General features: G+C 53.0%; 2 protein-coding genes across 2 annotated transcripts; one reads left to right on the forward strand and one right to left on the reverse strand.

The window, feature by feature from the left end:
• The first annotated feature begins 15,998 nt into the window (after positions 1 to 15,998).
• On the forward strand, positions 15,999 to 50,353 carry CCND1 (cyclin D1). Its single transcript, XM_078594174.1, has 5 exons — positions 15,999 to 16,211; positions 22,416 to 22,631; positions 26,207 to 26,366; positions 34,945 to 35,093; positions 42,746 to 50,353. Exons 1-5 carry the CDS (start codon positions 16,002 to 16,004, stop codon positions 42,908 to 42,910), a joined length of 900 nt encoding a protein of 299 aa, XP_078450300.1. The 5' UTR covers positions 15,999 to 16,001; the 3' UTR covers positions 42,911 to 50,353.
• Positions 50,270 to 57,922, reverse strand: LTO1 (LTO1 maturation factor of ABCE1). Its single transcript, XM_078594175.1, has 5 exons — positions 57,700 to 57,922; positions 54,871 to 54,976; positions 53,954 to 54,030; positions 53,318 to 53,435; positions 50,270 to 52,570 (listed from the first exon to the last, which is right to left on the reverse strand). The coding sequence occupies exons 1-5, from the start codon at positions 57,759 to 57,761 to the stop codon at positions 52,505 to 52,507; spliced, it is 429 nt and encodes a 142-aa protein (XP_078450301.1). The 5' UTR covers positions 57,762 to 57,922; the 3' UTR covers positions 50,270 to 52,504.
• Positions 57,923 to 59,081: the final 1,159 nt, after the last annotated feature.

The following is a 59,081-nucleotide window of genomic DNA, read 5'->3' on the forward strand; positions in this document are numbered from 1 at the left end:
TTCGTGCGGAGCGACAGACCAGGTAGCTTCCACACAGCGTTACGCAACCGATGAAAAGATATTGCCGCTCGACTGATTCGGAGTGAGACCTCTGCTGATAAACTGGAGCCGGTCATGAGCACACTGCCCAGGTATGGGAAACTCTCTACTCTCTCCACAACTGCCCCATCACCGATTGGGAGTTGTGGGGGCGGAGTGCCCGATGGTACAAAATACCCAGGCAGGTGCTTAGTTTTGGTGGGGCTGATGGTAAGGCCCCACCTCTTAGTGGCACACTCCAGTCTCAGCAGCAGCGTCTCCAACTCCTCTTCTGAATGAGCAGCTATTACCAAATCATCGGCATACATAACGTGGTTGACCAATAGGGAGCCATCCCTTGATCGCACACTCACACACTCACGCACACGCACTTACGCGCGCAGACACGTGGGTGCGCCCTCACGCACACACACTCACACACTCACCCACACACACACACTCGCACACACTCACACACACACACTCACGCACACTCACACACACTCACGCACACTCGCACACACACTCACACACACACACACTCGCACACACTCACACACTCACACACACTCACGCACACTCACGCACTTACGCGCGCAGACACGTGGGTGCGCCCTCACGCACACACTCACACACAAAAAGACGAAAATCCCCGCGTAGCCTTAACAGACTGTTGGGGCAAGTGCTTCTAGCGAGCAGCACCTATGAAGGCCGACACTGTGACACACGAGGGGGTGGGTGGCCAGCACCACGCCCGGCCGCCTTTGTCTCCCCCAGTGACGATGTTTACACACCACACCAGGTACTCATTTGATTCTGAGTCGACCTAGGGGAGGCCCAGGACCGGTTGAGATAATCGTCACCGGTGTTTGCCGTGAGCGGGAATCGAACTCGGGTCGCCAGGTTCGTAGCGCAGCTCTCTTAATCGCTACCGTACCGCTCTCCACACGCACACACCTTGGTGGGAGCAAACACACACGCATACTCACGTACGCACACACACACTCGGGTGCAAACTCGAACACAGACACATGCACAAGCTGTGGGTGAGCACGCACACTCGCACGCACTCACGCACACGCTCACGCTCACACACACACTCACACACACTCACACGCCCGCGCACTTACGCGCGCAAGCACGTGGGTGCGCGCACGCGGACACAAAACAGACAAAGATCCCCGTATCGCATCAACAGACTGTTGGGGCAAGTGCTGTTAGCGAGTAGCACCTATGAAGGCCGGTACGGCACACGAGGGGGTGGGTGACCAGCACCACGCCCGACCGCCTTTGTCTCCCTAGTGGCGATGTTTTTACGCACCGCATCAGGTAGTCATTTGAGGCTGAGTCGACCTACGGGAGGCCCAGGACCGGTTCAGATTAATCGTCACTGACGTTGGCCGTGAGCGGACTTCGAACCCGGGTCGCCGGGTTCGTAGCGCAGCGCGCTAACCACTACACTACCTCTCCCCACACTCACGCACACACACACACACGTGTGTGGGGGTACACACACTCCACTCCAAGAATCACACACACTCAGGTGGGTTCACACTCCCGCACAAAGACAAAAGCCCTCCGTATAGCCATAACATACTTTTGGGGCAAGTTCTGTTCCCACGGCTCACATCCGTTACCAGTGATATCTCAAACCACACACACTCACTCTCTCACACACACGAACACGTGGTTGCACACTCGCACTCACGTACACTTACACACACCGCGCTACCAAACTCGCTACGTCCTGTAGCGTGTACTTTTATTGTGTATGCAAATTAACACACCCGCAGCAGACTGTCAGCACTTTCACAACGCGCAGTTGAGCAAGGAATCGACGGCCTGTGTGGAAGGCGACTGCGTTATACAACAATCCCTTGCGTGGTTAGTCCTGGGTTAAATACGACGGGAGACGATGCAATCCAAGGCAGGGAAACTCACGGACTTCAGCCCATCAGACCTCCGAGGTCTATAAAATAGATACCGCCTCGTGCGAAATCTATCGTGGGTATCGGTAGGGGAAGCCTGGCTCCCTCGAGGCAAACCTGGGACGTTCTCAATCCTCCAACCCTTGGTATTCGATTAATTATCGCGATTACATTCAAGAATAGATTAGGTCTTTTTTTGCAGGCAAACGTAGCGGCCTCTAGCGGCTGCAGGAGTAAGCCGTGTTCCCAACGTAGACGGATAGAAAATAGACATCGACTCTTGTTCGAATCCGGTGGACGTAGTCTCGGACGATTTAAAAATAAAATAAAGTGTGACATGAAATGTTGTTTTGTTATTAATGAACATGCAATGTGAACAATTAATTGGGTCGTTCCCCCACCTTGCCCCACCCCCCTTCCTCCACCCCGCTCCCTCCCTCACTCCCCTCTCCTTGTCATCAAAGACAGACTGTTTAGGCAAGTGCTGTTAGGGAGCACCTATGAAGGCCGGCACGGCACACGAAGGTGTCGGTGGCCAGAGCCACGCTCGACCGCCTTTGTCTCCCCAGTGGCGATGTTTACACACCGCACCAGCTACTCATTTGAGGCGACCTAGGGGAGGCCCAGGACCGGTTCAGATAATCGTCGCCGGTGTCGGCCGTGAGCGGGAATCGAACTCGGGTCGCCGGGTTCGGAGCCCGGCGTAGCGCTCACCGCTGCACCGCCGCTCCCCACTCCTCGTCCACATCCCACACCCCCCCCCCTTTCTCAGCGCACCGTTACACGCACAGGTCGGACTACGGAAGCAAAAAGTGACACGTCGAACAAAAACACAGAAGTGCGTTTGTGGTGTGAGATTTGGGTGGTGGCGTGGGCAGCGGTGGTGTTGGGGAGGTGGGGGGGTGGGGTGTTCGAGACAGTAGCGAAGAAGGGACCGTGTGGTTGGGTTTGTGGTGGGGGTAATGAGGAGATGAGTGGAAGATTTGGGGGGGGGGGGAGGCGCGGTGGGGAATTGGTGGAAGAGGGGGGTAGGGGAGGCTTCCCCTTTGCGCGCTCTCGGCTTGCGGGAAGCGCTCTCGCCGTTTCTGGGAAGGAACGCTCTTGCGCCGTGCGGTCGGACGCGGGGTCACGATCTGTAACCCACGGGGGCACGCCGAGTCCGAGCCGCGGGGTTCAAAAGGTTGAAGGCCGCGTGGTGCCCGCGTCCCGTGGCCATCGGCACCGGAATATCTATTTAGAGCGGAGGAATCCGATGAGCTGTAAAGCTCTTTGTTGCGGATGTCCGGTAAGGGAGGGGCATGGGGTGAGAGCGTTGCGACAGCAAATCATAGAGAAAAAAAAACACGACACGTGTGCAGAGTATAGGAAAGGTAAACAAATCACTTAAAAAAATAAAAACAAATAAAACGCGGCGATGTTTTTCAATCTCTACCCGGTAAAGCCCTCTGAGCTATCAACTTGTTTTTTCAGACGCGATCTGGTCATGATGGTGCTGCGGGACTCCGTGGTGAAGCGACGTGCATGAGGTCACCACGCCCCACCTCCTCACCACCCCCTCCCCCACTTCCCAATTTAGTACCGTAATACCCCGGTTTACGTCGTTGGATGCGTACCTAAAATGTACGACGAATATCGAAACGACGTAAATCCAATGCGATTGACAGGGTAGGTGGAGGCGATGGTTGAGAGGTGACAAATACGAGAACCGACGGGTGATGTAAGCGTGGAGTTTGAGGCGACGCAAATCGGACAATAATATTCATAAATCTTCTTGGTTCTTTCGGTAAAGTCACGTAGAAGAGAAATAATAAAATAATAAAAATAAAACATAATAAAATCATTATCACGACGTTTCGGCCACAACGCAAGCAGCCGTCCTCAGGTGAAGAACAGGTCTGTCGGAAAGACAGCGGCTAAATCGAAATATTCATAAAGTGACGATCTACACACACGGCGCTCTGAGATCCATTGATCAAGGACGCCTTGTACATCTAAATTACAATAATTATTGCATTGCATAATTCACTTTTATCGGCGATTTGAAGATGGTTAGTAGAACTAAAGGACAATCATCTCCGGTGTTACCAGCATGGCACGTGTGTGGTCTGGGCTCATGGAAACACACTCCCAACAACATCATCATCATCATCTCTGCTCCAATACCACCTCCGGCACCACCTCCGTGTGACCTCAGCTGCACGGTCACCACTCCGCTTGCCCGCCTTTACGACTCGCCGTCACTCACTCTCGCCCGCGCAGAGAAGAGAGGAGGGGAGAGTGCGAGAGAGTGAAGGAGCGAGAAAGATGGAGAGACTTTTTGACTTTTAAACAACTTTTATTGCCGCCATCAGCAACAGCACTGGAGGCGATTCCGATATGAAATACACAGTCACCAGCAAACAAACGAATACACGCTATAAATCCACGCGCTGTGTGTGAGAGAGAGAGAGTGCGGGAGACAGAGAAAGGGAGATCTATAGAATGGAGGGAGTGGGATAGATTGAGAGGGATCAATTCTCTCCAGCTGTTCCCACTAACGACACTCAGATCACAGCTGCTGAGATGTGTATCTTTCTGCGCGCGTGCGTGCGTGAGTGCATTGCGTCTGTGAACGTCTCTATGTCTCTGTCATTGCTAACAGAGAGTTACTCATGGCCGGGAATCAAACTCAAGCAGCCGGGATGTACGTGTGTGTGTGTGGGGAGCGGGGAGCGGTAGTGTAGCGGTTAGCGCGCTGCGCTATGAACCCGGCGACGCGGGTTTGATTCCCGCTCACGGCCAACATCGGTGACGATTATCTGAACCGGTCCTGGGCCTTCCCTAGGTCGACTCAGCCTCAAATGAGTACCTGGTGCGGTGTGTAAACATCGTTCCGGCCTTCATAGGTGCTCGCTAACAGCACTTGCCCCTACAGTCTGTTAAGGCTATATGGGGGATCTTTGTTTTGTATATATTTAGCGCAGTGATTAGCGCGCTGCGCTATGAACCCGGCGACACGGGTTCGATTCCCGCTCACGCCAACACCAGTAACGATTATCTGAACCAGCCCTGGGCCTCCCCTAGGTGAGACAAAGGCGGCCGGGCGTGGTGCTGGCCAACCCACCCCCCCGTGTGCTGCAGTGGCGGCCTTCATAGGTGCTCGCTAACAGCACTTGCCCTAACAGTGTGTTTACAGGCTATACGGGGGATCTTTGTCTTTGTGGATGTGTGTGTGTGTTTGGCGGTGTGAGTGTGCTCCCCATGTATGTTCGTGGAGCGGTGGCGCAATTGTTAGCGCACCATGTTACGACCCCGGTCACCTGGGTTCGAACTCCGGCCTCGGCTAACATCAGTGGTGAGTGACATCTGAATCCGGTCGTGAGTCTCCCCCTATGTCAACTCGGCCCCAAATGGGCGCGTAAACGTCAGCACTGGTGAGACAAAGGCGGCCCTTCGTGTGTCATGCCGGCCTCGCTAACAGCACTTGCCCCAACAGCCTACGCGGGCTACACACGTGGGATCTTTGTCTTTGTCTCATGTATGTACTTTGGGCCATGTATGAGGGAAGTGTGGAGGGGTGGGGGGCGAAGCAGGGAGAGGGGTCGTGGAGGAAGGGGTGAGTGGTAGGGGGGGGTATGGTAAACTTGGGGCCCCAGAGTGGGGGACACGGAGACAGACAATAGTGGCCATTATGAATCTGCGTTGGCAGCGCTGCTACGGCCAAAGATGCCCTGTCGCAGCTGCGTGTGTCTGCTGCTCAACATTCCTCATAGCACACTCAACGCTGGAAAGAAATAAATAACGCGCAAGCCCCCTTTGTAAAACCCACTGCTGGATGAAGGCCTCTATCGGTCACCGGAGCTGTTTGACCCGCACGTGATCACGCTGATCAGTGCCGGTTCGTCAAGTGAGTGGCCCAGTGTGCTAGCAGTAGCCAATGCACCCCCCCCGCCCCCCCCCCCCGAACCACCCAGGTATTCTTTCGAGACAAGCAAGGGGAGGTCCAAGATAGTTTTTGTTCTGGCGGTCATCTGTGAAAAAAAGCTTTAGAGCTCATCGGAATCCTCCAGTATAAATACATATTCTGATTCTGAGATGTTCGCCCCATGGCCTGGTTCTTGGCGCAGCGTGCTAAGCACTGCGCCACCAACCCACAATGCTCACTCAATAAATGCGCACGCGCCAGGGACGCATGGCTCCATCACTCTTTAACGGCAGTATATGGGTAGAAGGTTTTATGCATTGCATAATAACGAGGTGGCCAGGTGGCTTGGTTCGGCGGTGTGGGGGGTTGGCATTCATAATGGACGCGTTCAAGCACTCAGCCTGCATCTTGTAGAAGCTGAGCCTGCGGGTTTGAAATCCTGGCTACAGCCGCGCCATCATTGCGCCGGGCCACGTGCAAGTGTAGCGAGTTGAATCGGTCTCAGTCGGGTCACCCATCACCTCGCCGTATTGGCCAATCCGCTGCTGAACGAAGGCCTCCCAACGCCGTGCGGGCTATGGAGACTTTCTTTGGGCCACGGTGGTAAAGTCTGCGCGTTGGTGAAAGGCGGGAAGCATAGAGATGCGGTAGCATGGAAGTGTAGTACAACAATATATTGTTTTCGTTGTCCTTCCACCGCACTCTTGATTAGCGTTGGTTGGCTACGTCCGGTGCAAAATAAGTTCAACATACACATACAACTCAGAAATACGCATCATCGTCTATAAATTGTTATCATTTAATATAACCTAGCACAGCCTTAAAGGCTATATGTTCTACATTGCAAGATGCATGGTGACGGAATGGTGGCGCGGTGGTTAGCACATTGCGCTATGATTCCCGCGACCTGAGTTCGATGTCCGGCTACGGCTACAACGTGAGCAGCGAGTGATGTTTGAACCAGGCCTGGGACCCTACCGCCGGACCTTCACCAACGTGCATTGACCAGCGTGGTGAAGTGTGGACAAACAACCACCAACATCACCAGCACGGTGTGGGAAGGTCTCCAGCAAGCAGTAGATACACACAAGGGTTGTGTATGTACTTGCTGTAACAGATGCAACTGCCAGGGTGTATATATAAAGTTGGTTTTCACGATCCAAGAGACCAGCATCGTCTCATTCTCAAGAGGGCCTCACACCCCCCCCCCTTCCTCCACCCCGGGGTCAAAAATCGTCCAAAATCTCGTGACGTCATTTATGGACGGCCCCACAGCAATGAAGCAAATAAAAACCGGAGCAAACGCAACTGCGTCACGTGAGAAATCTCGGCACACTACAACCTTGGAGCAGCGCTCATATTTTCTCGCGGCCCTGGCAATTCGACATTCCTACGGCGGGGGTCAGTCTGTCCATTGAACCATCACCATCACTGATGCATTGCCACGATGCAGTGCCGTACTCAGAACGCGAACTAACTCGATGCACAGCACCCGGAGTGGGCGATCCGCAAGACTGACTGAGGCCAGACCGTGTCCCCATCCAATATGCCGATTCTAATGGCGTTCTAGAAGGGTCAAGGAGGTGAATTTTTGTTGCGACCGATGTAGAAGAGTCTTGAGTTGGGGCGTGATTTTTGGTCATTTGAGCGACCTTCGCCCGCTCTCGCCCACTCGCCTGGCTCTTGCGCACCAGCTGATTGCGTCGTTCCGTCTCCACGGTGGACATCCTCTTGCGGTGGGGGGGGGGGGGTGGGGGCGGTGGGGGACGTGGCCACCACTCCGTTATTAAGCCCCGACAAACCCAAGCGCAATGGTCGGTGCCATCAGGCACAGGTGTCTGTCCACATGACGGTGCCGCGTGGCCCCGTGGCCTGACCCCCCCCCCTCCCCCCCACGTGCCCGCACACTTACGACACAAACCCCTTAAACCGCACTGAGGGAGAGCCGGGGGGGGAAGTTGGCTCAGAGGCTCCCGGGTCCCTCGCGAGCCCCTGGTGCTGCGAGACAGCAGGCTGAGTGCCAGTGGAGAGAGGTGGGGAAAGAAATCTTCCTATTTGGACATAGAGATGCGGGGGGGGGGGCAGAGCAGCCTAGCCAGCCAGAATCTCGCTGTACACATAATTCTCTTTACATTAATCAACCAGACACTGCCTCGACCCACAGCTCTAACCACACCAGCCATCCAGACCCTCAACCTCTACATATTGCCCTGACCACACTCTATATGTTCACACAGTCCTTTGTGTGAAGTCATATTAAAAGAGTGAATTAATATGCTTGCAATGCTGTCGCAGGCTGTTTATTCATACCGTAGCATATGTTTTGTAAGACGTCGCGGGACGGGTTAGATGAGTTGGCGGATAGGATCAGACGTGCGGGCTGTAAGTTTGCACGGAACGCAACAAACGTTGTCAACGTGATTCGTTTAGAGAAAGACACAACCTTAAGCGCAATAAGCAGCGCTTATCGTGTGCGTACATGCGCACGCGTGAGAGCTGTGTGTCCAGGGCTTGCTCAACGCGGTGACATCACACAAAGGGATATGACGGAGCGACTGTGCGTGAACGTTTGTTTTTACATTTTTTTCCACCAATTTTATCCAGATTGTGCTATTGGCGGCAGGCCGCGAACATGATGCGAAGCTTCCGTTCATTTAAAATCTCTCACGGAGCAGTGCAACCATTCACCCGTTAGAGAACGGCCCGCGGAAGGGGATAACACAGAGCTACTCCCGAGATAATTTCCAGTGACCCCCCCGGTCCGCACAGTAGGGGGCAGCACTTCCCGGCCTGCTCTGCGACCGAGAGCAATGTTCGTCGCATGAAATTCCAAGGAAATATTTTTTGTTTGTTAATTCTCAGAGTTACTTAGTCATTGGTGACATAGCTGACATCATAAACTCAATAACCTTGAGAACCCATACTGTTTGGTTCTTTCGGTAAAGTCACGTAGGTAGAAATACAATAAAATAAAAATAAAACAGAGAACCCAGTTCATGCACGGGCGGCTGCGTGGATTCGATCCCCCAGGACCGGTTCAGATAATCGCCACTGGTGTTGTCCGTGAGCGGGAATCGAACTCTGCTCGCCGGATTTCGTAGCACAGCGCGCTAACCATTGCACCACCGCTCCCCACTTCCCTTCACCCCCACACCTCCATATCCCCATGGCCCCCAGAAGCCCCGGGATAGGCGCGGGGTCCCTACCCGGCTTCGCGTGCCCACCCCCGTGTACCCCGGGGACACGGGGGGGGGGGCGACTCCAGCACGGGCAGTGTCCAGACACGTCGATTACGGACACGCGTGTGCGACTTCACGTATCTGTACGCCTGTCGCAGCCAGCGTCCACGTGCAGGTGAAACAATGGTAAAGGTGCAGCCCTGCAATTGCTCGCTTGAGTACACTGCTGGCGGAATGGCCTCCACGAGAAGGGAGATGCCCTCTATGAGAGTATTGATCTTACCCACACTTCGCCCCGCCACACGCAACTTGCCAATCGACTAACTGCTGCCTACAGAACTGTACTGATGAATGGACACGTGCGTGGGGATATTTAAAAAAAACCTGGAGAGTGTTCGACTGCCGCGTCTGGAGATCGAACCTGCGGCATCTTCACAACGCACCGCACGGCCATTCGAGGGAGCGGTGGCGCAGTGGTCAGCGCACTGCGCTACGAATCCCGGCTGCTACTTGTCTCGCGCAGCGGGCGACTGACATCTCGTCCGTTCCTGAGCTCCCACGAGGTCGACTCGACGTTCGAGTGTAACAATCGGCGCTGGAGAAAAAAAGGCGGCGCCGCGTGGTCGCTCGCCACACCACTCCCGAGTGCGGCTTCGCGAACAGCGCTTGCCCCAAGAACAGTTTGTTTAAAAAATAAAGTCTACACGGGGGGGGGGGGGGATCTGTGTGTGTTTAGTGGGGAGCGGTGGCGCAAGTGGTTAGCGCTGTGAGCCGCGATTTCCGTGGGGACCCGAGTTCGATTCCCCGATTCGCTCCGCGTGTCTTTATTGTTATTTTATTTCGGGCACGCTGGTGTGTTCGTACGCGTTCGCACTCGTGTGTTCGCGCGCGCGCGTGTGTGTTTGTGTGTGCGCGTCTCCACGTTCATCTCGTGACATTGCGAGCGTGGCAACACGTGCGCTGACCGCGAGGGACTTTCTTTGAAACGGCATAAAAGAGAAAGGGCTCCTCGCAAGTTCTGTCTTGCCGCCCTGGTTGTCTCACACACTCACACACAGGTGTGTGTGTGTGTGCCAGCGTGCGAGTATCTGGTGGGGTATCTAATCATAGCACCTACCCCCTCGTGTGCTGTGCCGATCGTTGTGTGTGTGCGTGTGAGGAGCGGTGGCGCAGTGGTTAGCGCAGTGCACTACGAACCCGGCCACACGAGTTCGATTCCCAACACCAATGACGATTTTCTGAACCGATCCTGGGCGTTCCCTAGGTCAGCTCAGCCTCAAATGACCAATTTACCTGGTGCTATATGTAAATACCGCCACGAGGGAGACAAAGGTGACCGGGTGGGCGTGGTGCTGGCCACCCACTCCCCCTCGTGTGCCGTTCCGGCCTCAATAGGCAAACACTTGCCCCAACAGCTTGTTAAAAGGCTGTATGGGGAATATGTGTAGGTCTGCGTGAGTTATTGCACACAAGTGGGGTGTGTGTGTGTGTTTGTGCGGGTATGCGAGCTGTTGAGCGCGTGTATTTATATCCACATGTGCCTATACACGTTTGCGCATACGTGTGGGTGGGTGGGATGTGGTGGATGGGGGCGGTAGCGGTGAGCGGTGAGCACACTTCGCTCCGAAACCCGACGCTTTGGATCGATCCCCGTGAGCGAATACCTGAACCGGTCCGGGGCCTCCCCTTTGATTTGTACCTGCAAGGCCGAATTCGATCCCTGACCATGACTCACACACACACAACGCGAGCGCGACATGTGGAGATGTGAGCCTCCCCTAGGTTGATTCAGCCCTAAAACGGTACAGTGTGTAAAGCACGCGATTCCGCTCGTTTTACAATCTACAGAGTTTGTAGGAGGCACCTTCTTTATTAACCACGCTTCCACGGTCTGGTCCACACACTCCACAGTAGCTCAGCCTAGCCTGCATACAACCACCAGCCATCCAACACTGACGGCGCTGACTGAGACAGGGGAGGCCCCCGGGACCAGTAGCGCAATATCTAGCGGAGACGTTTAGCGACGACGGCGACGAGACGACAGCGACGACGAGACGAGTCGACTCCCAGAACCGGCAGCCTCGAGCTCCCCGCTCTCGCCTCCTTTCATGCTCCGAGCGCGGCCTGGCTCTGCCCTGACCGCGCCTCCCTTCTCGAACCCGCCAGCAGGTTCCAGGGGCCTCCAGATGGGGTCCTTCGTGACCCTTGCCCTAGTTCCTCCGCTCTGCCAACACACCGTGCTCGCGCTCACCGGCGTGTGTGCCGTCTGTCCACCGCAGTTGCCGCTGCTGTCCACCAGCCGGCGCTATTACACTACACGTGCACAACCGCATTGAGGGCGTCCACCAGGGAGATGGAGTGATCATATCAGCGCATGTATGTGGCTAGATACGCGAGTTCTGAACGACCCATTAACAATCATTCGAGCTGCTGCTTGTGAAAATAACAACAAAATAACCACAAAATAACAACATGCGGAGGCTCACAAACGACCGCCGTCTTCACCGCTGTCGGAATTCTTTCACGAGCTTTCCGGTCTGCTCGACTGTGGATCACTCGGCTCTCTCGATACGTCATCTGTGGTGACCTAAACTGTCCCGAACCGACGGGTTCTGGTAGCGAAATCAACCAGTTGATCTCGCCGAGATTATCGGCGGTCGCAGTCGCAACATGCCGCTCGGGATATATTGCTGGATCGCATCTTCACACCCGCCGATGCCGTAACTGTGGCTGACGTTGTTATCGAAGACGATTGGGTTTTCGGATCACAGTCTTGTGACATGCAAAGTGGCATTACTTATTATTCGCCCAACGATTTAATTCAGAGGCTGAAAAGGACTGGATCACGATTTCTTTCCATCAGAAGATCCCGGTCTCTCGTCGGCGTGTCTAAATCCTGCATTGACGGTCGATGCATTTGCAGCTCAATTCGAAAATGGCATCACTGCTGTTCTTGATGAACCCGCGCCCATCCGAACAATCACAAAGAGAACAGGGAAAGCGAGCAGCAACTGGCTGTCGTCGGAGGCGATCGCTGCGACGGAGACGCGGAGGAGGCTGGGGCATCTTTGGACGAAAACTGATTTCTAGACCGTCCGACTCGCTTACAGAGCGGCCTGCAGATCCGCCAACCGGCTCATTGTTGAGTGTCGCAGATCGTTTTACGCTCTGCGCGTCGATGAGTCGGCTCGCGACCCCCGTGCTCTGTGGCGCGTCGTGAAGGGTCCTCTCTGCACCCCAACCACCCGCCAACTCGTCAAACACGGTCTGTGCACAGTACTTGCGACGCTCCTTCTTCGATGAAAGCGACGATGAAGACGGCAGTTTCTAACTTGACGGCAACCACGTTCTGCCGGTCTGCCATCTGAGTTTGATCAACATGAATCCAATGCAACACTCGAATCTGTTGAGGCTATACGGGGGATCTTTGTCTTTGTCAACCCTGTGCCAACCACACACACACACCAAGCTGCCGCAGTCCAAAGATGAACATGCAAGGAATGCGCCTGGCCGAGTGTGTATTCGCGGAGCGGTGGCGCACACGGTTAGCGAATTTGGGGGAGCGGTAGTGTCGCGGTTTGCACGCTGCGCTATGAACCCGACGACACGGGTTCGATTTCCCGCTCACGGCCAACACCAGTGAAGATTATCTGAACCGGTCCCGGGCCTCCCCTAGGTCGACTCAGCCTCAAATGAGTACCTGGTGCGGTGTTTAAACATTTCCACTAGGGAGACAAAGGCGGTCGGGCGTGGTGCTGGCCACCCACCCCCTCGTGTACCGTTCCGGCCTTCATAGGTGCTCGCTAACAGCACTTGCCCCCACAGTCTCTTAAGGCCATATGGTGGATCTTTATCTTTATTAGCGGAGCGGTGGCGCACACGTTTAGCGCATTTGCGCGACGAACCCGGCGACCCGAGTTCGATTCCGGCTCACAACGCACGAACCCGGCCGCACGAGTTTGATTCCCGACCACAGCTAGCATCAGTGGCGTATATTTGAGCCAGCCCTGTGACTCCGCGAGGTCGACTCAGCGTTAAAATAAATACCTGGCGCAGTTTGTTGAAACGTAAGCGTATAAGCAAAGGCCGCCCCGGGCGTGGTTCTGGTCAGAGCAACTCCCTCGTGTACCGTGCCGGCCTTCATAGGTGCTACTCTCGCGAGCAACACTTGCCCAAAAAAGTCTGCAAAGCCTGTACAGGGGATCTTTGTCTTTGTGACACGAGTCAAACGGCGGTGTGCGCCAAGCCACTCTTGCAAACGACACTCGATCATCGCCTCCTGGAGTTCTCATCTGGTTAAACAAAATACATTGCAACTTAAACACCAATGAAACTTGTAGTGGCGAAAGAAAGCACGGCATCGCTAGAGGTTCCGCTCCTGTTCAAGACGCACAGGTGCCGACTTGTACTGTCGTGGCGCATCGAATAGTATGCGCGCGAATCAATGTACAAGCTTCTGTCACCAACGCGCGCTGTCCAGCGCGGTGAAGTATGGTCGAATAACCCCCCCCGCCCCCCGGGGGAGCCCTCATCCAGCAATGAATTGACAACTCCACTTGGACTGTTCCGCCCCCCACCCCACTTCCCCTCGCCCCCAAATCCGCGAACCCAGCCTTCGTCCTCCCTTCCCCTCTCCGTGTGCCCCAGAGCCCATTGCGCCCTCCCCCCGTAACCCATTGCGCCCTCCCCACCACCACCACCGATTCCCTCCCCACGCTGTCCCTCCAACCCATTGCCCCCCCCTCCCCACGCTGTCCCTCCAACCCATTGCCCCCCCCTCCCCACGCTGTCCCTCCCCTCCAACCCATTGCCCCCCCCCTCCCCACCCTGTCCCTCCCCTCCAACCCATTGCCCCCCCCCTCCCCACGCTGTCCCTCCCCTCCAACCCATTGCCCCCCCCCTCCCCACGCTGTCCCTCCCCTCCAACCCATTGCGCCCTCCCGCCCCTGAGCACTGCTGTTTGATGTGCCTGTCCGCCAGCTGTTCCACATAACAGCCTTGCGTCACATGACGGGCGGCGCAGGGGCTGGCGAGCCGCTCGGGGTAGTGCGTGTGGAGGGTTTGTGTCGGACGAGCCGGACCCGGGCCTCCCCTAGGTCGACTCAGCCTCGAATGAGTGTCCAGTTGCGGTGTGTTAAACGTCGCCACTGGAGAGACAAAGGCGGCCCCGGGCGTGGTGGTGGCCACCCATCCCTCGTCGTGTGCCGTTCCGGATTTTAAAAGGTGCTCGCTGACAGAACTTGCCGCAACAGCCTGAAGGGTACACGGGGGATATGTGATCCTCATGGCGGTACCCCGGGGTACCAAATAACACGAAATGGCCGAGGCAATTAAATATTTTACTTGTGGGACACTTTTTTTCCAGGGGTGTACTGAACTCCGCGAGAAAATCGATCCGAAATCGGTGCTACTCCGCGATGTCGAAACGCCAAACAGCATAAAAGAAAGCCGTTATCGAAAAAGTCAACTTTGAATGGTGCATCGTGTTCAGCTCGTCGAGATGAGTCGATTGCCGCATCGCCGACCATCAACAGACTAAAAATGACTGCATCACGGACATTATGCGATAGTCTTGTGTGTGGGACGATGGTGGATGTGGTTGGTGTGTTGATGGGTGCGTGTGTCGGTGTGTTTTTGGGTGTGTTGGTGCGTGGGTGTGCTGATAGCTGTGGTGGGTGGCTGTGTTGACACGGTGGATGTGTTGATGAGTCGGGGGGTACAACGTTGTGTTCAACTGTGGCGGGTGAGTGCGTCGGCGGGTTTGCTTTGTCGGTGTGTCACATGGGGTGTTGATACGTGGGTGGGTGTGTGGGTGTTGCTGAACTCTGGTGGGTGGCTACGTTGGCGGCTGGGGGATGTTGCTGGGTGGATGTATCGGTGGGTGGATGGGTCGGTAGGTGGGTGGTTGCCTGAGTGGGTGGGGAGTTTCGTCGAGTGAGTGGGTGGGTATGTTTCGGTTGGTTAGTAGGTCGACGCCGGCGGGGGTCGACGTAACGTCGGGTGGGTATTCGGGTGAGTGGATGTGCCGGTGAGTGGATGCATCGGCGTTGTGGGTGTGTTGGTGGGTGTGCTGGTGGGTGTGTTAGCGGCTCGGTGGGTGTGTTAGTGGGTCGGCTCTCGTATAGGGTGAATGGGCCCGTGCGTGTTGGAGCAGACCTCCCGTTCGCCCGACGGACGAACGAGCAATCCATCCCATTCCTCTGCGCGTGCGGCCGCCGCCACCACCAACACCACCACCACCCCGCTCAGCCACATTCCCATTGTTCCACGCAGCGCCACGGAGCAGCAACAGCAGCAGCGACTCTCTGCAAGCGGCAGCGGCAAACAGCAGCAGGAACGCACACACGCAGAGACCCACGCGTCGTGGCCTCGTTCGCACGGACGGGCGGAGACGGGACAATCGCAGTTCAGCAGCAGCAGCCGCCGCCGCAACAACCACCACCACCACCACAACCGAAACAATAACCGCAGCAGCAAAGCCAGCAACGAGACACGGGGGGGGGGGGGACGCGGAGGAAGAAATCGCGAGAACTTTCGCTGCTTTGTTTTTGTGGGGAACAGGGGGGGGGGGCGTAATTTTCTGTGGCTTTTATTTATATTTCTGGTGAGGGGTGAGCTGCTTGCTGAGTTGGTGAGCTGCCGCTTTGGGCTAAGCTGCCTAAATTGATTAGCTGCTAGGCTGTGCTCGCTGTGGCTGGACGAGTTGGCTGGTCTGGCCGGGTAGTTAATTGTTGAGCTGCCTGGATGATTTGCGACCTGCCGACTCTCAAGCGGCCGGCCGGCCGATTGCGATTCGTTTGAGCCCTCTCCTGCGGTGGCTTTGGCTGTTTCTTTTTGTGAGCTGGCTGGCTGCTTGATTGCGGTGGAGTTGTGAGCCGCTTAGCTTCTTCTTCTCCGTGCCTCCGTCGAGTGGAGGAAAGAGGAGGGGGAGGGGTGAGGGAGGCGAAAGGGGGAGAGGAGCGGGGGGAAGATATGGACGCGGGCCGCCTGCTCTGCTGGGAGAGCGAGCGACCGGAGAAAATCCGTAGGGCCCGTCTCGACCCTCACCTCGTGTGCGACCGCGCGCTGCGCAACCTGCTGCTGGCCGAAGAGCGATACGCGCCCAGCCACAGCTACTTCAAGCACGTCCAGCGCGACATTAAGCAGCCCATGCGGCGAATCGTGGCCACGTGGATGCTGGAGGTAGGTTTCGGCTCGAGGAGCTTAAGCCGCGTTTCGATCTCCCGGCAACGCGGTTGAAACAACGGGGGGCCCAAGTTTGCTTAAATCTTAAATTCGCCCCCCCCCCCATCCCACTGCCGGCAGGCCGATCCACATCACCCACCGGCCACCCAGCCAGCAAACAGTGTGAAGGGGTGCACCACCACAATACCACCACCGTGAATCACCGATCGGTATGTCGCGCGTGGCGGGGTCAAGCGTGGGTGCTGACACGTCTGGCATGGGTGGAAGAGTAGGCCAAAATAGCCTGTGGAGAAGGCCTCCCAAGAGCTCCCTCCTCTCGTGGTGGGGCAGTGCCGTGAGCAAGCAATTGCAGGGCTGCCCCCTTTGCCCCCACACACAACGCCATCGGTTCCTATCGACGGCAGGTCGTGCATTCGTCTCCTGTAGGACTCCCATTTTCTCCCAGTCCTCCGTGCTGTCGACACCCTCCCCCCTGTTCCAAGTGCAGGCTGCTGAGACTCATTCCATGAAGCATCTTTTTGAAATGCGATCGCATTTCATTGGCAGCCAGGTGCGGATCGCTGCCATTTCGGGCGTGGAGGTTGTTTCACCATACTTCACCACGCTGGTCAATGCGTGTTGGTCAAGGGGGGAGGGGGGAGCCTGGGACCACCGCTTCGTGGATGATTAACCCGATCATTTGCAGCGTGGCAGGGAATCGAACCCAGGTGGCCTCTGTCACTGTGTTGTGCATGTGCAGTGTTCTTTAAGTAGCAGGAATCAAATGTTATCCGAGGGATATAGAAAAATCAAGGAGGAAGTGATAGAGAGCGTGACATCGGTGGGTTTTGTTAAGGCGTCGTGATCTTGCTGTTGCACTGAAATACAGCGAGAATTAGTGGAGGGGTTGGTGGATCACGTAGAGATGGGGGGGGCGAGTACGCGTGACACGTAGCGGCGTTAACGGTGCATCGATTCGTATCGATTATTAAGCCTCGCAATGAATGAATGTAATCGAGTGCCGTAACGCCGTTTTTCAACTCGTGTATGCCCTGTCATCTGTTAATTTGAACTCCTCCAACCACAAGAGGCCGCTGCAGTCACAGCATTGTGTTAAGAGGTTTTATTTTATCTATATATAATGTTGTAATCGATTCACTACCTTTAACCAGGGCGACGTTATTATGTATTGCTCCGCCCGTGTTGAGGATTCTGTGGACCGGAGTGTTTCGTCTGGACCACAATGTGGGTTCAACCACGAACGCCGATTCGAAATAAACAAAAACAAAATAATAAAATCCCCTGGCGACTCGAGAGAGGCGAAGCCGAGGCTTTGTCTGCGATTGACTTGAGGTCACGCGCGAGGGGCGCAGAATGATCGTCGAGCAAAACTTTAATGTCAAGTTTTTTATTTTGTTTAACCGACGGGTGAGATGACTCAAAGAGACCAGGATAGGAGAGAGTCCCAATTTGCAAGTGACCAATCGGTCACCAAAAATTACAAATGCAGCAACAGCAACAACAACAACTACTAATGTATAAATACTACAACGAAGCAAATAGACTTCCGAGCGAGAAGAAACAAAAACAATACCCCAACTGTGTCGCACGAGACATGGACCCCCCCCCCCCAATCTAATAATAATAATGTTTTAAGAAACAAGCCAATGGAAATTTCCAAGAGCAGTGCGCACGTGGACAGGGGTCCACACCCCGATCCGACCTGGACGGCTGCCGTATTGCTCTACAGTGTTTCCCGTGTGTGGTATGTGTGTGGTATGGTGTGTGTGGTGTGGTGTGTGTGGTGTTTGTGGTGTGTGTTTGGTGTGTTGTGTGGTGTGTGTATGTGCTGTGTGTGTGGTGGGTGTGTGGTGTGGTGTGTGTGGTGGGTGTGTGCTGTGTGTGTGGTGGGTGTGTGGTGTGGTGTGTATGTGGTATGTGTGTGGTGTGTGTTTGGTGTGTTGTGTGGTGTGTGGTGTGTGCTGTGTGTATGTGTGGTGTGTGTGTTTGGTGTGGTGTGTGTGTGGTGTGTGTGGTGTGCTGTGTGTGTATGTGCTGTGTGTGTTGTGTGGTGTGTGTGTTTGGTGTGGTGTGTGTGTTGTGTGGTGTGTGTGTACGTGCTGTGTGGTGTGTGTTTGGTGTGATGTGTGTGCTGTGTGTGTGCTGTGTGTGTGGTGTGTGTGTTGTGTGGTGTGTGTGTGTGGTGTGTGACGGAGGCAGCTATGGGTACACAACCCCAATAAGAGGGGGGGGGGGCTCGAGCTCCCCCTTGTTTATTTGTTTTGTTTGACCAGGGATACAGTGAGGAAGTATATTAGGCGACGTGAAGAACTTGCAAGATGATGGGGAAGGGGAGGGGGGGTTGACTCCTCGTTGCGTGATCTCATTTCCTTCCCCCCCCCCCCCAAAAAAAATGTTTTCAGAAAAAAAAACCCCAACGCGCAGACCCCCGCCACGGAGGCAATGGCGTCGCGTCCGCAAGAGAGAGTTGTTGTGTTGTTTATTGTTGTTTATTGTTGTTATTGTTTACTTTGCTGTCCTTCCTTGCCCGCCGCCCCCGCACCTTTCGATTAGCACGGAAGACGTTCAGCATGCACGCGCACAGGAGATGAGGGCATTTGCGGAACTCTCGCTCTCTCTGCCTCAATGTGGGGGGGGGGTGATTTTATTTCTCTCGCTCTCTCCCCGTTGACTTTCACACCGAAAGCTGTTGAAGCAATGTCTGGGTCCACGCTCACTGCCGTTTCGCTGCGTCCTACGACGGGACAGAGACCTCATCCAGCACGGGGATTGATGAAGGGGTTGCCCATTTTTTTTCCCTTCGAATTCGGTGACAACCACAATCAATTTGTCAAGAGCGCGCAATGCAACGTGGGGGGAATACGAGACGGGTGATGACCCCTAATAAATGACCGTCACGAAGCAGTCGCTTCAAGAGTCGCATGCGGCTCTGGAGACGCAGGTTTCGCGGACCCCCCATTCACGAGCGCGTTCCAGTGGTTCCCTGTAGCGGCGTCAGTCCGAAAGTTCCAAGTCCCCTATAAGCGGTCCAGAGTAGCTGATTCTTGGACTGGTTCTTTGTGTCGATTCCTTCCCAGGACGTCCCTCGTTCGTTTGCTTTCGTTTTTTATCGAGCACGAAACGGTTGAAATTGACGTTTCACGTCACTCGATTAGTGAGTGGTCGGTTTATTTTTTACTCAAACCCCTATCGCGAATATAACCCCAGTACTGGATTATCCTCGTAGCAAAGTAGTAGCTACATGTGTAGGAGCTACATATGTAGTCGCTACGGGCCCCGCCCTTTCAAGGGCCTCGCGCTAAATGCTTTCAAGCTATCAATTCCGGTTCAGTGATTCTGCACTTGCTCTATTGCTATAGTACTATACTGCCCTTCAACTTTTACGAACGACTGGGTGTTTAAGGTTAGCGATTTGTCGTATTATCTGTCCGTATCGCAAATTTAAAAATACAATTACTTTTCTATGCAAGTAAAAAATGTGTGTTTTAACATTTATGTGTCATTTTATTTAGGGCCCCTTTATAATATATGCTACAGGCCCCGCACTAGCTTCATCCGGCACTGACTAACCCTAGACTGAGCCCCCGCCCTTTGGCAGACGATGTGCGGAGAATATTACAGTGAAGTCTAAAGCCTAAATTTACACTTGCCCAAATTGGCCAATATCTCCTGTTCGTATTGGATAGAATTGTTAGTCATCGCCTTGACCGTGACCAGAGTCTTTGGCTGCTATAAATTCCCACGCGATCAACCACTCATGTTTATCTATCATTTGTGGCCAGGTCGCTTCTGAAAAAATTAACCCGTAAAAACAAAGTTTTTCACTCTAAATCCTTTATATGCGTGGCATCGGGGCGGCTAGAGTCCTCTCGTCCTCTGGCTTGAGATGGCTGCCACCGATGGGTCAGATCATTGTCTGCCACCATTAAGCAATTGGTAATTAAATATTTAAAAAAAATTCCCTAAACAGTGTAAAATTTGGGAATTTTTTTTCACAAAAATTAATTGTCACGCACAACGAGTCTGTGTGCAAAATGTCAGCTCGATTGGATCACGGGAAGTAGGTTAAAAAACGACCGAAAGATTTGCACGGTCGTAAGCAAGCAAGCACGCAAGCACGCAAGCAAGCAATTGAACTTAATATAAAGGATTTAAAAAGAGCCATGAAGTGGGCCTTACCTTGTAAATAAAAAAAATGTGTTTAGTTTTAGTTTAGTCTTGAGCCGCTCGGTTGCTTCCAAATATGCATTTGAACGGCTCATCCCATGGCTCAGCTCAGGCTCAGCTCCGTGCAGATCCTGAGCCTGGCTGGAAGCGAAATGCTCCGAGAGCGTGCTCAAGTTGAGCAGGGCTTCTGTGAGCCGCATCACTCGATCAAGCCTGAGCCGAGCCGAGCCGTGACTTTAAAAAAATACGGGGGCGGGAGGGGGGCCCATAGTCGCACCACCGTAAACACATCCTGTCACGTGCATTGTGTTCTTGAAAGTATGAAGTGGTCCTAAATGACCTCTAACTGCGCCTCCCACCCATTGACACATGAAGGCGTCGCCAAGAAAAACGCATTTCAACGTGGCGAAATCGTCACTTGATTTGTGCACGCAAGTGCACGGCTTGTCTCGTGCACGGATTGCACGACTCGGGCACCGATGCCAAAACAAAACGTTGACACTTCTAGATTCTAGATTTGAAGCTTTCGTGACTGCAAGGATTCATACTCTTAGGTTTTTTAGGTAAAGTCACGTAGGTAAAAAATAAAATTAAAAATAATAAAAGTAATAATAAAAATAAAATAAAATAATAAAAATCATGACGTTTCGGAGGCAACACAAGTCTCTGTCATCAGGTGGGACCGTCACAGCTAGATTTACTGTATCAAGTGAGGCAAAAAATTCCAAGGTACAAGTTCTTAAATGCAAAACGTTGACACGCGGCAGGGTCAGGACGGGCCAGCGGCACGCCACGCACCAGCGTCGTGCCGGCAGTGCAAAGGCGGCGCACCCCTCCCCGACTGCTACCACACCGACTCCCCTCCTCCTCCTGCGGCCCCTGTTCGTACAGAGAGAGTTCTCGAGCTGACGTGCAGATGTAGTCGTTGTTTTTGTTGTCGTTGCAGTCGTCGTTTTTCCTGTCACGGCCGGCCCATTGCTGCAGCGTTAATGCAGTCGGCAGTTTTAATTGTTGTTGTTTGTATTTTGTTGCGTGTGTGTATGTTGAACTTCTTTCGCACCGTATGTAGCCAGCCGTGCTCATCGGAGGTGCAGGGAATGGGAAAGTTCAACGAACTAAAACACAAAAAAGCAGTTCCAGCCAAATGAGCTTTCAATCTCGATAAAAAAAATTGTATCCACGGCCTTATGAGTCGGCGGCCACCGTAACCCGGGGTTGTTGTGAGTCTTTAAGTCCAGACCTCGTCTCTCTGTGGAGAGACAACAATTAGAACTGCCGACTCTGTGGAGAGACTAGGTCTCTCTGTGGAAATGCCATCCGAGTCCATCTCCGTCCGTCCGTCCGTCTTGCTCCTCCTTCCGCCCCGGCAGATGTGCGGAGTCGCCCGTCCTGTCATCCGCAGACCGCAGCGGTAGCCTCGAGACGTTCCGTCCGCCCCGTTTTTGGCCAAGAGCAGCACCCTCTCTCGTGGGGCGGTCATGAGCTCCCTCTCGTGGGGGGAGGAGACCCTTCCGCCAGCAGTGGCATGAACGGGCGATTGCAGGGCCTTCGTCTCTACCCATCTTTAATCGTCGCCATTAGGAAAGATGTTTTTGGTGATGGTGCTGCCGCTGCCGCCCGATCGGGGTGAGGACCCTGTCCACGCGCGCACTGCTCTTGGAAAGTTCCACGAGCAACTGAAACCCGACACGTCCGCGAATAACGCTGCGGCCCGGAAAGGAAAGAGATAACATAACGGGCCTTGTTTTGGGCAGTGGGACCCCAGCTTCGTAGCGCACGGACAAAAACAAAATGAGTCATCTGTGTGCTATGAAGACGGTCCATTGCCTGAAACATCACTTTATTGTATATATATTCACCCTAACCACAGCTATCGTTGACTAAACTTTGTTTAGCTTGTTGTCCGTTCCCCCCGCACCTCCGATTGGTTGGCTACGGACGGCGCGAAAGAAGTTCAACGTACGTACAATTCGGTCAACTGAATTTTCGAACGAACGCCGGCGTGCGCCCCCCTCCCCCACTCCGGCCCGCCAGGTGTGCGAGGAGCAGCGCTGCGAGGAGGAGGTGTTCGCGCTCTCCATGAACTGCCTCGACCGCTACCTCTCCACGGTGCCCACCGCCAAGTCGCGCCTGCAGCTCCTGGGCGCCGCCTGCATGTTCCTGGCGTCGAAGCTGCGCGAGACGGTTCCGCTCACGGCCGAGAAGCTCTGCATCTACACCGACCACTCGGTGCACCTGCACGACCTGCTGGTGAGGCCCTCGCGCGCGCAGCCACCCCGACGCGCCCCGCCGTCCCCCAACTAAACAAAACATTTCAAAAAAACTATTTTACCGGCTCTTTTTCACAAGCGGGGGGGGGGTGGGGTGGGGGGCTGCCTTTCACAAATGATAGCTCGACGAAAGTGGCTCGTCGTCGCGTGGAAATTGATAGCAGCGGCCAAATACTCTTGAAGGCGCGATGTCGATTCTAAATGTTGGAGAGCAAAACCGGACGACCCCACGTGACCACCGGGGAGAGAGACATGCCAACTCAAAATATGCAGGCATCGTCAGGGTCGGGATCGAACCCACAACCTCCCGTATGCCAGGCAAGGTAGTTAACATGGCACCACCCTGGCACCCTAGACAACCCCCCCACAGCCCTGTGCGTGACACAAGCCACAACCTGTCTTTGACAGCTGAGCACGCGACGGCCGACCATGGCGCTCCTCTGTGGTAAACGAAGACCTGAGGATTGTTTTCTGGCCGCGGTGGCAATCGATTATAATCCTAGCCAGTCGCGCCCGTCCATCCCGCCGCACTGACAGAGGGTGGTGAAGTACGGTCAAGCAACCGCTATGGCTGACATAGCGCCGGGGGAGGCCCTCATCCAGCGGTGGATTGACACTGGGCTCTAAGCGGTTATCGTTATCGCTGTATCGGATAATATGTTACGGGCCCAATTCCCGGTACAACTCATTGTGTGGGCGGCGATTCGGCGCGTTGTCATCGGCGATGGAGAGACATGGGGCAAGTTTTTTTTTAGCTCCAAAAAACTCGATGCGTGGATCTGGCCTCTAGCGTGCAGTGGTTCTGGCGCCACAAGGAGGTATTTGCCGGAGCCTACGAAGCTGATGCCAAGCGCTGTGGGTGGTCACTGCCGATCGTTGTGCAAGGGCGGAAGGGAAAGGGGAAAATCAGCACAGTGGCGACCCCTGTAGGGACCTCTGCTCGGTGGTGTAGCGTGGTGGGCAATAGGCGCCGGAGCGAGGAATGAACCTGGGCCCGCTTGCCCAAATGTCCTTCTTCCTCTGTAGCCCACCACCCCCTCCAGCCCATGCACCCTGGTGCAGTTGCACTGCCTGCACACTACTGATAGCTATGCCCACAGTTACAAGCTACTATACCCCCCCCTACCCTTTCTGGTGGTGGTGGTTGTTGCAGTCCTGAGCCACAAGTTGGAATTCCACATTCCTAAGAGGGAGACTGGAGAGGGGGGGGATTGTACATACCTACATTCGTACTTTCATCAGTAGATACCTGAAGCAGTCCTGAGACAGCCTGCCTTCACTGACCTGTGCTGACCAGTGTGTGGTCAAAGAGGCCCCGTGACCGTGTGATCAAACAGGTGTGTGGTCAAACAGGTGTGTGGTCAAACAGGTGTGTGGTCAAACAGGTGTGTGGTCAAACAGGTCCCATAACTGACACGACGTTGGGAGGCCTTCATCCAGCAGTAGATTGACAAAGGGCTGTAAATTGTGATTGTTATATTTTTCATTTTTATTAAGACAGACCAGTCTCCCCAAAGGGAACAGCTGTTGTTTACTTTACACAGAGTGGTGAAGGTAATCATAACAATAATATATTTAGGAAATCCTCATTAATTGTCAAAGTTTAAGGGACTTGACTGTGGGGTGTTTGGCAAATTTAGTAATTAAAGAGACTTGAGTTAGCAACGTTATCAACATTGGGGAGTTTTTTCAACTTGGGGTTTTTGCGACCAATGGATCCGATCGTCACGCGAGTGCAATGGCAATGTGTGTGGTACACCCTCCTCCACCTGACATAGCCAAATGAATACATTTGCCAAGTCAACAAACGCGTCAACTCAGCATTGCTTTGGCACACCGCTGCAGAGCGATCCACACACAATTGAGCAATCTGGTATGACGTTTGACTGGTGGTTGCATCCAACATCGTCAGACTATTGCCAAAATTGTGGAAATCGCACGATGATGGAGAGAGAGAGAGCGATGTTCTGGCTAGGTTTGGAGGAAGATTGCTTGATTTATTGGTACTCTTTATATGAACCATGTGAGATCCCTTCTCTCAACGATATGGATGTAAGTCGTCATCTCTTGACCTGACACCCGTAGAAATATTTGGGAGAGAGCAACATTTCAATCATTTTTTTCGAACGGTCGTCTCTCTGGGGTTGATAAATATACGGACAAAAAATTGCGCGCCACTCCGTGGAAACTCAACAGCTTGACCCTCCGCCAACAACACTGTTCCCCGCAATAAGAATGTGGAATTTCCACCGCTGACTCACTTGAGTCAGCATCCCACCCGGCTGCAACAGACGTGGCCCCGCGTTTGTGAGTCGTCAGCATGATGACGCCATCTCTCCGTTCGGCTGGGGCCCGCGCCGCAACTCTCATTGAGGGGAGGACGGGGGGAGGAAGGCGCAGCCAGGGCAAGCGGTGGGTGGTGGGGGAGTTGACATCTTCGATTGGACCCAGCGGGGAAGCAAGAGGGAAGAGACGGGGGGAGGGGGGAGGGAGGGAGGGTGCGGTGTTGAGGCTTGTGGTTTTGTGGAGGAGATGGCGGAGATGCCAGAAAATCATTGATGTCGCTGATTTATAAGACGAAGCGATTTGCGAGCCTCGGTTCTCACGCCCACGCACGCTGGGCACGTGGACGTGCAGATTTCCGATGGCTCGACCACGAGCATCAGCTGTGGAAGGCGGCGTTGGTCACAATCAACGATGACGACAATGATGGTGACGACGATGATGACGATGGTGATCGTGCATGAGGTGGTACGATCAGATTTGGCGTAATCATCATTGCTCCCATTACTCATCATCGTCGTCGTCATCAGCCGTGATCTATCCGCTGCTGGATGAACACCTCCCCGAACCGTTGTCATCTCTCCCACGGTCTCGCAATGCAACAATCCGGCATTCCATCTCGTTCTTGTACGCACGATGCAGCAATTGATTGTCTCGGCAATGCTGCACAGCTCTCTGATGAGTTCCCCCACCGCCCCCCACCCACCCCCTCCGGGTTGTTTGCAACGCGCGAGTCGCTCGGCCCGACGTCCGACGTGTCGCCCCGCGTGCTTGGAGCGTTCTCCCGGCAGCACGTTGAGCAAAACTTTGGGCAGGCGTCACGCCAAAAGGATCGCGGCGCTACGCGCGGACAAACGTATCCCGCGGCAACACGGCAATCGTGAGAGCGAAATGCGACCCTCGCCCTGAAAATTATTTAACTTTTTTTATTTTAGCCATGTAGCTTTTTCAGACCTGGCTATGGTGAATGATAGCTCAACGAGGTGGCTTGTCATCATGTGTAAATGTATTGCAATAACCGGAGGAGCCGGAGAAAAATCCACGCGACCACGGGGAAAGAGACACGCAAACTCTAAATATACAGCAGGCGTCCTGGTCGGGATCGAACCCACGACCTCCTGTATACCAGGCGAGGTAGTTAACATCTCGCCACCGTGTGTATATACGCTGAACTTCTTTCACACCGTACGTAGCCAACCATGCTAATCGTGGCACCATACCCGCGCCCCTCCCCATTACCACCCCCACCCTTCCGCCGTCGTCGCACCCCAGGACATGGAGCTGCTGGTGCTGACGCGTCTCAAGTGGGACATCTCGGCAGTGACGCCGCACGACTTTGTGGAGCACGTGCTGGACCGGCTGCCCCTGCCTCGCGAGAGCGTGGACCTCGTGCGCAAGCATACGCAGACGTTCATCGCGCTCTGCGCCACAGGTTATTACCGCGCTTGTTTCACCCCCGCGCTCCCATCCCACGTCGTGTTATTTGTAAGAAGGGGGGGGGGGAATTTTTACTTTTCTTCAAGTCTGGCAAATTCGGACCGCGACGCCTGCACACTGTGGCCTCACTCTCATGATGAACGACGTCACGAGGAATCTCTCGCGTCCACCGTTAAGCAGACACGGTGCGCGGTACCGTCGCTGTCATTGCGCCGCGCGGTGTTAATCGGGGCGGCCGCTGGATTCGGGAGATTTTTGTTGCCTTTGTAGGGGAGCGTGCACCCACATGACTGCCATGGTGGCGAGATGTTAACTCCCTTGCCTGTCATGCGGAAGGTCGTGGGTTCGATCCCGACCCCGACGCCTGCTGTAATATTTGGGGTTTACGTTTTCTCTCTCCCCGTGGTCGCATGGATTTTTCTTTTGGGTCATCCGATTTTTCCCTCCACAATTACAATCAACGTGCGTGTTGAGTTATTTGGCTGCTATACATTTCCACGTCACGACAAGCCTCTTCGTTGAGCTATCGTTTGCGGCCAGGTCCCTTTTGAAAAAGAGCTGCATAGCCTCGTAAAATAATTAATAAACATCGTTTCGTTTTTTGTTATTATATTCAAGCCATGCGGCGAAAGCGCTACCGACGGGGCCCTCATCGCCGCCCCCGAACACCGCCTCTGGCTTACGGCTCGCTCGTTAGATTCCCGTAAACGCCGATGGCCAAAATCGCCCGGCATGCGCCCGATCTCGGACGCATTACCGCGAAGACCGCAACAACCCCCAACTGTCATTTGTCAAAAAAGTTCAAGTTACCTTTTTTTTTTTCGCTTGATGAAATCCGCTCATTGAGCAGGAGCGCCGGGCAGACCGGCGAACCGCTGGTGCCAAGAGTGGCAGGGTAGTGCGGGCGCCAGCGGTACGAGCAGGGAGACTCCCCAAGCCGCCGCCGCCGCCGTGTGCGGCCGCATTGTTTGCTCGGCGAGTCACGATATTTTACGGACGGAAACATTTGTGCTTACGTGCGCAGTTTTTTCGAGCTTCTGGCAGGTGTTCGTCACACAATCGGTGGCAATTAAGAGCGCCTGGGCCCCATCGACGGCACCACCTCAGCCCCCCTCATCCTCCACCACCCCCCTTCCTCCGCCACCACCACACAATCTCCAAATTGGGTTAAGGCCGCAGATAGAGCGCCCGAGGGTTTTTTTTTTCTCTATTCTAAACCTTTGACAAGAGTAAACGACACGTCGAAATGTCAAGAGCTCGCGCCGCCCCGGTCGGCGGTTGGACGGAGCAGGTGAAATCTGCAGCTGGGCCGGGGGTCAAAAAAATGCCCTCGGGGTAAGGAGAGAGAGGGAGAGTGTGAGCAGGTGAGGCCTGCGTGTGGAGCCGCCCCCCCCCCCCCCCCAGATCAGCTGTGCGGCAATGGCTGGCTGTCGCCCCCAAGTCTTAAACAGATAATGACCGTGTAAATAGCGCGGGTGGGGATAACTCGTTCGGTTAACTTTTTTCTTTCTCAAAGCCAAGGCAGTAGACATCCTTCAATAGAGAACCCTTTGTCTGCCATTCTCTTATCTGTATGTAATTCCTGTTGTACGTGCTAGCCGGACAATCTGCTATTCGCCCTTTCGGCAGCTACTCGTCTCTTCTCCTTGGCTCTCTCTCTTCGGGTTCACACTTCGCCTTGTTTGGCATGTCCGACTGTCGGGTGCCACGGTGGCGAGATGTAAACAACCTCGCCTGGTGTGCAGGATGGTCGTGGGTTCGATCCTGACCATGATGGCCTGTTAAATTTGGTGTTTGTGTCTTCTCTGTGTCCTGCCTGGATTTTTCTCCAGGTCCTCCAGTTTTTCCCTCCACATTTAGAAACATGTATTTAGAGTATTTGGCCGCTCTAAATGTCCACATGATAAGCCACTTCGTTGAGCTATTATTTGTGGCCAAGTCACTTCTAAAAAAGAGAAATATAGCTCAGTGTTTGTGGTAATATATATAAAAAAAGTTTATAGTTTTATTCACTGTGCAGGAACCAAACCGTGCAGATCCCTCTCTCGATGATGATGCAGCATCACCAGCTGCTACTGCTGCTGGTGGTGGCAATGTCAGTTGTTGGCACAGCTCTCTGACGTAGAAGCGCACGGCACGTGGAGAGAAACGTCGGACACCGTGCCGAACAACGCACAGAGGTAGCAACCCGAAATCACGTTGGAGAACATTGCAGCTCAACTGCGAGACCTTGCGCAGTGGTACGGTTCGTTCCATTACCCGTGTGTTCACTAATATCGGGAAGATCACCGGTGTACTTGGGATGAATAATGATAGTCTCCCCTTGATCTTTTGTCAATGAATAAAAGCAAAAACCCAACTCGTTTCATTCTCCCACACTCGAGGAAGCATGTAGCGGCGCTCACGCCCGTAGTGGAAATTCCTCATTCTCATGGCAGGGCCCAGTCTATCCCGTACAGAGGACACCGCACGCACTGTAATGTGTTTGACTTTCAGAGCTTGGTTCTCAGGGTCTCCTAAAACGAGTGCAGTTTGTTGGCTGAACGTAAATAACCGCGCAATACCAATCGCGAAAATAATTTTTTTTTTTAACCCACGCTCCCATCCACCAAATCCCGCGTGCACGAACCTGACGTTATTTTTGCCGTGACGGTGGGAATTTGTGCCGACCGAGATGGCGGTCACGTTTTATTACCATCCCCCGTGCGTTTCTGCCTGAGGGTTGACTATCGTGGGCTCTGTGGAGCAGAGGAGAAAGTCTTCTCCTTTCGTACGGCTGCTGATGTGGATGCAGAACATCAACTACAATGTCACATTCAGGTGGTCAAGCCGGACAACCGCGATGGGAGCAGCGGCGTTGTGCCGCCATGTCTCCTTCGTATTTGTGGATCTGGGCATTGCGTCGTATGGTCCGTTCTGGATGGCCAGAGTCGCGCGCCACTGGAGAGTTTTTTTATTTTCCATCATCCGAATCTACCATGGTTTGTGCAGTGGATGCGGTTTAGGGTGCACTAGCAGAGAAGATGTGCAGAGAATTCGGGACATCGCCGCAAAAGTGTGGGATTGGTGGGCGGGACGCTCAATGATGACCGTGGATTGAAGCTAACGGCGGACCGGCAGTCATAGGGACGTCTACCGTAGAGATGGAGCGAGGAGATGAGATCAGGGTCCTGTGCGTGAGCCAGATCGTTACATTACGGAGCCATGCGAGATGGTGACAGATTGTGGGAGGGGAGGCCTTGTTCCATCAGTGGAGAGTATATTTTGTGACTAATCAAATTCATAGCTTTCTCGTCAAGGAGGAAAAACCATCACGTGATCTCCGATCATCCTCGCAGCAGCCTTTGGCTAGCCATCAAACAAAGACGGTCACTGCATCACGTGCTTTCAGATGCTCTTCTGCGGCCGTATGGAACGCTCCTCCTTCCGATATTAGGAAGCCATTGGAACTACGCACTTTTAAATTATCATCTAGATTGAAAACGAATTTCTTTACCACTGCCCTTCGTGTTTAGTTTGTTATCCTAACCCCGCACCTCCGATTAGCGCGGTGGCTACGTACGGTGCGAAAGAAGTTGTACGTGAATACCCGGGGCAGGGAGTGAGTGACGGAGAGAAAGACGAAGAGTGTGAGAGAGAGAGAGAGAATGTGAGAGAGTGAGGAATGGAGGGGGGAGAGAGGTCAGAAGGGAGAGAAAGTGAGGGAGGGAGGGTCGGAGGTTGTTGGTAAGAGAGTGAGTGAGGAATGGAGGAGGAGGGTGGGAACAGGCAGCAGTAGGCTGTCTACAGATTCGTTAGGCTCAAGGTAATGGCCAGCTGTAGCAAGCCCTGCCCACGGCAGGGAGTGGTGGCTGCGATTGTAGGCCATCGAATAGAGCTGGTGGGGGCGAGGATTAACGATTCGGAGTGGATGAGACAGAGGGAGGCCCCGGGTGGACAGTGGTGTAGTTGCTGTATGTGCGCTTGTATGTTGTATGTATGTATGAACGTCCTTCCCACTGTACGTAGCCAACCGTGGAGGTTGCTGGGGAAGGAAAACAAACTTAGCACAAAAAGCAGCTCTCCAGAAATGAGTTTTCAATCTAGATTTAAAAGTGCATGGCTCCAGTGGTTTCCTAATATTGGAAGTGAAGAGCGTTCCAGACGGCCGCAGAAGCGCGTGTTGTGACGCATTGGCGAGCCACGTTCGGGGCAATTGTTCGCAAACGCGGTGCAGACTTCTCCTCCTGCTGTAGCAGCCCAGGTCGCTCTGACCATGGTATTTTTCCCCCCAGGGGTTGGCAATGGCACTTCATCCAAGGAATGAACGAGTGGTTCGTTCTATCGCTGGCCCCCCTCCCTCCGCTCCTCTCAATGCTCGCGTCCCCCAACGATGCAGGCCATGGCGTCTCAGTGTCGCGCGTGCGCACTCACCAATCCCAGCCACCCAACCGTGGAACTGAAACTACAAACTACTTTTTATTTGGATTTACCAGTTAACGCCCACTGAGTTATGTAGGATATTTTTCAGAAGCGACCTGGCCACAAATGGTAACTCAACGAAGTGGCTTATCGTGTGGAGATTTATAGCAGCCAAATACTCTCAAATTACCTCCTGTATACCTCCTGTATACCAGGCGAGGTAGTTAACATCTGACCACTGCGGCGCCCCTCCCCTTTTTCCCGAGTCCCAACAATCTGCCAACGCCCTGGGCAAATGTCTGCGTTGTCTGCGTCTAAAACTGGCACTGCCAGGCCTCCCAAACCCAACCGCCAGCACTCGCCCCCGCCTACCGCACCCTCTCCGTAGCGCAGCGCCCGTTGCAGTTGCACCGTCTGCACACTCTCAGCAGCTGCGCCGCTGACATTCGGATCTCTTAATGAGCCGGACGAAAACCGCCGCCTAAAGCAGTGGGAGGCTCAGAAGGACATTTTGTGGCTCGTTGCTAGAAGTTTGTGGTTCGAGCCCAGCGGCCGCCCCGGTTAATACTGCGGGTGTATTTAACCCCAGCGGGCAGTAAAGGTCCCGTGACGTCATCCGAAGGAGCGTAGGCCGTGTGTGGCGGCGTCACGGTCCGAATCTGCCGAAGGTGAAAATCTACCCCCCCAATGACTGAATCGGGTCAAACAAAAACATGCAGATGTTACTCGCCTGTGAGTAGCGTCTGCGCGGTGTACTTAGGAAACATAATTAACGTTACTGCGGGAGGATAACGATCAGGAATGGAGCAATTGTGCAGGACCACGAGAATGCAGACAGTTAGAAAGCATGGGGGGGGGGTGGTCAGGGGGGGGTGGGGGGTGGGGTTCGCGGTGGATTGTGCGGACTGCAAGTTGAGAGACACGGATATCGAGGACCTGGTGGGAATTGCGTGAAAGCGTGACACTGATTGTGGCAGGAGTAAAATATTGCGAAGTTATGAAGGTAAGGATGAAGATAAAGGCGCAGCCCTGCAGTTTCTTTCTCGTGCAACTGCTGGTGGATGGGGCCTCCAATGGAGGGGAGCTCTGGAGAGAGCACCGTGTAGTTGAACATAGACACAGCGTTAAGGTATAAATGTTTGCAAGATGCTCCCGGGGTTTAAACACGTGGCACAGCATCAATGACTGGCAAACTTAAGAGTAATAATACTACTAAGTTATGATATCGAATTACGTGTGTGTGTATATATAGTGGCGAGTGAGTGATTTCATTCTACTGATGTTCTACTTGGGATAGAGAGCTGACATTTGGCACACAATATCTTGAAATAATAACTTATAACTGTGAATATTGTGTTCAATAACTCAATTTTACCCCCCCACCACCACCGAAATTAAGAGGGGTGGTAGAGGCAATGGTGGAGGAGGATTTAAACATTTTCTTCAACTTTTAAATTTTTAAAACCTGGGGTGTAATTGTTTCCATCTGGGAGGTATTGAAGAATGCCTAGTCTGCGTATGACATCAAATTTTGTACAACTCCCGATATTTTTCCGTGTACTTTGTTAATGGTTGCGTGGATCTTTTTTCTCCGGGTGCTCCGGTTTTTCCCCTCCACATTTAGAATCGACGTGCATTAACAATATTTGACTGCTGCTATAAATTTCCGCGCGATAAGCCACTTTGTTGAGCTATCATTTGTGGCCAGGTCGCTTCTGAAAAAGAAGCTAATAGCTCAGTGGGCCTCACACCTGGTAAAATAAAAAAAAAAACATTTATTTTGAATGAAAAAATATAGATATTTTTTATTCATTAAATTTTGTATCCTTTCATTCGATTTTTTTTGTGATTTGATTGCCTTTCCTATACTTTGCACGCCTATCGTGTGTTCGTATTGTTTGTTGTCAGTTCTGACCCCATGCCCCTACTGGACATCTGTGGGAAAAGAGCTTGAAATAGCTAATCGGATTCCTCCTGTATCAAGATAAATATTCCGATTCTGAAGGTTTCCAATGCGTCGCGCGTTCGTCCGGGGCCACGCTGTCTGACGGCGCTCCCCACCGATGTGCGCGCCGTGCTCTGCGCGTGGCAGAGCTCCTCGGAGCCTGGGGTGCAGGAAGTGAGGGCGGGCAGGCGGATGGGACAAAGGTGAAGGGGAGATGGACAAAGAGCATTTAGGATGTTAGCTTGCATGGGAAGATGGGCGACAGAGATGCGGACGAACGGACCAAAACAGACGGATCGGGAGAGAGGCAGACACAGATGAGAGAGGCAGATGAAAAGACTGACAGACTGAAGAAGGCAGACAGATAGAAAGGGACAAACGGACAAAGATAGATACGAGAGACAGAAATAAGGCCGAGTGATGGACAGACGGAGACAAGAAGATGGAACAGACATATATAAAGACAGACAGAAGCGAGAATGAGAAAGAGGGATGCATGAGAGAGAGAGAGACGGAGAGACAGAGAGAAGAGTAAATTTAAGGCACACGGAGAATTAAAAAGAGACGGAGGAGACGGGGGAGTGCGAAACACAAGCCGAAAAGTGTTATGATCCGGAGAGATGGTTTTACGGGAGAGAGAATTTACAAAACCACTTGGACGCTGACGGAGGGAACGGGAGGACAGAGGATTAAGATGCAGCGGTGCCACCTGCGTGAAACTTTAGCCACCCCCATAGAGGTGGCTCCACGCGGTGAGAGGAGAAGGGAGAAACAAAAAGTTAGAAGGGGAGAAGGGAAAAAACAACATGAAGCACGGACAAACTAAATTGCCCTCCTTTGAGTTTGTGGTGGGTATGGTTTTTTTTGGCGGGGTGGGGGGGGGGCAAGGGGTGGGAGGAGGAGGAGGCGAGAGGGGTGATTTGGGGGGGGGGGGAGTCGGCCATTGTGCCAGGTTGTTTTAATCTTTGAAGCCCTCCGTGAAGTGGAGTGATTCACAAAACTCGCACGCAGGAAACCGGGACGAGCATCTGGATGGGGGGACAAGGGGGGGGGGCCTGTGATCGGCCGCTCCCCTTTTGTTGTCTCCACGATCCGATTTCTGCAATCCAAAGTTTACGTTCAAACGTAGCTATTTACTTCTGTATGTTGTTTGTGGTGTGCTTCAAAGTGCTTGTTTTCAAGGCCTCCAGGGCCAATTGACATTGAGCAGGCCGCCACCACGGCGGCGGCGGTGGTGGTGGCGGCGGTGGTGGTCGGCAAGTGCCTTGCGTATGAACTGCTGTCAAGTTGTTGTTAGTCGTGGTCCAAAAATGTAATCGCACCTGGCCGCTTCGCTGCTGGATGAAAGCCTCCTTCCTACGCCCGTGCAGGTCGTCGATGTTGTTCTGACCGTGCTCCGCCACGCCTGTCAGTGTGGGTGAGTGCAGACGTAGAGCGTAGACATGGCGACATAGAAGTATAGTCCGACAACTAATGTACAGCTTTGTGACATACTGTTGTCATGAATGACGCTGCATAAAACTAAAGTAATATTTTAAAACTGATTTTGCCTGCGCTGTTGTCTGCTGCCCTCAATCGTAGCTGCAGGACAGCCTGTGTTTTGCGTCTCATGTGCACGGTCGTTGATCGTCCGAGCACTGCGCAGGCTCAACTTTGGTCGGCTTCCAAGGTCGGCCTCCAAAGCGTTCGATTGGACTTAGCTATGCACCTGGCCTGTGATCCAGCACTGTGGAGGCAGCGAGGGTTGTTGGAACGCAGCACAAATCTTGTGAAGCTCCCTTCTCGTGGGCATCGAGCCGGAGCCGTGTACCCTCGCTCGCCAGAAGGCAGCACAACAACAATGTGCACCCCACCTGTTTCCGCCTGTATGGGATAGAGTGTTTCCCCCTCGCGTGTGAGGTTTATTTTTTTCTCCCGGGTGCTCCCGTTTTTCCTCCCAAACGTAAACGCTCATTAAATGGCCGATGACACTTTCACATATATATAGAGGACCGCAGAGCTTGGGATATTGTCGGCTAATCACGTGGCTGCCCCTTCACGCTGGTCTGTGGTTCCTCGCACCTCTGAGTTTCTCTCAATTTGCGACGCGTCACAAGTTGACATTATTTCTAATGTAACAGCCAGGCACCGCCTCGCCCCGGCTATTCTAATGCTTATTTGACGTTCGTGTGACTGTTTCCCTGCTGCTGCTGCTCTCACGTGCTAAACTGCGTGCGTATCTGTTCAGATTTCAAGTTCGTGACGTATACCGCGTCAATGGTGGCGTGCGGCAGCGTCGCGGCGGCCGTGCGAGGTCTGCGTCTGCACGTGCAGCATCCGGTGCTGTCCCCGCAGAGCCTCACGCTGCGACTTGCCAAGATAATCCACGCCGACCCGGTGAGCTTGCACGCGCACACGCACGCACTGGAGTCGACTGGCGGATGCACCGCCTGTACTCCACGCTCGTGTGCCACCTCGCTGCGTGTTTAGCCGCCCAGCGCTCTGGTCGTTGTTGCGAGCGTCGCTCAACCGCCTCCCATTGTCACCGCCTCCTTTGCCTCTTCTACGGAGGCCGATCTTGACGCCGCCGGTACCAGTCGTCGGCAGGTCCACTCGGATCAAAGTCCCACACTGGCGCCCCATTCCTTCGGCGTACTTGCACACGAACACGAAGGCACGCACACACGCAGTCACGGTGCGAGGGCGCATAGTTGTTTATGCCGCTCTGAACCTGTGAGTGGTCGGTCGGGAGGCCCTGGCCCTCTGGGCCTCGTTGAGTCAAGGAGGGGGTCCTCGACGCTCATCTCGGCTCCCCTCTCTCATCTCCATCTCATCTTCCCGCTCGAGTGCGGAAGGCATCGCGAGCCCTCCAGTGCCACTTGTCCGGGGGTGAGCAGCGTCTGGGTGGAGCCCGGCCCCGCCGGTCAAAACACCGGGGCCTGGCTTGCACACCCGAGCGTACAAAATAAATCCCCCCCCTCCCCCCCCCGTTTAGCCTTAACAGACTTTTGGGGCAAGTGCTGTTAGCGAGTAGCACCTAATGAAGGCCAACACGGCCTTCGTAGGTCTAACCCAAGAAACCCTTAATTATATGGGTATGGTGGAAATTGGACGTGGCGGTGTGCGTGCCGGAGTACGTGCCAACCGGCGCGTCTGCATCTTACCTGGCGGGCGTTACTAGCGCGAAGGGTTGCCCACCTCTTCGAAGGAACGAACCAAACCGAGACGTCGTCTCCAACAAAAATTAAATATCTCCCAAGGTACCGGCGGCACAAAGGAGGGGAGAAGTACACGTGAGTGCAACGTGGTTCGCCGTTACGCAAACCAACACATCACCAGGGAGCTGTGAACACTCGCGGATTTCCCCAGGACGGCAGCTACCTGAGCAACAGGACGATGCTGGGAAAAACCTGGACAGGTGGCGGCCCTAGCAGCACACGTCTGGGTGTGTGCGTGTGTGCGCGTTGTTAGGGGTGCGTGTGTCGGCCGGTGTTATTACGCTATGGGAATGGAGGCAGAGATGTGTGTGTGTGGGTGGTGGATGGGGTGGGTGGGTGGATAAGGTGGGAGGGCTCGCAGACCGTGGCTGGCCCCGTACGTGCACATTTTATTCGGCACAAGTCATTGTTTTTCTTTCCATTCCCACGGGGGCAGCTGGGAGGGAGGGAGGTGGGAGAGGGGGTGGCGGTGGGGGGCCGCGGGTTCAGGGGAAGGGAGAGAGGGGGTAGAGGGAGCTGGTGGGGAAGGGAGGTTGTGGGTGCAGGGGAGGGGGAGAGAGGTAAGGGAGGTAGGGAACCGGTGAGAGAGAGAAGAGCGCAAGAGGGGAGGGAGTTTCGCGCGCGCGCGCGCGGCATCGTACACGCACGTCAGGTGACCCGCAGATTACAGCCCTCGGAAATCCTGCAGGCGCATCTCGTCTGCCCCGCTGCCTTTCATCTCCCCCTTTGTTTCAAATCCTCCGGCGGGCTGGCGAGCGGTGGCGGCGGCAGCGGCGAGCGGGGGAGACAATGACCACGCCACTGAAAGCCCCATTGTCCGCCGGGCAGTCGGTCGGTGTGCTTGTCGATGTGCCGTCTTGTTGGTCACAGCCAGCCTGGTGCGAGCCCCCTCGCAGGAGTTGGGAGGTAGCGGGGCGGGGGGGGTGGGTGGGTAGGTGAGTGGGCGGCAAGGAATGCCGGGCTAATTTACGGCTCGCCTTGTTCATTTCCCAACCAGCTCGCTCGCTCGTTCGTTTACTGGCCTTGAGAAACACTGTAAAAGGCGAGAAAATTCTCTGTCAAGGTGCAGGATGGGGAGTCGGAGGAGGTGGGGGGGGGAAGTGTTTGATGATAAGGTGATAATATGCGATGCAATTAGATGCGTACGTTTATGCTGCACAACATCTGAGAGCGCGGCGCTTGCAGATGCGCTCCTGCGGCCGTCTGGAATGCTCTTCCTTCAGATATTAGCAAGCCACCGGAGCGGTGCACTGTTCAATCTTGATTCTTTACAACTGCTTTTTGTGTTTAGTTTGTTGTCCTTCCCCCGCACCTCCGATAGGCGCAGTTGGCTACGTACCGTGTGAAAAAGCTCCTGCGTACGTTCAACACAACGGGAACATTTACACCTCCTGCGGGCCTCTAAAAGTCGCACACGCCGACCGAGCCTTGCATGCAAACACAGAGGTCCCTTGTATGGCCCCAAAACTCACCGCTGGTACGAGTGCTGTTAGCTAGAACCTATTGAGGCCACACTTGTTTCCCACGGGAAGCGAGACTGGGCACAGCACTAGCAGCAAGGGGGAGGCACGGTCGGATGTGACAAAGCCCGACCGTGCCCGCTGGGACCGTCAAAGAGTAATTTAACCTTTCGGAGTTGGGGGGGGAAGCGCTTTAGGCAGCCAAAGTGGGAACGACCAAAATTGATAAGTATAGAAAATCAAAGTCAAAAAGCCTTGCCGGGTCAAAGAGGCGGTCATCTCTATTGGCAGCCACCGATCCACATTCCAGTTGTTGTGGTGGTGGTGATGGTGGTTGGAGGTGGTGGCCAATAGCTGGCATAGTCCAGTAACTGGATATGTTTATAGAGAACTGCGTCCGTTTGCACGACGCCAGTCGGTTCGCATGGGAAAATGTATTTCTTTATGAGGCCGTTGACCGGATTTTGATTCGTGGCCACGGCTAATGTGCGGGACGGTGAGCGGTTATCTGAACTGGTCCCAAATCGAATGAATGTCAATGCTGATAATTAATAGCGAGCAACTAAATAGACTCAATAATTTGTGATGGGTCGGCTGAGATGCACACCGCGGCATGCTCATGAATTCCCACTGCTCGCACCCGTGTGCTTGTCAGTAGCGCTGAGAGAGCTGGTTGTAGGTGGTGCTGCTGGTGCTCTGGGAGCGGTGGCGCAGCGGTTTTGTCGCTACGCTACAAAACCACCGCCACCCGAGTTCAATTCTCGCTCACTGCCAACACCAGTGACGATTATTTGAACCGGTTCTGGGCCTCCCCAAGGTCGACTCGGCCTCAAATGACTACCTGGTGTGGTGTGTAAACATCACCACTGGGGAGACAAAGGCGGCCGGGCGTGGTGTTGGCCACCCACCCGCTCGTGTGCTGTGCCGGTCTTCATAGGAGCATGCTAACAGCACTTGCCCCAAAAGTCTGTTCCAGGTTATACAGTATGGGGGCTCTTTGTCTTCAGTGGTGTTAAATCTTGATTTGAAATGGTGTTGGTGGTGGTGGCGGTGGTGGTCATTGTGGCAGCGGTTGTGGTGGTGGAGGGTGGCCGGGGCGTCTCACGTGACCGCCCCCTTCACCTGCGGAACCTAGAACCGGGGCAATTTCCGCAGACACTGACCTCGGAAATGCGAGCGAGAGTGGGGGCACGGAGTGCGTGACACGGAGTGGGGGGGTACGAAGTGGGGAGTACGAAGTGGGGGGCACGGAGTGGGGGGCACGGAGTGGGGGGTACGGAGTGGGGGGCACGGAGTGGGGGGCATTGAGTGGGGGGGGGGTCGAGTATGGACCAGTGGGGCAGAGTCTGCGTGGCAGGAGAGTGGAGCGGCGGTGTGGTGCTTTCGCGCACTGCGCTAAAAACCTGATGACCTGTGTTCAATTCCAGGCCGTGGCTAATATCAGGACTGGGAAGACTTAAAGGTGCGGTGCTGGTCACACCACTTCTTCGTGTGCCGCCATGCTGGCTTTAATTGGTGCTTGCGAACAGCACTTGCCCTAACAATCCCCCTAAAGCTGCCTGGGGGAACTGCATTTGTGTAATAGGGTGTGTGCTTGTCTTGATGTGTGTGTGTATATCTACGTGTGTGTGTGTGTGCGCGGAGCGGTAGCGAAGGCAGTTGGTGCCCTGAGCTATGATCCCGGCCCCCCGAGTTTGATTCCCGCTCACGGCAAACACCGGTGACGATTATCTGAACCGGTCCCTTGCCTCCCCGAGGTTGACTCGGCCTCAAATGACTACTTTGGTGCGGTGTGTAAACATCGCCACTAGGGAAACAAAGGCGGCCGGGCGTGGTGCTGGCCACCCACCCCCTCGTGTGCAGTGCCGGCATTCATAGGTGCTACTGCTGCTCGCGAACAGCACTTGCCCCAACAGTCTGTTAAGGCTATACGGGGGATCTTTATCTTCACGTGTGTGTGCTTGTGAGTGGAGGGACCTGCTCAAGCATACTTGCGAAGATGTATTCCCTTCACCCACCCCTACATCACCCCCACTACATCATACCCCCCCCCCCAACTATAAAGCCTCACCACTCGTAAACGAACAAGCCCCCCCATTCATCCTGGCCCATTCTACATCATCCTCTCTCTGCAAGACTCTCTCTCATCTCTCCGTCTCTTGCCCTTCCCACCCTAAGCTCCCCCCCCTTCCTTACCTTGTGTTTGCGTCACCTCTCTTGTCACCTCTCCTCTTACCGTGTCGTCGCTCTTCGTAACTTGTTGGCCCCGTGCCCCTACTGGACACCTGTGAAAAAGAGCTTTCATAGTTCGTCGGATTCCTCCGGTCTAAGTAAAGATTCTGATCCTTCGGGTGTTATGGGTGTTAACCGGGAGCTTAATTCCTCACTCGATGTTTTTCGGGACTCCTGTTCCATTGGCTTCGGGTCTATATTATTGGCATAAGGCACTACCACTAGAGAATTCGCTAGGCCTATCCCAGGACAACAATCTTATATTCTCGTACCCAAAAGTACATTTCCGCATCCGATGATGCCCTTAACCAGATGTCTAAACTCGATCTGCCCTTGTGATTTTGCTATTTCCACATTCGTTTATATTTTAGGGTCCAGACGGCGAAGAGGAGAAAGTGGTGCTCCGATTTTCTCCCACGTGTACAAAACGGTCATTAATTGGCTGAAAACATCTTCATATGTAGAGGATCGCAGAGCTTGGGAAATTGTTGGTACCGCTGGATGACGTTATGATTATTAATTGTTATTATAATCCTATGCACAGTCGTTATGGGTGTGCTTTTCTTTAACGGAACCGGATTCGCATGAAACGAATGTCACCTTAACCACATTGATGAAGGGCTGGTAATTATGATCAGTTAATACGCGTTACGCACGCTATGAAATAATTGTGAGTCTGGTTTAACGCCCACGTATATATATCCTGGATTCCACCGCTTATGAATAGGTCTCACACTTTTTATACCCTAATATTTGCAATCGTATTTAATCGGATAATTCGGTCAAAGCTGCTTCTCTTTCCTTCGTGTGCTTTTCTGCTATGTCTCTTTTTTTCCCCGTCTCTCTCAACTTCCCATCTCCCTCTGTCGAACGCTCTCCTTTATCTCTTATCTCCACGTCTTGATTACTTCTCTGGCTTTCCCTTCTCATCTTTCTTTCTCGAAGAGCCCCTTCATACTTTCTCTTTCACATTCTCTATCGCTCTCGCCCGCTGCCTCCCTACATCACCCCGACCGCACACTTACGCGCACGCACGCACGCGCTCGCCCCCGCGCAAAGACAAAGGCGCCCCCGTATATCGCCTTCCAACAGCCCGTTGGGGCAAGTGCTGTTAGCGAGTAGCACCGACGAAGGCCACGCACACACATGCCCACACACGCACTCCCACCCAAACATGCACTCATACGTGTACACACATGCAGAAACATGTGTGCACGCACACCCGCCCGCCCGCCCGCACGCACGCCCACACACGCGCACCCTCGGCCCCGGCGCTCCCCGGCCGGGCCCCGGATTGGGCTGCAGATCTGACACCCAAATTCCACCCCTTGGGCCCCGTCATGGGAAAGCGGTGGCGTCTGACCGCCTCACGGCTCATGGCCAGCGGGGGGCCGGGGGGGGGGCACAATCTCAGTCGCCACGCACAAAGACAAAGGTCCCCCGTATAGCCTTCAACGGACTGTTGAGGCAAGTGCTGTTAGTGAATAGCACCTATGAAGGCCGGTACTTTGTCTCCCCAGTGGCGATGTTTACACACCGCACCAGGTACCGATTTGAGGCTCAGTCGATCTAGGGGAGGCCCAGGACCGATTCAGATAATCGTCACTGGTGTTGACCGTGAGCGAGAATCAAACTCGGGTCGCCGGGCTCGAAACGCAGCGAGCTAATCGTTGCACTACCGCTCCCCACGACACACTGCCCACACCCACTCACTCACCAACCAGCCACCGGTTCACTCGAACACACAAATCAACTCGCCTCACTGCGCGCCAGGCACACCGACCGCTCACGCGCATCTCACCAACGAATCACTCGCTCACCAGCCAGCCACTCGCTCACCAGCCGCTCACCACCCACTTATGAGCCAGCCTCTCACTCGTGCAAAGAGACATATAGCCACTCAAATTTTCTTGCTGTGGATTTCACACCTGATAATGATTGTGTTGCAGTCAAAACGTCGTGATATTTTTTATTGTTTTACATATATTTTTTTATTATTTCCCTTCTACGTGACTTTACCGAAAGAACCAAGAATATATAGCCACCCGTCACCGATTCGCACTCACTCAAACACGCATACATACATACATACACACATACACAGACTCACTCACCACTCACTCAGACTTGCATACACCCACTCACCAGCCAGGCACTCGCCACTCATACTACGCACACCCACTCACAACCTACTCGCCAGTCGCTCACCATGCACACGCGTTCATCACCCACCCACTCACCAGCCAGGCACTCACCACTCACACTACACACACCCGCTCACAACCTACTCGCCAGTCGCTCACCATGCACACGCATTCATCACCCACCCACTCGCCGCTCGCTCTCGGCTTGGCCACAACTTCACACACTCGCCACAGGTTGCACCCTTCACGAAGCCATGCACACAGCTTGACTCAATAGGGAAGCATGGCTGCACTCTACTGATTATATATTATTTTCAATCGGCAGTATAACACGGTTATGTAACGATCTCTCATTACCTTTCGGGCCCTCGGTTTAATAATATAATCACCACTCTGTGTTCCTATACCCCATACGCCCTCTGCAGGTCTCTCGTTGCCATTTTGGATATTTTTTTTCAAATCCCATGTTTCCGCGTGACCTAAATATTGGGGTTGTGATCATTCACGACCACCGTCACCAGCCCCGGCCTCACGAGTCAATGGCTGGGATGGGCTTGCGTGAACCCACTTAACCCATCATGGTGTGCCGTGCTCAATTCACTGCAGGATGGGAGGCCTCTCCTCCTGTAACAATCCACACACGGCACCTGCAACGCGAGATGATTTTTGTTTCACGGCTCACTCTCCTCGGTTGACGAGTCGCTCCTTGCACGTGCAATTCGACGAGTGAAAGCATCGCGAGCTTCAATGCATGCACACGTGAGCGCGTACAAAGCACACCGTGTGGGAGGAATCATTTTCGTGCTGAATTCATAAAACGGGCGTCGCACCCCAGCATTAGCCAGGAGCGCCACGGCCAGCGGGTGCATTCCCACCAGCCATAGTCTCCAAACACAAAAGGTCCCCTGCACAGCCTTCGCAGACTGCCGGGCACAGCGACGGGTTTGACACTGCGCGTTTTTTTGTTGTCCCCGTCTCGTCGTGGGGGTCTGCAGGACTTCCTGCGCGCCTGCCAGGAGCAGATCGAGGGCCTCCTCGAGCACAGCCTGCGGCAGGCCCACGGCACGGGGCCCGCGGGCGGCCCCGACGGCGACCCCAAGGGCCTGGAGGAGCCCGACCTGGCCTGCACCCCCACGGACGTACGCGACGTCAACCTGTGACGAACCAACCGCTGGCGGGCGCCGGGGAAAGAAGACGGCAGAAGAAAAAAACGCACGGCGGGCGAGAGACTGACCGTCGACCGCGGCAGCGCGCGTCGCCTAATAATACGACGACCGCCGCCCGTGCTGCCCCTCCTCCTGCGCCAGCCGGCCGCTCCTCGCGGCGGCAGCACCAGCAGCAAGTCCGTGTGCCTTCCGGAACAGGGCGGCTCGTGTCCATCGCGATGCGGCTCGGGCGGGTGTTGTGACGCGCCCGGCCAGGTGCCGGACGCTTCCTATCCGCCGCTTGGGGTCCCGCCGCTCCGTGTCTGCACCTGCCGTCCCCCGCATCCATCAAAAAAGCGATCGCGACTGGGGGGGGGGGGGGGGGGGTGTGGGTCGGCGGGTGGTGCTCGTCTTCTCCGCTGGTGGTACCCAACAAACAAACCCAGCAGCGCCAATCGCCGCATCCCTTTGGCGTGGACGACTCGCTTTGGTGCCCGCAGGACCGATGCTGTGGATTTTGTCGCGCAAGATAGTGCTTGTTGTGTCGGCGGCCTTGGAGAGGGGGGGTGGGGGGGGAAATAAATATGGTATTTGAACTTGGAACTGTAGGATTGAATTGAAACGACTGCCTTGACGACGTCGCCATCCAAATGGGACGAGTCGTTGGCAAGGAAAGAGACGGTTGAGGGAGAGCGGACCATGTGCGCGCACTGCAAGATTTCAATCCCTGCAAGATGCGCGTGTTTATCTCGCAATTTGCAGGAGATGTGATTTTGTGCTTTTTTATTGATTGTTTTTTATGGTTGTTGGGGAGTTGCTGCGAATGCTGCGGGCTGTTGTGGGAGGGGGTGAGGGGGGAGAAGGGAGAAGGAAGACGACAGGAAGAAGAACTGAAATAAATTCGCCCATTACCCACTCACAAAGGGACCTCTGAAAGGGAAATAAAACAAATATAAAATTAAACAGCGCAGCAGCGCTGGCGTGGCGTTAGCGACGTGCCATGCTTTGCCGGTATTTGGGACAACTCCCTGAACAGAGAGTGAATGGGCAAAACAATGTCAGAGAGAACATCGTTCTTCAATTTTTGACGAAAAATAATTCACCTGGAAAATCCCCCTTGCCGTGACGGAACATCTTGTTTGAAAGGTTGTCCGGGTTGTCATTTGAGGCGATGTGCACCCTCACCGCGTGCAAATCGGCGCCGCGCAAACCTAAACCTGTTCTGAGAGCGCTTATTTCTTTCAACCGCATTGCGCAGGGACTTTGGAAGGTCTTTGATCGTGCTGTGGCGCACACTGTTACCACGCTTTTGATATCCAAGAACCTTCTGTTTCAGGTAGCAAAAAACCTCCTTCGGTCAGCCGACAAGGTGCTCGCGAGTGCACGAGTCATCCTCGATCTGAGCGCCGCATTTGTCTCCATCGATCATCCAAATTCTTCTCCCACGCCTTGAAACCATTGATGGGAATTTCTCTGCTCAGCCCTGTGATTTGGCTTCGCTCCTTCACCACAACACAATCTGTCTCGCAAAAATGGCTTCACATCAACCGTCGAACCAGTCCTTGTATGGTGTCCCACAGGGCTCCGTCCATGGACTCCTGATTCTCAATATTCACCTCGTGCCCCTGAGTTCATTGCCTAAGCAACTTGGACTGACGTCACGCAGATATATCCCCACCTCTCCTCCCACCCGCGATCCACGGCAGCCGACTCCCAACTTCACTATAATGAATGAAGTCATGGCTGAACCAGAACTACCTATACAACTCAACATAGCCAAAACCAAATATTTTTTTTCTCCTCGATCTCGTCTTCTCTCGTGTTGACTATCGCAATGCTCCGTTGCTCGCGGTTGCAACCGATGTCTTGGGCCGACTGCAGCTGGCCCAGAATACGGCCGCCGGGGTGCTAACGCGGACCCCATCCCGCGAGCAAATTCATCGCCCCAATAATAATAATAAAACCTCTGCATTGGCTTCCAATTAAACGGTCCTGCGGTGACCGACGGAGGCTCTGCATGCGCTGCGCCGAGACGATGGAATGCCCTGCCCCACCACCAGTTGTTAAGACAGGCGAGGTCGCCTTGCCCTGTCTCGCTCTCCTCTAAAGACCTCGAACTGTTTTGCCTGCAGGGCCTACAGTGAACTCCGGACTACCTTGTAGTATTTATATTTCCTAACTCCGTGCATGGCGCACCGAGACCCCTGCATGAATTGCGCCTTCGTAAATGTCAATTATGATTATCATCACAGTGCCTTTCTCGTCTTGTCGGATAGGAAGCGTCTTTTCTTCGCTGTAACCTCCCTGCCTTCATAACTTTGAGAAGGGGCGGGGGAAGGAACCCTTGACCCCCCTGCCCTGTCGGTGGGAGGGGGGGGATCTCGCCCACAGGACTTTTTTTGTGGGACCACGTTGCGTGCCATTGCCGATGCGTGACCACATGACCAGCGATTGGAAGCATCCGTCTGTTTGTGCAGTCTTGGAAATGGAAAAAGGTTTTCTTCTAAAAGAGAAATTGCCTCGTAAAATGCGTTGTGGCTTTAGAGCTGCTAAGAGAGGTGGTGTGTGCGGTAAGGGCTGCCATTTCACTCCGTTTAAATTAGATTTTGTTGCATTTGAAACGTTTTAAAATGTTGTCATTTTACTGCCACTGTGAGCGCATTCACTGCCAAGTTTGTGCCTTTCCTGCGCTCTGCATTCGTCGACAAACGGCAACACTTTGAAGCGTAACCTTTCACTTTCTAAAGGGTGCCCGCCCCACTCCTCCGATTGAAATCGAAGCCAATAAATCGAGAGATTCCTCATTGGTCGATACGCGTCGGCCGCTTCACGTTCGTATAATTTTTTGCCGCGAATTTAATCACAAACGTTTCCGTCTTTTATTTAAACGAGCAATAAGGCCCCCCCCCCCCCGCCCCGCCGCCAAAATAATGCTGCTCGGGGCTCGTTGGGAGAATGAAGCCACGCGTCTTCGTGAATCACTCCGCATCAAATCACACGGCAGAGCACTTTTTTCGCCTCCCCTTTGGGTCGAGATTTTCGACTCCAAACCCCCCCCCCCCCACGTGTCGAGGCAGGAAAATGGCGATGGGAGTGTTTCGAGAAGAGGGAAGCGCGCGCGCCATGTGTGTGGGGTTCCTTTTCTGTTGTTACCTCCTCGTGGGAGCAGGGGCAGCCGACGCTCTCTCTGTGTCGTCCAATTTTCGTCAAAACATTCCAAAAAATATATAAATATATATAGCGCCTAAAACAAAAGTGGGGGGGGGGGAGGGGTAAAACACGACGGTCGTAACCGATGATGCATTCCGCAAGCGTCGCCTGCTCGTGTTGTGTATAAACTAGCGGCAACTGTTGACTCGGTAAATAATAACGGTGTGTTAAACATTCCCGAATCGTGATACGCCATAGAAAGATTGTAGACTGGTAGGGAGGCGCTAGGCATCGTGTACCGTTCGTAGGGCAAGAGACGAAAATAATATTTCGCGGAGAAATATCTCCATTATTTGCTGTCAAGTGTGGTTACAGTTCTGCCGAAGGATTCGGTTAGTTTTTTACGAGGTTGTAGGGGCTAGGTGGTAAGTGTTTCCCAGCTGGGAGTGAAATGAATGTGACGAGTGTGTTTCGTGGAGGGCAACTCCGATGTAAGTTGGTTATTTTGGATGTGTTGCGTGGCATGATGTGTCCGCCCGCGGGCACGCTGGGAGCGAGAGGTTCTGTCGGTTTAGGCGGCAGGGTTGTTGTATGTTGGCGTGCGCTGGTGGCGAAAACGCGACCGCACGTGTTGCGAGCGTCAGGACGTCGCGTGGCATCTGGGCCCCGTGGAGCCGCGCGCTGCCAGCTAGGGGACCGATCCCCGAGTTGAGCGGTCGGGGAGGACGAGATGGGAGAGGAGGAGGCTGGAGAAGGAGGAGAGGGACTTTGATGAATAAGAGAGACTTCGTGGAGGTTTTGTGTAGGGGGGTTTGGGTACATCCCTGGCATCTCCCGCACACAGACAAAAAGCAAAAACGCTGATGTGAGCGCGGGGTGCGGGGAGTTGGGGAATGAAAGGACCTCGCGAGACGAGCGGCGCGAGTTGCTAAAGCTGCTTGACATTTTTTTTATAATCAGTGCCTGTTGCCGTGACGTCGGTTTATAAATATTAACCTTGTGCTGCTATTTTATTAAACACACGTTGTATGACCTTTTATTATTATTATTATCATCATCAAAACAATGACCTTAAATATAGTAGACCAGTTTATTTTAATCGTTTTTTTTTTATTGGATCCGAATGTTAACGTCGCCGCGGTTGTAAATTAAACGTGCCCGTTTTTGTGTAACCATCGCTAACCCCATCCGCCCCCTCCCCCCCCCCCCCCAAAAAAAAACCTGCGCTGTGCCACCAACAAACCGGACCCACCCACCCCTCACTTTGCCCAAATCTGCAGAATGACGAGGTACTGTGCAGTCGCATCAAGGTGGCCGGTCGGGCAGGATCGTGAGGGGGGGGGGGACATTCATAATGACCCGTGTCAGAGACACTGAATCGGCACTGTTGGCGAACATCGTTTCGACTCCTTCCTCCAGCCACCAATGCGTGAGATTGGCTTCTGACGTGTATTGTGTCCACGGCGGTCTGATTGTTGCCTGCAAACAAGTGCGCCGTAAGAATTAACAAATACGTTCCTGCTTAAATTGGCTCTCGACGGCTGGAGTAGAAAATCAAAATAGTCGAGTGGCTGACAGAAGGCGAAACTGTTTCTTTGAATCATGGATCGCCTTCTGATATTGAACTGGCGGAAGGGAAATTATCGGTGATGAAATCCCAACTCTCCGTTTGTGTCTTTTTTGGGTCGTCGTACCGCGCGTCTGGTTCGGCAAGGTGTCCCGACGTTTCGCTCCATGACGAGCTGGGAGTTTCGTCGGGAACTAGATCGTTCAGTTTTGGAAGAACACTCAAAATGCATCGGAGCTGTGTACAGCGCAGCTGTGAAAATCCACCTGCTCATTTTCATGTCGAGTTGAGGTCCCTGCAAAGTCAAGCTCTGGAGTGTGCCATTGTGCGCCTGTTCCATTATAATTTATAGATTTCAGGCACGGACACAGGTAGTATTTGATCAAGTTGCTAACGTGGTGCGCATGTTTCTAGCAAACTTTGGCAATGTGGATTGATCGATCAACTCTTCGTCCATCCTCCCCTTCGATTCGATGTTTTCCCATACGGTGGGTGGAGTTTGATCAGCCACGGTTTATGAGTTCGTGTCCAGTTTGGCAAGTGGACAGCGTCATGAGTAGCCTGGTGAATATCTGAAACTCTGCCGGTGAATGATCGAAGCGGGCAGTGGCGTTAACTGTGTGGGTCGACGGTTTTGAGTTTGGCGATCGCGTTCCAGCGGTTGGATACTCTTACAGTTTTGCCATCTGTGCAAGGGGTTTTATATTCCCTTTTTTGGCGGGGGTGATTGTGAATCAAAGGCTCCCCCCCCCCCCCCAAACTTCGCCGCTCGAAAAGTTGGAACGGGACACTTTCTGGACTCAACTCCGTTGTTTCGGCCACTCGCCGGAGATACACCGCCCGGGTGGGATAAATTTCTCCGTGCGCGCCCTCCTTCTTAAACCGCACCGCCGTTAGCCAACGCTTCACGCCCGTCAACTGCACGCTAACGATGAACTAAAACCGTCACGCGACTATTTTATTTCTCAAGTTTTCGTTTAGCTTAGTCGCATCGGGGGCGGGGGGGGGTGTTGTTTTTTTTTTGAAAGTGAGAAAGCAAATTGAGGGGAGAAGTTGCGCACGAGGGGTGGAGGGAAAAAGATTTCGCTCGACTGCCGCCACATCCCCCAATAGCACCGACACACGACCGGCTAAGTTGACCCGACCCCGCGGCATTAACACATTAACAACGACTTTGCATTGTTGTTAATGTGTCTCACACGTTGGCGACCAAGGCACAGGATGTGGCTCGTTGAAACCTCTTTTAAGTGATGGTGATGATGTAAAGTCTCGCTTTTTGTTGTTGTTGCCGTTATCGTTTTTAATTGTAAGCATTTTGGTGGATGTCGTCGATTTCATCGTTCTTACTCTCCAGAAAGAAAAAAAAATGCCATATTCAGTACCTCACCTGAGCTGCTAACACAGATCACACGGATGAATGGGTGCGTCCGCTACGATGGCCGCTTTGTTTTTGTGACGTTTGCTGCTCTCCTCACCACAGGTGCTTCAGTGCCACCACGATGGCCAGGGTGCCCCCCTCATGCTGGCATTCACAAACCGTACCCCCACCACGTTTTCGTGCCCCCCCCCCCTGCCCACGTATACACGAGAAGGTTCAAGCCGCCCCTTGCAGATGTGGACACGTGACAACCCGTTCTCCAAACAGGGTCTTTGGACGATAGGCCAAAGAGAGACAAATCTCTAATGGCAGTTTACGACCGTGGGGGGCTTTATGTGATGGACCAAGAGACCAGTCCGGTGGGTTTTAAGACCACGGACTGACAAGACTATGATGATCGTCTTCAATGCACCGACACACTAATCCCCAATGGGATCTTGAGAAAGTATTGTAAATTGACAAAGGTGGGTCTCCGATGGGCATTGGTTCTCCTTTTTCACCGCCTTAATACTGTCGCTTCATATAATCGGCTGTTTCTGCTCTATGCCAAATTGATTTGGGGTAGCATCATTCTTGGGTTGATTTGATTATGTAACCCCTGAATTGAAACGAACCTAAATTTGCAGTTTTTGTGATCGCAATTACCTTGCGGTGGACATACCAGGGAGTTTTGATTTGGACACAGCTCAGCTGGTGGAACGGTAGGGTCCCATTTAAGAGATAGTGAGTTGCGATTGTCCATCGTGAGTGATTTAAATGAGCATGACCTGGGCCAATGCCTCACGGAAAGTCACGAGCCGTTGTCCATGTGGAGTTTCCAACACTGTCTCACCAGCCTCTTAAGATGCGCCGCTGTCCAATACCCTTTGAACTATGATCCCACATTTGAAGCTTTCATGACTGTAGGAATCCATACTCTTTGGTTTTTTCGCCTACTTCAGCAGTTTGTTTTTGCTGTAGTTGTCCCACCTGATGTTCGATTGCTTGTGTGGCAATCGAAACGTCGTGATCTATTATTTTTCTACCTACGTGACTTTTTCCCCGAAAGAACAAAAGAGTATGATCCCACAATTTAAATTCTGATTTAACTGGGCAAAGCCAGTGTGCCGGTGGTGGGAGTACGGTTCGTAAGTGTGCATTCCCCGTGTCACTCTCGCAATAAACTTGAATGCAAACACTGAGTGCGGTGTCCGTGCGCGACGTTGTGGGTATTTGTCGGTCACACAGCTTGGTATGTGTGCGTGGAATTTTAAAAAGGGGCATTGAGTGCTCAAAGTTATTAATTCAAACATTTCTTTTAATGTAATTGTCCATTTGACCATCTTGCACAGCCTTTGTCAACACAATAAAGTTTGCAAGGAAATCGTGGCTTTTCGTCGCTTTCTTTGATTGTTTGTAAATCCCTCCCGTTGACGTTGCAACCTCCACTTAGTGGTCGAGTTCATATCGAGAAGTGCTGTAACTCATGAACATCAATGGAAGAAACTACTCGAAAAAACACTGCGTTAGGAAGCGTCTAAATGCAACCACATCCTGCTATCTCAAGGAGCATAAACTATCACCTAAACTCTGGTCATCCTCGCAGCAGCTTTTGGCTAACCATCGAACAAAGACGGGCACTGCATCGCGCTTTCAGGCGCTCTTCCGATATTAGGAAGCCACTGGAGCTGTATGCATTTTTAAATCTACGTGGAAAAGCTATTAAAAACTGCATTGTTTAGTTTGCTGTCCTTCCCCCCGCACCTCCGGTTTGCACGGTTGGCTACATCCAGTGCAAAAGAAGTTCAACAGGATGACGTGGATGGAAAATAAATGTTACAAGCCACACATGCCTGATCATTGCAAAACATGCTCCACGTAATTGAGGGCTCATTCAAATTAAGACCGAGATCTTGTGTGCAGAGCTCATTCACATTAAGACTGATCTTGTGTGTGGGCGTGCTTGTCCCAGGCGACATAGAACGTGCCGATTAAGAAGTGTGCCGTAACCTGGGGCTATTCCACAATATTGAGGCGTGCATCGCATGTGAAGACTTGCCTATCTCAATGTGAGCAGAGTGATACACTTCCAAAGGTCGACTTGTTATAGTTGAAATTGCACCGGTGCATAACTTAGAGCTCACCACCTGTATTTAAAACACGAACAAATCGCTTTATAAACAAGTTTAATAATATATGTTGTAGAACACCTGCAGAGTAGTTGTGGCTTGTAGCATAGTAAGTTGGCTTCTGGCCTGTCTACAGATATGTTCCGTGTTATTCTCTTTTCTGCATTTTCTTCAGGCATTCCAGTTTTTTGCGTGTGTGGGAAGCAGTTACATGTGTATTGCGATATGGAATGGGTGCGCACTAGCTATCTAAAGCTAGATATATATTTTTTATAGCTTGTGTGGGTGGGGATTTACATTGAATCGCGTGAACAAAATCCAGTTGATCCAGTTCACATCTGATACGATGACATCAGATATGATGTGAACTGACAGCTCAAGTGTAAAAGCAGCTACAGTTCCAGAAGTGATATTTGTGGGAAGAGGAGGGATTAGGAGTTATGGGGTCAATGCTTTGCACTGTTTCCACATTACCACACCCAGTTTTATGCGTGCCAAAACCTACGCTGCTGCCCGAACCATGCAAGCAGCGTGCCAAGCCAGTCCAAGGCGTGTCCTCAAACCGCACGACCTTGTCTCGCGCCCTAGCCCCCTGGCACATGTGGCCAAATCTCAGGAATTCACTTGCCCGCTTGGCAGAAATCTAGCCGACGTTGGGGTGGTGGTGATTAGCAAATGCTCTTTTGAAAGATAATTGGTTGTGGCGTTTAATGGTTGCACACCTTAGCTTATGGTAAACCGATTGCAATTCCACTTCTTTCTTTTTCATTTCGAAATGTTGTTGCCGTTATCACGTGCGATTGGTGTCATTAGACGAAGTATGAAATCGGGTCTCGTACTGAGCAGTGCAATGCTTGGTGTTAGAGAATGATCCACCCAAGCGGATGCCACACAGCGACCTCTGAGATGCTTTCGAGTGATCTTTGGTCCACACAGTAGGGTCCAGCACTATCCATCTCACACCGAAAGTAACCTTCGCTAAGAAATTCAAGTTAATATTTTGTAATTCTCAGAGCTAAAAATGTGATGGGTTTTTTTTCTTAATGTCCATTGGTGACCAGGCTGAGAACTTCAAAACACTACACCTGGGAGCCCGGTTTAATCACAGGCAGCTACCTGGATTTGAACCCAGGCCAACGCCCTGACCTCTGAGCCCCCTGGGGACCTCGTCACCAGTCTCAAAGCCAATGTAGCCAAGTCATTGAGAGGCGAGTGATGCAACGTCATCGGTCTCTCAAAGCCGAGTTGACTTCCTAAGGGTTCAGACTGGATTAGAAGTTGGTCCGTGCAGAAGCGTTGTGCACAGTATTGGAAGTACGCCTCCACACCACGGTTCTGGCCAGCAGGTTTGAAAATCAGAGAACAGTCCAACGAGCATGCATTTTAACGTGTGCGCAGAGACAACGTCAGAATGTGGTCCCAGATGCTGATGGTTGGCTCATATGGATGGGGACATTGATCAGTGAGCACACCTGCAAAAAAACAGTGGGAGGCAGCACACACACACACACACAAAGGGTTGTAAACATTTACAATATCTCAAGTGATTGTGCAGACCAGCAGCCAACGCTTGCCACTGAGCCATTTCTGACACCGGTACAGCGATCATGCACTCCAGGATGTTGAATGCAATACTCCTATACTCTTTGGTTCTTTCGGCAAAGTCACGTAGGTATAAAATATTTCACGACTTAATACTCCTTCCAAGAACAGTGGTGTGGCCCACTGACTGAATCACCTTCCCGCAGCAATGTCATCATCATGAGCTACAGTATGACCAATCCAGATCTGGATTAAAGCCCCTCCAATCATGGCCACCTCTCACGGTCTTGCGGTGTAATAATCCATCTTGCATCTATGACTGTGTACCCACGAAAACCTCAGTCTCCAGACTCTTTTTCAGGAGGGCCCTGCCAAGTTTTCGCAGTAGGGGGCGACGATTGTAGGTATATTTCAACCGGGTCATTTGTAGGTAATTTTTTTAAATTTAGACTGCCATGCCAGCACAAAATGGCCGACTTTTGCGAATGATGTTTAACGTCCACTGCAAATCTGACGGTTTATATATATTTTTTATCATTAATACACCTACAATAGTAAATCAGGGCGGCCGATAAATTAAAACCATTAACCTGTACAACAAGCGGCAAACACGTTAGTGCTGGGCACGTGCCCATGAATCTGCATAAACAAAAGCTTGGCATTTACACTGAAGTCACCTGCTTGAATTTAGCCCGAATCTTGTCCAGGTTTTCCTGCAGCTCAGGATGGGTCGCATCCTGGATCGGACAGCTGCGGATGAGCAAGGATAGCGCCTCCAAAGCCTTGAGTTTTCGGCTAAAAACACAAAGCAATTCCACAGGTAAGGGTACATTCGTACCGGGCTTTACGACCCAAAACCACATCCACCTCCACAACCGTACCCATCATGATCACCAGCAATGCTCTTATCCACTGCTGGATTAAGGCCTCCCCAAGCCCTCACCAATCCCTTATGGTCCCACAATCCTCTTGGGCGTATATCCTCCATGACCTGCCACTCCATCACTCGTTTCCATCATCCAACAACGTGCCCTGCTCAACACCGCTTTCTTTTCTTAACAGTAAATATTATCTTCTTGGTTCTTTCGGTAAAGTCACGTAGAAGGGAGATAGTAAAACGAGTAGGATGCCGACCTATCCGTACAGATTTAGTTTTGATCTCCTTCTATGTGTGGGATTTCTCCTGCCACTCCGGTTTACTCCTGTAAGCAAAGATAATTAATAAAGTGTTGGCCAAAATTCACAAGGAATTGTCCAAACATTACTCTTGGAAAAGTGTCCCAAATCTCAAATCAATAAAGTATGATTATTACCTTGACTTCACATCGCTTTCACCTCCTCTTTGCAGCAGGCTCTGCCAGGTAACCGTGAAGCCATAGTAGAATGCGACCTGATGAAGATCACATAACACAGTCCACTTACCTCATTAAAATAAAATAACTATTTACAGCCCTTTGTCAATTTGCTGCTTGATTAAAGCCTATAACTCTCCATATCGGCTCAAATCAATCATGGGGGGGTGGGTTGTTTGACCACATACTGATTAGTGTGGGTTGGAGTGAAGGTGGTGGCGGTGAGAGAGAGATATATAAGGACCAGAATGTGCTGTCTGTCTGATACAGCACATGCAGAAAAGTGTATGGAACAAATGTGGAAGCAGTGACGTACATATTCTTTGGGTCTTTCGGTAAAGTCACATAGATACGTTCAAATTATTACAAATAAATCAGTAAACTACGACGTTTCGATCACAACACAAGCCCTCGTCATCAGGAGGAACAAAATGATCGAAACATCGTAGTTTTTTGTTTATTGAATTTTTATTAATTTGAACCTATCTACGTGACTTTACCGAAAGACCCAAAAAATATTAATTCCTGCAGTCATGAAAGCTTTTAAGTCAAGATTCAGTGACGTACAGTTGAAATTCCTGTACTGCCCTCGACTGCCCAACGTGGAGTGGGCGGGCGGGGAGCACGTTTCTCAAGGGTAGGTTAAACCTCCCTCCGAGAGCGAGACGCCTGCTGGCAGTCGGATGATCAGAGTTTGTAGGTCGTGATAACGAAAGGGGCTTCTTGGTTAACATCGTTGTTACCGAAAAAACCAAAGAATATGAATCCTTGCAGTCACCAAAGGTTCAAATCTAGAATTAACATCGTTGTGTTTAGTTTGTTGTCCTTCCAGTCCGCCTGTGCCCGCCCCAGCACCTCCGATTGGCTCCATACGTTACCTCGGCCGCGACGGCGCCTCCGTGCCTGACGCCGAGCTGCCAGCCCTCGACGAGACCCTGCCGTCGGCCCCGCTCAAACCCCTCCTCGCGACCCTGGACCTGTCTCCTGTGGTGGCAATGGGCGAGACGAGGAGGGGGGAGGAGGAGGAGGAATAGGACGCACAAACACGGGCATGTCGTTTCATGGGCACGCGCACGCATTTGTAAAAAAAAAAATTGGCAACATGGCTCAACGTGCGCATGAAACGGCTAATCCAGACACATTCCAGTATGGTGGGAAAGTAGTTAAGCCTGCTCCTTTACACTTGCTGCCAACAGACGTGACTTTTGACAGCCGTGTGCGTCGCTGACAATGGCCGGGGCAAGTCAACGCAGTGTACATTCACGTCGCGTCTTAATGTGGCCGCATCTCAGAGGTGATGTATTGCAACAGTGGGCATGGTCGGTCAAAGGCAGAGGAGGGGAGAATTTCGTTCTTGAGCATGGACTTGAATAGCGGCAGGCAGTCGACAGCACGGATGACAGGGGTAAGGGAGTGGCCAGACCGTATGGGCAGCAGAGGAGAATGAGCGATCTCCTCATATGACAAGGGCTTTGATTGGAAAGCCTCAATTATTGGAGCGGATATTTCATGGAGGGGAGTAGATGAGAGGGGGAGACGTAGGAGAATAGAGTGAAATATGAGGGAAGAGGTAGGAGAGTGTGTGGAGGGTAGTAGAGTGAGATGAGAGGGGAGAGGTAGGAGAGTGCGTGGAGGGGAGTAGAGTGAGATAAGAGGGGGAGAGGTAGGAGAGTGCGTGGAGGGGAGTAGAGTGAGAGGGGAGAGGTAGGAGAGTGCGTGGAGGGGGGTAGAGTGAGGTGAGAGGGGAGAGGTAGGAGAGTGCGTGGAGGGGAGTAGAGTGAGATGAGAGGGGAGAGGTAGGAGAGTGCGTGGAGGGGAGTAGAGTGAGATGAGAGGGGAGAGGTAGGAGAATGCGTGGAGGGGAGTAGAGTGAGAGGGGAGATGAAAGGTAGGAGAGTGCGTGGAGGGGGGTAGAGTGAGGTGAGAGGGGAGAGGTAGGAGAGTGCGTGGAGGGGAGTAGAGTGAGATGAGAGGGGAGAGGTAGGAGAATGCGTGGAGGGGAGTAGAGTGAGAGGGGAGAGGAAAGGTAGGAGAGTGCGTGCAGGGGAGTAGAGTGAGATGAGAGGGGAGAGGTAGGAGAGTGCGTGGAGGGGAGTAGAGTGAGATGAGAGGGGAGAGGTAGGAGAGTGCGTGGAGGGGAGTAGAGTGAGATGAGAGGGGAGAGGTAGGAGAATGCGTCGAGGGGAGTAGAGTGAGAGGGGAGAGGAAAGGTAGGAGAGTGCGTGGAGGGGAGTAGAGTGAGATGAGAGGGGAGAGGTAGGGGAGTGCGTGGAGGGGAGTAGAGTGAGATGAGAGGGGAGAGGTAGGAGAGTGCGTGGAGGGGGGTAGAGTGAGATGAGAGGGGAGAGGTAGGAGAGTGCGTGGAGGGGAGTAGAGTGAGAGGGGAGAGGAAAGGTAGGAGAGTGCGTGGAGGGGAGTAGGGTGATATGAGAGGGGAGAGGTAGGAGAGTGCGTGGAGGGGAGTAGAGTGAGATGAGAGGGGAGAGGTAGGAGAGTGCGTGGAGGGGAGTAGAGTGAGAGGGGAGATGGAAGGTAGGAGAGAGCGTGGAGGGGAGTAGAGTGAGATGAGAGGGGAAGAGGTAGGAGAGTGCGTGGAGGGGAGTAGAGTGAGATGAGAGGGGAGAGGTAGGAGAGTGCGTGGAGGGGAGTAGAGTGAGATGAGATGGGAGAGGTAGGAGAGTGCGTGGAGGGGAGTAGAGTGAGATGAGAGGGGAAGAGGTAGGAGAGTGCGTGGAGGGGAGTAGAGTGAGATGAGAGGGGAGAGGTAGGAGAGTGTGTGGAGTGGAGTAGAGTGAGATGAGAGGGGAGAGGCAAAAGAGTGCGTGGAGGGGAGTAGAGTGAGATGAGAGGGGACAGGTAGGAGAGTGCCTGGAGGGGGGTAGAGTCAGATGAGAGGGGAGAGGTAGGAGAGTGTGTGGAATAGTGAGATGATAGGGGAGAGGTAGGAGAGTGCGTGGAGGGGAGTAGAGTGAGATGAGAGGGGAGAGGTAGGAGAGTGTTTGGAGGGGGGTAGAGTGAGATGAGAGGGTTGAGGTAGGAGAGTGTGTGGAATAGAGCGAGCTGAGAGGTGAAGAGGTAGGAAATAGCGCAAAAGTCTCAGGCACTCCTGTGCCTGGATAAGTAAATGGGCCAGGAGAACTCCTGGCCTAGATGTTGAGTAAGAACACCAAGTTAGTGCCTTAGCAAGTTGTAGTACAACTACGTTTGTACAGTCCCGTTAAGTCAATCCACTGCTAAAACGAGGGTCTCCGCACATCGTCGTGCAGGGGTCGTGGGGTGAAGTTATTTGACCATACTTCACCACGCCCGTCAATCCCACGTAAAAAAAAGAAGTGGGGTCAATAGAAGTGCAGTACAACACTTGATTTGACTGCACCGCCCACCCACGTGTAGTGATTATATTCTGCAAACGCTGCTCTTGTTATCGTGAGATGGAATCGTATTTTAATTATAATGAATATGCATTTATGTGTTCATAACATAGCTTTTTTTTTCTTTGGGTTAAATCGCGTAAATATATAATTGTGTCGTTAACCCCGCCACCACCCGACACAGCCAATTTAGTAGGCTGTGTCATGTAAACAGAACGTGCCAATACGTTACCAATACAGCACATCGGTTGTGTTGGAGAGCAAATCCACAACATTTACAATATATTTATATATTTGTCGACAACAACAACAAAGCCACCCGTCCCGTCTCATCACCGTTCCGGAGCCATCACGATCGAGTCGAAAATATCCCCCGCGACGTCTCCGTGACTCTCCATGGATTACAGCCTCTCCCCTCCCTCCCTCGCCGTCACGCACACACATACACGTGTATATATTTACGTTGTGTGAGTGTGTGTCACTGTCGTAATGTCAATTGTTACAACAGTGCCACACTTTCATATTCTCGCTCGCTGATGCCTCGTGCCGACAACACGTGTCGGCCCCTCCCCCCCATCCCCCCCTCCCCCCATCGAGCAACCGCGTTGCGAGTTGCCATCTTGGTTAGGGACACGATTGACTTCGGAGTATTTTTTTGTTTAATTTTGTTTAATTTGTGTCGTCTTTCTCTTTTTTTAACGTAGCAACAACTTAACCGCTGGTTAACCCGTTACGGGTTAACTCGGTTGTAATTGTGTAGAAGGGGGAGTTGAGTTTTTTTTCGGGTCCGTGCTGCGTACAGACGTTTTAATGCGGGTTAAACAAAAATGTCTCTGTGTTTATCCGCTTGTGATGGGTCTTTGTGAGGGTGAACGTTGAGATTAAGGGCCACGCGGGTGACCAATACGGTCTGTAATCAGGTAGGCACTGATAAAGGGGTTGATAGGTATGCGAGTTACATACAAGTGTGTAAAGAAAACACACTGTGGCATTTAAAAGTACAAATGTTTACTATTTTTTTTTATGTTACCAGATGATGCCCACTGAGCTAAATATGTAGATATTTTTCAGAAGCGAACTGGCCATCGCAAATGTTAGCTCAACGAAGTGGCTTATCCATGTGGACATTTATAGCATTGTGACGTTTCGGGCAATGACCCTTCATCATAGCACACAGCACTGTTTTTGACAAATGTGGATTTTTTATATCATTATTACCACTGCCCGTGCACCATTACCAACGCAACAGCAGTAGCAAATTGTTTAAATGTTGTAGCGTTGTATAGTGATAGGTAGGGTAACTGTACCACGTCAAGGTTCAATACAAATAACGGCGACGTCCCTTAGAAACATGGCCGCCAAGTTGCAGAGCCTCGTTTCGCGGGACGCTACGGAACCCCCGCGAGTTCAAAACTCGCTTTGTGAAATGGATCACAGACAGGGTGTCCCGTGTGTCATTCCCATGTTGCACGAGGATTTCCCCCCCCCCTCGCTTCCCCCACCCACCCCTCGCCTCCCCCCGTCGCCTCCCCCCCCCACCCACTTCTCGCCTCCTACCCATCCCTCGCCTCCCCCACCCCTCGCCGCCTCCCCTTCGCCCCCCTCCCAACCCACCCTTCACCCCCCCACCCACCCTTCGCCCCCCCCACCCACCTTTCGGCCCCCCCCACACACCTTTCGCCAGCCCCACCCACCTTTCGTCCCCCCCCACTCACCTT

This window comes from Lampetra planeri, chromosome 5 (assembly GCF_965212315.1).
Source record: "Lampetra planeri chromosome 5, kcLamPlan1.2.h2, whole genome shotgun sequence".
NCBI classification, from domain to species: domain Eukaryota; kingdom Metazoa; phylum Chordata; class Hyperoartia; order Petromyzontiformes; family Petromyzontidae; genus Lampetra; species Lampetra planeri.

Excerpts from the sequence above, each read along its gene's own strand:
- LTO1 (XM_078594175.1), bottom strand. The coding sequence starts at position 57,761 with ATGGAGAGTCACGGAGACGTCGCGGGGGATATTTTCGACTCGATCGTG. Across the intron at positions 53,436-53,953 it reads GAAAGCGATGTGAAGTCAAG|CCGAAAACTCAAGGCTTTGG; the intron begins GTAATAATCATA and ends TTGTGTTTTTAG. Across the intron at positions 52,571-53,317 it reads TTCGGGCTAAATTCAAGCAG|GTGTGCTCACTGATCAATGT; the intron begins GTGACTTCAGTG and ends GTTTTTTTGCAG.
- CCND1 (XM_078594174.1), top strand. The coding sequence starts at position 16,002 with ATGGACGCGGGCCGCCTGCTCTGCTGGGAGAGCGAGCGACCGGAGAAA. Across the intron at positions 16,212-22,415 it reads TGGCCACGTGGATGCTGGAG|GTGTGCGAGGAGCAGCGCTG; the intron begins GTAGGTTTCGGC and ends CCGGCCCGCCAG. Across the intron at positions 26,367-34,944 it reads CATCGCGCTCTGCGCCACAG|ATTTCAAGTTCGTGACGTAT; the intron begins GTTATTACCGCG and ends GTATCTGTTCAG.